Below are 69,223 nucleotides of genomic sequence, written 5' to 3'. Positions count from 1 at the left end.
ACTTCGTGTTAACTTGGCTTAGGCATGGGTGTCGCATGTTAGGCGACTTAACTTTTTTTAATCAAGTTAATCCGAAGTGGATCCGCCACAAGGGGTGGAGATCCCCTCTAGAGCTGCGAAGGGGCAGCGCGGTGCTCATCTCCAAGAAATCCCCGTAACAACAATTGTCTTCAGTTTGCCGAAATATGGTGAGTGCATCTTTCTTGACTCTCCATGTTGTGTCTGATTCTTGTGTTTGGTAAAAGAACGAGTTGATGTGGTGTTGTAATACGCATACAAATTATATGGTCGCTTTCGTCATGTGTTGCATCTTCTGTTCTTGGAGCCAGTAGCACATGTTCCTCCGAGATTTCATCTGAGATTTTTAAAGCACTTGAGATTATCGAATGCTTTGGTGACAGAGCATGTTATGACAGCATTTTGATGCTTCTACTTTGTAGTGCAGCCACAAAGCATTGTAGTGCAGCCACAAAGCGGTTGATTGAGCGTCATCTGTGCCATCCTCGTCCACACCATCATTGCCGACGTGCTCTCTGTTAGGCAATTCCCCAGCAACATTCTCAACAAGGTAACGATACTTTAATCTCGACAATCCTAGACTTGCATTATTTTCTACCACAGTGTGCATTAAAGCCATACTTCATTCTAAGGCTATTGCTCCGGTTCATTGGGTAGTTTGGTTTGTTTCTGACTGTAAGTTTTGGCTCGTCAAATTGTTCAGGTACTATCTGTTGCATTAGAGTAGCCACATCCTATAAGAACCAAGTAGTCTGAACTATGAACTCTGAATATTTGCAGCATATATATATGTGTGTGTAGTATACTAGTGTACCCAAGATGCTAAACTATTGTCTCTTTCATCGTTGCCCAGAGATCCATGGAATCATGAAAGCAGTTCTATTTTTCTTGCCTGCAGGAATACGTGTGTGATTGAGTGGCATGTATGGGATGTTTAGGGCTTGTAGCGATGTACTCCCTCCGTTCCAAATTATAGGTCGTTTTAGCTCTTTTAGATTTATAGATATTATTATGCATCTAGACATACACTATATCTAGATGCATAATAGTATCTATGAATCTAGAAAAGCCAAAACGACCTACAATTTGGAACGGAGGGAGTAGTAAACTAGTGATTCTCTATTCTGGTGATATATTCTCCATGTCGCAATATGCCTAGTAAAAAAGTGATGGCAATCTGAATGTTATGTTCAGTAGTTCTAATTTTTATTATGTAACAATTGTGATTCCTTTTGTTATCTTATATTGAAACTGCATTTGTGTCATCTAGGTGATATGGATCTAGGACAAGAAGTTGTGCTTGAGGTAGACAGCCGTGATAGTTTGGTAACTGACCAGTCAAGTCGATCATCTAGGAAGAGGGCTAAAGTTTGGAAATTTGTTGATACCGAAGTGATTGATGGCAAGGAGAAGGCAATATGCAGATACTGTAAGTTTCATTTATCCTATGAACCTGGAAAAGGTACAACTCACCTCAGCAGGTATATTGCGATTCACTGTCATGCCATTCCGTAAGAGGATAGGGATAGATTCATAGCAACATCGAAGCCAAAGTCTCTAAATGATGAAAAGGGTGTCTTTGATCCAGAAGTATTTCGCATTTTGATTGCCAAATATGAGTGAGGTTCACGACGCGCCCGGACGCGTCGCACCCGACGTGCGGCCAGCTGCAGGGCGCGGCCGCGGCCGTGGCGTTCCACCCCGCGAGCACGGGCGGGTCGCCCCACGCGCGCTTGATCTCGAGCAGCAGCCGCGCCTCGCCCGCCGGCGGGGGCTGCGCAGCCGCGCGGAGCAGCACGAGCACGAGACCGAGGATACGTGGGTACACGGACGCGCGGCGTGGCGTTGGTTGTGCACGCCTGCACAGCACGGCCGCCACGGCGCGAGGTGGACGCAGCAAGAGGAGGACGATCTGCTTCTGCAATCAAATGCGGAGGGAGCGGGAGTCCCCAGTTTTTGTTAGACTGGCACGAGCCCCGTTCGGTTTGCTGCGTGGGTTTTGGACGTTTATTTGGTACTACTGGTCTAAAAGAAGACTTTTATTTGGTGTGCACACTTTGGCAGCAGACCGTGCAGGAGGTGCTTGCTGCGAAGCTCTCGAATTGCCTTTGATTAGTAGTACGTGCCGACCTTGGCTGGTGCTCTGGAAGACTTTGGAGTTTGGATTCAAACTACCAGTGAATAATATGGTTTGTTGGCAGTTAGAGGAATCGATTTTTGCTCTTGACCGCATCGCTAATCAACGGGTTCGGAATCAGTTCGCTAATCTAACGGTCACCAGAAACGGGACAGCCCAGCAGAACTCCCACAGTGCTCCGTCAAACACGGCAATTAGAGTTTTTTTGTGCCCGTGGGCCGGAGCGGTTGAGGCTCAGGTCCGCTATAAAGTAGACCTCACACTTATGGACGCAACGACACTGCACATAAAGTAGGAGACTACCATATTTCAGTGTTATCTTAAAATTGCTAATAGAGTAATAGTTGTTGGCTTAGAACAACTCCATAGGACCAAGTAAAAAAAAAAGCACTCCGGCAAGTTCTCTGCTAGGTTCCCGGAGCCCTCCAAATACCCTTTTCCATTCTCGGGGGTCGCGTCTATATATCACTGAAGGCGACAAAATCACTAATGTCGCCTTCGGTGATGGCGGTCCAGGAGCGCGCGCAACCTATGCTCCCGTGAGCATTTCCTCCTGTAGCTCCGACGGCTCTTGCCACCACTAGTCGCAACCCTCAATCACCATCGCACCCCGTCCTCTACTCGCCCCTGCGCCGCCATCCTCCACCATCTCCGGCAGCTCGTGCCGCCAAATCCGCTGCCACCATCCTTTGCCACCCTAACCTGGACATGCTGAGGAGCTCGAAGTGACTCCCCCACTGCCTCCAGAGGCCACCTGTTGTCTTCCACGGATCGCGGCCGGTGGCGTCCCGCCGTCCCGCACATAACCCGCACACCACCGCCTGCTACCTAGCTGCCAATGACCTCTTCTATATCCTGGTCACACTGGAGACAGCCTGTGGGACCTCTCTTTGGGAGTCCCGCTGATCACATGTATTAGTCCCTGGATTAGTAGGCTAATACCATTATCATCACAACTTAGTATTTAAGAAAGAAAAGGTGTCTAATTTAATAAGAAAAGTTTTTCACCTTAATGTAGCGAAGTGGTGCCTATCCACTAACAAGATGGTTTATAACACCTGGAGATCTGGAGATCTACACCTGCATGATGAAAGTAAGGTTGCGTATACTTATGGTTGGTACTCAGCAAGTCCCAACATTTACCAAGTAATTATATGCAATTTAGGAGGTGGATAAGGAACATGGTTTATAGGTATAATCCTAAGCCTAAAGCATCTCTCATATGCAAGGTGAATTAAAAGGTGAGAATTGAAAATACTCTTCTAAAAGCATGTTATTTTAGAGTGATGGTTATAGAGGGGAAAACTACCTCCCGTACCAATCCCCACGTTTTAGTCCTGGAATCCAGTCATTCGACCTTCATCCAATAATTTTAACACACTAATCCCACCCAAAGAGCTTGAAAGAGTAATCATGGGGGCTTTGACTTAGTAGGCTCGTGACCGTAAGCCTCGGCTATTCGAATAGATTATACTCTGCGCAGAGGTGTACACTTTCCCCATATGTCCGGCTAGCCCATACATAGTACTTACTAGCCTACGAGATCTGTACCTGCCCGTGTCCATCTCTGGACGGCATTCCTTAGGTCCATCCACGGATATACTGGGGTCTAAATAGGGGCCTGCTGATACTATCCCAGGAAAGGCATGCATAAATAAATTATCAGGGCCTCCGGCCCTCTCAACAGTCGACCCGTGCTGACCGGACCTGGGACTATGCGAAGGTCCTGCTCCAGTATACCCGTTGCCCACCTTGACCCCTTGGGATGGTTGACTAGGTTCAGCTAGCGGGGTTTGAACCAAGGCCTCACATAGGTAGGTACTTCCGAAGGTTGTACTTTTTTGGCATGTATGGTTGTACGGTTCACAAGAAAGACTCGCCCAATGAACCAGTCCTTATATGACAAGAGTATGCTTTGGGACGGAGTATCCACCACTGAGGCTGCCCCCTTGCTCTCAAGTCCAAAACATACCCTAGGGCACGGGTGTTCTGGAGGAAGAAGAAAGGAGGGAGGGAGGAAGGAAGGAGCCAGCGTGCGTGTCTAGGTGAGGCGCTGCCCGTGCTAGGCGGGCTGGCGCGGCGAGCGCCCGCCCACGTCAGTGCCCACCTGGTGCGGCAAGTCGCCGCGCCAGCGTGGCAGGGGTCCGCCACACCAATGCATGTGGCACGGCAGAGGCTTCCTGCCGCGCCAGGCGGTCTGGCGCGAGCAAAGGGTCATCTGCCGCAAATAAAGTTCGGCAGAGGTTATTTTTAAAAATAAAAATAAAAAAGGTTAAAAATAAAAAAAAACCGCATGGCGTCAATGAGTTCGAAATATAGCACATTCAGGGGCTGGCTCCCACGTGATAAACTTTAACATCTGTCACCTCGGATGTTTGGATACTGATTAGAAGTATTAAACATAGTCTAATTATAAAACTAATTACACAGATGAAGTCTAATTTGTGAGACGAATCTATTAAACCTAATTAGTCCATGATTTGACAATATGGTGCTACAATAACCATTTACTAATGATGGATTAATTAGCCTTAATAGATTTGTCTCGCGAATTAGCCCAGGGATTCTGCAAGTAGTTTTATAATTAGCTCATGTTTAGTTCTCCTAATTAGCATCCGAACATCCGATGTGACATGTCTAAAGTTTAGGACCTAATATCCAAACACCCCCTCAATGGCTGAGACAAAGTACAAATATAGGGGGCTAGCTTCTTCCTTCCCCATCTCCACCACCTCTTCATCTTTTCTTCTTCTTCTTTTCCCTACCTTCTCCTCCTCCTCCTCCTCCTCTACTAGCTCCAATGGAGTTCTTGGGGCAGTAGCCCTTCCTTCCAGCTTCATTTTCCTTATCACTCCAAGTTTGTATTATGATGCCATATCCCAACCAACCAGTGCTTTTACAATAAACAGGTGGATGAATTCATGCAATCGTACTGATTTTTGAATAGACATGCAGAACTCCATCTTCTGCCTTTGTTTCAAAAGGAAATCATCACATTTGCTGGTTCTTCTGTCTGACTAGTCTAATGTGTTTGTGATTTAATAATACAAGTTTGCAGTGTCAAAACACAGAAACGGTTTGGTTCGCCACAAGCCCTGATCTATAACATGCCTGTACTAACGACCTAGTGCAGGGTCAAGGTCTTGTGACAACTATAGCCCTCGCTGCACTCTGCTAAAATGTGCTAACTGAAGTATCACTACAGCCGTTCTCTGATGCTGTCGAAGGTTGTTTACTGGCCTGTGCAGTGGTCGGTTCCTTTCTTCAGACAATGCGGTCGAAGTCGATCTTCTCTTCAATCTCAATCCCCGAGCCGTTGGAAAGTAGCGGGGCAGCCTCATACTCCGGGCCACGCTCCGTCTTGCCCTTCTGGTGCGTCCGCTCGCTGCACTTGACCAAGATCTGCAGCACGTCGTTCATGGTTGGCCGCGACGATGGCATCTCTGCGGTGCAGAGCACGCCTAGCCTGAAAACAACCTCGATGTCGTCGGAGTACCCTGCGTATCTGATGCTCTTGTCTGTGGCGTCGGGGATGCTCCCTCCTGACTGGTAGTGGTGTCGTGCCCATTCCGCCAGGCTGCCGTGCTCGCCGCCGTAGTTGGCCTCCTTGCCGGTGGTGAGCTCCAGGAGGACGACGCCAAAGCTGTAGACGTCAACCTTCTCGCTCACCTTCTTGGTGTAAGCACACTCTGCAGATAAGCATCAAACGCCAAATCGAAGGTCCGGCAATACGATAACTCGTGACATATGCTACAGCTACAGTAGATGCTCCCTAGTTACTTAATGTCTGAATCTGGAAAAATGGGACAGAAATCTACTGTAAATAGCAAGTTCGGATCCTTACCAGGAGCCATGTAGCCGAACGATCCGGCGACGGCGGACATCGTCTCGGGCGCCCCGGCCTGTAGCAGCATCGTGGCCAGCCCGAAGTCGGCGATCTTGGCCCGGAACTCCGAGTCCAGCAGGATGTTGCTCGCCTTGACGTCGCGGTGAACGATGGGTGGCTCGCATTCGTGGTGCATGTAACACAGCCCCTGCGCGGCGCCGACGGCCACCCCGAGCCTCGCCGGCCAGTCCAGCGGCTCGCGCCGCGCGGACCGCGCCCTCGCCATCGGGCGCCCGCCAGCGACGAGGGCGTCGCCGTGGAGCCACCTGTCCAGGCCGCCGTTGTCCATGTAGTCGTACACGAGGAGCTTGGACTCGGCGTTGGAGAGGCAACACAAGAGCCTGACGATGTTGTTGTGCCGGAGGCTGCCGAGGATGCCAGCCTCCGACGCGAACTCGCGTTCCAGCTTCTGGTCGAGCTTCCCGGCGGTCCGTATTTGTTTCACGGCCACCGCGCCGGCTCTGCCGTTAAGCCGGTTAGTGTAGGCGACGCGGTACACGCGCCCCGATCCCCCGCGCCCGACGAGGTTCTCCTCCGTCAGGCCCCGGAGTATGGGTGCCTCACCGAATCCCAGATCTTTGACGAAAGGTGTGATCTTCCAGTCGTCTTGCTCCGCGACGCGCCGCCGTTTCTTGACGTCGCGGACGACGAAGAAGGCAAACGCCGAGGCGATGAGGAGGAGCGAGGCGCCGGCGACGAGGAGGCCTGTGCGGAGCGCGTGCGAGACGCCTCCGGAGGAACCGCCGTCTTGTGATCCGCCGGCGCAGGAGCGGACGCCAGTGAGGTAGCCGGATCCCGCAGCGGCGGTGCAGAGGCCGGGGTTGTCGAGGAAGCTGGTGTCGTAGACCGCTGTGGCGAACCCGGCCGGGACCTGACCGCTCAGCTGGTTCGAGGACAGGTTCAGGGAGGTGAGTTGTGGCTTCGCAAGCGCCTGCGGTACGTTGCCGGAGAGCTTGTTCGACGACAGGTCAAGGACACTTAACACCGGCATGGCGCCGAGCTCTGCCGGTATGCCGCCGGTGAGCTGATTCCTGCTCAGGTCCATTTGCGTCAGCTGGCTTAGCTTAGCAACGCTTCTCGGGATCCCGCCGGACAGTTGGTTCCCGGACAAGCTGAGTCTTTGCAGCAGCGGCATGCCGTCGCCAAGACTCGCCGGTATCGCACCAGAAAACCGGTTGTTCTCGGCGGTGAACACCTGGAGAGCAGCTACTGCAGCCGGAATGTTGCCACTGAATTGGTTGTTCCCAATGCGTAACGTCGAAATGTTGAGAAGAATCGTCGCAGGAAGACTTCCGGTGAGCTGGTTACCCTGTAGTGTCACGAAGTAAAGCTGCGTTGCCGTCCAGAGAGCCTCTGGCACGTCGCTGGAGAGCTGGTTATTGTCCAGCGACAGGGTTTCCAGAGTGGTGCAGTTGGCAAGGCCTGCCGGGATGGAGCCGTTCAATCGGTTGCTCTTGGCGGTGAGGTACTGTAAGTTGCCTCCGGTGCACAGCCCTTCCGGGATCACGCCGGTGAACTCATTGTAGTCAACCTCAACATAATACAAACCCGGCGACTGCTTTCCGAGCTCCGGTGGGAGCGTGCCGTTGAGCCTGTTGGTGTGGAGTCTCAATATCCTCAGTAACGGCAACTGGCCGATGCTGGCTGGTACCTCGCCGGAGAAGTTGTTCATGAAGAGGTTCAAGAGTGTGAGGTTCTCCAATCCCCCAAACACTTCAGGGATGACTCCACTAATTTTGTTTTCTGAGACGTCGATTTCTGTCAAGCTTCTCGCCGCAAATCCATCAACGACCATGTCGCCGGTGATGTTGTTCGTGTACAGATACAATTGTTGCAGCTTCTTCAGGCTCCAAAGAAAGTTCGGGAAGTCCCCGACGAGATTGCACTGCGACGCCGTGAGGCTGACCAGGTTGGTCAGATTCTTGAACGACGCCGGCAGCTGGCCTGCGTTGAACGGGTTGTTATCCAGATACAGCACCTGCAGGCTCGCGAGCTCGCCGAGCTCCGCTGGGATGATACCGGTGAAGCGGTTGCTGTTCAGCGCGAGATACTCGAGGTTCCGGAGCCGGGAGAGCGACGCCGGGATGGTGCCGTTGAACTCGTTGCCGTCGAGGTCCAGCGTGGTCAAGCTCGCGGCGAGGCCGCTGCCGATTTCTGCCGGGAGCACACCGCCGAATTAGTTCTGGGAGAGGTTGAGGTACTGAAGCGAAGCGCAGCGGTACAGCGCGCTCGGGAACACGGACCTGATGCTGTTGTTGGAGACGTCGAGGTACGTGAGGCCGGAGAGGTTGCCGACGGCGTCAGGGAAGGGCCCCGCGACGTGAGCGTTCGCGAGGGTGAGGTTCACGACGCGCCCGGACGCGTCGCACCCGACGTGCGGCCAGCTGCAGAGCGCGGCCGCGGCCGTGCCGTTCCACCCCGCGAGCACGGTCGGGTCGCCCCACGCGCGCTTGATCTCGAGCAGCAGCCGCGCCTCGCCCGCCGGCGGGGGCTGCGCAGCCGCGCGGAGCAGCACGAGCACGAGACCGAGGATACGCGGGTACACGGACGCGCGGCGTGGTGTGACATATTTCTCGTGCCTCCTAAAGGTATACATGATTCCTTCATCAAGTTAGCAATACTTGTATTATTATGTACCTTACTAACGCAGCAAGAGGAGGACGATCTGCTTCTGCAATCAAATGCGGAGGGAGCGGGAGTTGGTTTTTGTTAGACTGGCACGAGCCCCGTTCGGTTTGCTGCGTGGGTTTTGGACTTTTATTTGGTACTACTGGTCTAGAAGAAGACTTTTATTTGGTTGAGAGATGACATCATTGTATAAACCTTTTGATGGATATTGTTCTATTTATGTGGACCAATCACTTAGATGGATGAAGAACATATAAAATTTATTTTTTTTCCTTTCTAAAATAGTCATTTACATGTGAATTAGTGAACACATTATTTTGTTATGAGCAATTTGCATGTAAACACACCCACAGACCTTTAGGGGCATTACAGGTATTTCTTACACAACCTACAGTTTCGTAGCTGCTCTAACCAAACGGTCTTCAGCTTTTCCCACAGCTGCTTTCTCCCCGCTACTTTTTCACAGCCCACAGCTCACAATAGCTTTTCCAAAAGCCACATCCCAACCAAACACACCTTCAGATCCGCCATAAAGTAGACCTCGCACGTAGTGACGCAATGACACTCATTATACATAAAGTAGGAAACTGTTGTATTTCAGATTAACAGAGTTATCTAAAAGGATGCTAATAGTTGTTGGCTTAGAACAACTCCAATGGCCCAAGTCAAAAAAAATGCATTCTAGCAAGTCCTCTAGATTCCTTATTTTGGAAGACCTCCAAATGCCCATCTCCATTCTCGGGGTCTCTCCAAGGAGTCCTCTATCTAGAGCATGTCTATATCTATATATCACAGAAGGTGACAAAAATCACCAATGTCACCTTCAGTGATGGCAGCCCAGGAGCGCGCACGCCCATGCCCCCGCGCCGCCCTCCTCCTCTAGCTCCGACGACTCTCGCCACTGCATCCGGCGTCGCCGGTCGCAACCCTCGATCACCATCGCACTATCCTCCTTTGCTCGCGCCCGCGCCGCCATCCTCCATCATCTTCGGCGGCTCGCGCTGCCACATCCACCGCCACCATCCTTCGCCGCCCTAACCCAGCCCCGCGCGGGAAGCTCACCAAGATTCCCCCGCTGCCTCTAGAGGCCACCTATTGTCTTCCACAGATCGGAACTGGTGGTGTCCCGCCATCCCGCACACAACCCGCCACCACCGCCTGCTACCTAGCCACCGTCAACCTCCCATATATCCCAGCCACATCGGAGATAGCCGCGCCATCGATGACCCATAACCCGAAACCCCGAACCCTAACCCTCCGACGGCAAAGCATGGTGGCGGCGCAGCAGCGGTCTCGGTCTATGTTTCCCGTTCTTTCTTTCCCACGTGCGGCAACATCCCAGACTTAACAAAAGATAATAGGGAAAAGATTTTTGTAAAACCTTTTTCAGAAGCGAAAGGGACTCTAGTCTAGTGGTTAGAGCACCTGAGTAACATCTTGCAGGTCTATATTCAACTTCTCGTGGGAGCGAATTAAACGGGTCTAAAATAACAAATAAAAAATAGGTAGGTGCTTTCCTTGCTAACTTCGTTAAAAAAACTTTTTCCAGAATAAATAAATAAATTTTCTGTTACCTCAATAAACATTTTTGAAAATTTACCAAATGGCTTATTTAGTTAAGAATACATCTAATTAACTTTTATGAAAAAGGTTATCCAAAAACTCAAGGTGCATTAAAAATATTCATATAAAACACTTCATTGATATTTCTTGATGGGAAGTTAATAATGTACTAATATCAATCGTATCCGGAAATTTCTTCATGATGCATATGGTTGTTGAACAATTATCTTTGTATCACATAGCATCCAATAATCATACAATGCAAAACAACAATAAAAAAATAGCAGGTTTGACTACAAGCAATAAAACACTAGAGATGGGGACAATAATATGCAAATAACTCAAAAAAACCAACATAAAAGGTAACATTCTAGAAAAAGATGATGGGTAATAGTTTCATACTTTTATGATTTAAAATTAATTAGTTATGGATTTTTAGATTAAATCAGATTTTTTTTAAATGTCTAATAAAACAAAAAAAACATCTTTGAAACCAGCTAAAGGATAAAATTTATCTGGTTTCAACCGTTGGATGTATAGATGGCCAAATGGGTAGCCCAACCCGGCCTGGCACGAGCACGATTTGGCCTGGCACGGTTAGGCCCGGCACGGTTAGGCTTGCACGGTAATAGTGCCAGGCCGTGCCGGCCCATGTGCCGAAGGAGCGGTCCAGGCATGACCCGCAGCCTTCTTAGGTGGGCCGTGCCGGCACGCTGGCCTGGCGGGCCATAACGGCCTCAGCGTGCTCGTGCCAGCCTGCGGCACAGAATTCACCCTTCCTCTGCTCATACGCCCGTAGCGCCTATCGTCGTCGAGTCCGATAGCCCCGATGACTTCGACCACCTCGTCGTCAGGGCGCCCATAGACCTTTCCCGGATCTGCCCAGGCGCCCACTCGTGCCGCAACTCCCACCGCCGAGGGACGACAGGACGTTTGCGCGCGCCGCCGTGCAGGCCACCATCTTCCCCAGTTGCGGCAAGGGACCGGCGGGTGTAGGAGGCGGCAGAGGGCCGCGGGGGAGGTGGCAGGGGAGCGAGAGGCCAGCGGGCGCGGGAGGTGGCAGAGGGCACGAGGAAGGCGGTGGGAGGATGCGGCGGAGGGCGTGAGGGAGGCGGCGGGGGGAAGCGGCGGAGGGCGCGAGCGGCCGGCGGGCGCGAGAGGCGGCGAAGGGCGCGGGGGAGGTGACGGCGGCGAAGGGCGCGGGACACGAGGAGGAAGGTAGGATTTGGCCGTTTGGGGGTGGGGGGTTTTATATGCGGTCGAGTGGGCCTTAATAGGATGGGCCGCCCACTTAATCCCGACGGGCCAAATGGGCAGGCCGTGCCGGACCAGTACGTGGGCTGAGGCAACGGCCCAAGCACGGCCCATGGTGTGGGTCGGGCTAGCACGGGCACGACGGCTGCCATGCCTAGACCGGGCCAAATTCCTGTGCCTTTGGGCCGGCCCATGGTCAGTTTAGCTGAAAATTGGATTATCGTGCTAGCTAGAGGGTGCAAATTGGGCCTTTTCTTTTGAAATATAAAAATTCATTTTCTTCCGGATAACAATCAGTGCCTATCCGTGTAATATTCTGTGTTTTAAACTGGAAGGAGACAAAATCATTCAATCGTACTAATTTCTGAATGGATAAGCAGAGCTCCATCTCCTGCCTTTATTTCAGAAATAAATTACTCCCTCCATTCTTAAATATATGACGCTGTTGGCTTTTTACTTCAACTTTGACCATCAATATCTATTGAATGAGTTAGTTAACTAAAGTAAAATGTGTATCATTATGACTATTGTGGAATGTACTTTAAATTTAACTCGTAGGTTTATCTATTTGCAAAAATATTTGTAGAAAAGATGAATAGTCAAACAAATAAAAAAGTCAATAGCGTTATATATTTAAGAACGGAGGGAGTATAATCGTAATGTTTGCTAGTTCTTCTGTCGGAACGTATAATGTGTGTGTGATTTAATACAGATTTGCAGTATCAATACACAGAACGGTTTGGCTAACCACAAGCCCTGCTCTATACTATGCATGTCCCTAGTCCAGCCGTGCAGGGTCAAGGTCTGGTGACGGTTTTTTCTTCGCTTATTTATGCAATCTCTCTATTCTCCTAGGTGAGCTAGAGTGGTTGCTTCCAATGGACTGATTTTTTCTATTTATATTCTCTTTTTAATATAAAGATACTTAGCTCCTCAGAAAAAAAAAGATTAGAGGCATAATTCTCCGCTGTACTCTGCTAAAATGTGAAGTATCACTATAGCAAGCAGTTCACTGACGATGTCACAAGCTGCTTACTGGCATATGCAGTGGTCAGTTCCTTTCTTCAGACAATGCTGTCATCTTCTCTTCGATGTCGATCCCCGAGCCGTTTGAAAGCTGTTTCCGGCGAATGCCGCGTTTGGGTAGAAGAGCCACCTCATACAAGAGGCCACGCTCCGTCTTGCCCTTGTGGTACGTCTGCTCGCTGCACTTGACCAAGATCTGCAGCACGTCGTTCATGTTGGCCGCGACGACGGCATATCGGCGGTGCAGAGCACGCCGAGCCTGAAGACAACCTGGATCTCGTCAGAGTACCCGTCGTATCTGATGCTCTTGTCTGTGGCGTCGGCGATGCTCCCTCCTGATTGGTAGTGGCGCCGTGCCCAGTCCGCCAGGCAGCCGTGCTCGCCGCCGTTGTTGGCCTCCTTTCCGGTGGTGAGCTCCAGGAGAATTACACCGAAGCTGTCTACCTTCTCGTTCACCTTCTTGGTGTAAGCACACTCTGCAGATAAGCATCAAAAGGCCCAATCTAAGGTCCGGCAACACGAGAACACGTGGCATTTGTAGAAATGGGACAGAAATTCACTGAAAGCAGCAAGTTTGAATCCTTACCAGGAGCCATGTAGCCGAACGAGCCAGCGACGGCGGACATCGTTTCCGGCGCCCCGGCCTGCAGCAGCATCCTGTGGCCAGCCCGAAGTCGGCGATCTTGGCCCGGAACTCCGAGTCCAGCAGGATGTTGCTCGTCTTGACGTCGCGGTGGACGATGGGCGGCTCGTACTCGTGGTGCATGTAGCACAGCCCCTGCGCGGCGTCGACGGCCACCCTGAGCCTCGCCGGCCAGTCCAGCGGCTCGCGCCGCGCGGACCGCGCCCTCGCCATGGGGCGCCCGCCGGCGACGAGGGCGTCGCCGTGGAGCCACCTGTCCAGGATGCCGTTGTCCATAGTCGTACACGAGGAGCTTGGACTCGGCGCTGGAGCGGCAACACAAGAGCTTGACGATGTTGTTGTGCCGGAGGTTGCCGATGATGCCAGCCTCTGACGCGAATTCGCGTTCCAGCTTCTGGTCGAGCTTCCCGGCGGTCCGTATTTGCTTTACGGCCACCGCGCCGGCTCGGCCGTTAAGCCGGTTGGTGTAGGCGACGCGGTACACGCGCCCCGATCCCCCGCGCCCGACGAGGTTCTCCTCCGTCAGCCCCCGGAGTATGGGTGCCTCACCGAATCCCAGATCTTTGACGAAAGGCGTGATCTTCCAGTTGTCTTGCTCCGCGACGCGCCGCCGTTTCTTGATGTCGCGGACGACGAAGAAGGCGAACGCCACGGCGAGGTTCCCCTGCGCAGGGCGTGCGACACGCCTCCGGAGGAACCGCCGTCTTGTGATCCACCGGCGCAGGAGCGTACGCCCGTGAGGTAGCCAGGTCCCCAAGCGGCGGTGCAGAGGCCGGGGTTGTTGAGGAAGCTGGTGTCGTAGACCGCGGTGGCGAACCCGGCCGGGACCTGGCCGGTCTGATGGTTCGAGGACAGGTTAGGGCGGTGAGTGTCGGCTTCGCAAGCGCCTGCGGCACGTTGCCGGAGAGCTTGTTCGACGACAGGTTAAGGACACTTAACACCGGCATGGCGCCGAGCTCTACCGGTATGCCTCCGGTGAGCTGATTCCTGCTCAGGTCCATTTCCGTCAGCTGGCTTAGCTTAGCAACGCTTCTGGGGATCCCGTCGGACAGTTGGTTACCGGATAAGTTCAGTCTTTGCAGCAGCGGCATGCCGTCGCCAAGACTCGCCGGTATCGCACCAGAAAACCGGTTGTTCTCGGCGGTGAACACATGGAGCGCAGCTAGTGCAGCCGGAATGTTGCCACCAAATTGGTTGTTCCCTATGAGTATCGTCGAAAGGTTGAGATGCACCGTGGCCGGAAGAGCCTCTGGTAAAGCTTCGTCGCCGTCCACAGAGCCTCTGGTACGTCGCCAGAGAGTTGGTTGTTGTCCAGCGACAGGGTTCCAAGAGTGGCGCAGTTGGCAAGGCCTGCCGGGATGGAGCCGTTCAATTGGTTGCTCTTGGCGGTGAGGTGCTGGAGGTTGTCTCCAGTGCACAGCCCTTCCGGGATCTCGGCGGTGAGCTCATTGTAATCAACCTCAACATAATTCAAGCCCGGCGATTGCTTTCCGAGCTCCGGTGGGAGCGTGCCGTTAAGCATGTTGGTGTGGAGCCTCAACCTCGTCAGTGAGGGCAACCGGCCGATGCTGGCTGGTATCTCGCTGGAGAAGTTGTTCATGAAGAAGTTCAAGTCTCTGAGGTTCTCCAAGCTCCCAAACACTCGGGATAACTCCAGTGATCTTGTTCTCCGAGACGTCGATTACTGTCAAGTTCCTCGCAACAAGGCCATCAACCACCAAGTTGCCGGTGAGGTTGTTCGTGTACAGATTCGATAGTTGCAGCTCCTTCAGGCTCCAAAGAAAGTTCGGGAACTCTCCGACGAGGTTGCACTGCGACGCCCAGAGGCTGACCAGGTTGGTCAGGTTCTTGAACGACGACGGCAGCTGGCCTGCATCGAACTGGTTGTTTGCCAGATACAGCATGTGAAGGCTCGCCAGCTCGCCGAGGTCCGCCGGGATGGTGCCGGTGAAGAGGTTGTCATTCAGGCCGAGAAGCTGGAGGTTCCGGAGTCCAGATAGCAACGCTGGGATGGTGCCGGTGAAGCGGTTGCCGCTCACATCTAGATACTGGAGGCTCCATAGGCCAGTAAGCGACGCCGGGATCGTGCCATTGAACTTACTGCCGTTCATGTCGAGCGTGGTCGTCTCCCCCAGGCCGCCGCGGCCGATGTCCTGCATCCACTAATACACGATTCCTTTTAGGTCGCTGGCTCCCTGCATCCACTAGCACAGACGCACACTACAGCTACAGAACAGCAACACATCCTCCAGGCTGTTGCGGCCATGCCTGAAAGCCAGAGTTTTGAGCAACGGCTAGTTCTTGATGAGACGAACCAGCACGCGGATGCACGCAAAACTAGCAAACGGTTATGCAATCAAGTGTCAACAGAGTAACCTTCAGAACGACTGATATTAAAAACATAGTTGGAACCAACCCAAAATGACGGCATGCAATCAAAATCAACATCGATTTAAAATTCGAAGGACCAAATGCTCTACATAGGCATAGCTAACAGGATTAAAGCCAAGCTAAAGGCAAAGCAAGAAAAAACTCCTTCTGCCGTGGATGTTATGGAAGCACCGGAATGACCCAGTGTTCCAGCGCTGCGCTCCATCTCAACAACGCTTCTGGTCGGCATGCCGAGATGAAGCCCGACTTTGGCGCGAGCGGTTTCGCATAGAGGATCGCGTGATAACCGACTCCTGGTGCACTGTCTTTGCTTCGATGTAAAACAATCACAAAACCAGATGTACACTGCCTCTCTCTATCTCCTTTTGATCTACACAGCGTTTGGCCTGAAACAGACCCTCAATGAAATGAAAATCAGGTGGGGGTGCCCCCCCCCCCCACAACACACACACTCTCTCTCCCGTAGACCGTAAAAAAAAAAGCAACAGAAACAGTTAGTCCTCTCTACCTCTGGGGCTGTGGGCAAAAGAAAAGCATTTAAATGCACTATATAGCTATCGGCAGTAAAACAAGCTAAGGGCAGAATATTGCATGCACAGATGCACTACATGTATGATCCATGGATGATCCTAGATAATAAGGTTCAACGTGTATGATCCTAGATAGCAAAGTTCAACGTGCATGATCGATGATCCTAGATAACAAGGTTCAACGTGCATGATCCTAAAGTTCAACTAATTTGCTACTTGTAACTAATTTGCTACTTACCATATAGTAAAGTATGGTTCGCTCCTCTTTCAACGCTCCTCTTTCAACTAATTTGTTACATCTTCGCTTCTAATAGTAGAATGTGTTTAGTAGAATAATGTGTTCCCATGAGGAGATGGCTTCATCCTTGATGAAGGATCAAATGAATCAAATGATACAACACCCTTAGTTAATCCGCTCTACCGTTAGGCAAAAGAAAGGCTTTCAGAAGGCAGTAGAAACAAGCATTATACCGCAAATACTACCACTTAAACCACAGATACGAACTCTATTTCATCTGTTACATCACAACCGGATAACAAAATACAGTCTTAGCAGCACAATGCCATATGGCCAATGATGTTCAAAAACAGATGCATCTGACAACTAAAGGAAATGAAACATGAAAGTAGTTCCCGTTACAGTAGACGAATTGGCCATGAAACCAGCATGGGTAACAGCAGCACAAACCACCAAAATTTAGAGCTTGTCCTCGAACTCAGAAAGAGGGGTCATCTGCTCCTTGAGACCCTTCCTCTTGCGGATATCCAACACCAGCTGAGCAGCCTGGGAGCCGGCCTCCAGAGGATCAGAGCCCATCATGTCCCAGTGGTCAAACACACACTGAGGGAACGCCTGGCCAGAGGTTGCAGCCCTCAGTTGGCTGGAGAACCCGAAGGACTCGATGACAGGGAGGTAAGCCTTGATGTTGTAGAGCGGGGTACCAGGCCTCTGCATCTCCTCAAACACGTGCCCTCTCTTCTGGTTCAGAACACCATAGATACCACCAAGTGCATTTTCTGGGGCCTGGATCTCCACAAGGTAAACTGGCTCGAGCAGCCTTGGCTTGGCAGTGAGCTGAGAAGCATAAATAACCCTCCTGGCAGTTGGAATGACCTGGCCACCACCCCTGTGAATTGCATCAGCATGAAGAACAACATCACAGACCTCAAAGCAGATGCCACGCATGTTCTCCTCGGCCAGTGCACCCTCCTTTGAGGCCCACTGGAAGCCAGCCACAACAGAATCCTTGATTTCATTGAGGTACTGCACTCCCTTACACATATCAACAACCATGTTCGGGCCAGTGGTCTCAGGTCCAAAGCACCAAATCTTCTTGGCAAGATCCTTGTCCCAACCAAACTCCTCAGAGAGGATCTTGGAGCGTACCTTGGGATCATCACGTGGACCAATGCGGCCCTCATCAATAGCCTCAGGGAGACCCTCTTCCAAGGGACGGGCTTCCATGTAAAGACGGTTGTGCTTGTTGGGGGACTTGCTCATGACTGTTCGGCAGGATTTCTCAAGAACAGTTTCACGGAAAGAGACAACAGGAGGAGAAACAATAATTTCAGCACCACCCATGAAGTCTTCCTGCAGATCCTTCAGGCAAATCTCAAGGTGAAGCTCACCAGCTCCAGCAATAATATGCTCACCAGATTCTTCAATTGTACAGAGGACCATAGGATCAGACTTTGCCAGACGCTTCAAACCTTCAACGAGCTTGGGTAGGTCAGAGGCAACCTTGCACTGAACAGCAACGCGCACAACAGGGGAGACAGAGAACTTCATTGCTCTGATTGGGCATGCATCAACCTCCTTCTCATTGGTGAGTGTAGCATTCTTCGTGATGAACTGATCCAGACCAACCATAGCAACAGTGTTACCACAAGGAACATCCTCAACAGACTCTTGTTTCTTTCCCATCCAGATAACAGTACGCTGGACACTCTTGACGTACAGATCCTTCTTCTGGCCAGGGACATAGTTGGGACCCATGATCCTAACCTTCATACCAGTAGCAACCTTCCCAGAGAAGACACGACCAAAGGCAAAGAACCTGCCCTTGTCAGATGCTGGAATCATCTTAGAAACATACAGCATAAGAGGACCCTCCGGATCACAGTTCCTGATAGCAGTAGCATAGATATCATCAAGGGGTCCCTCGTACAAGTTCTCCACACGATACTTTTGTGCCTTTGATGGGGAAGGAAGGTGGAATATCATCATCTCAAGCAGTGCAGTACTAGCTGGAAGCCAAGTTTGCATAACACGCTTCATCAAAGCCTTGCCAACCAATTCCTTCTCATCAGACTTCATGGTAACATTAAGCTTTTGAAGCATGGGCCACAACTTATCCTTCTGGTCATTCATGCAGGTGTTGATGATTTGCTTGATTGGCTCATAGCAGAACTGAACAAATCCTCTCTTGCAGGTAGCAGAGCCTGTGTTCTTGGTGGTCCACTTCTTTGTCGCTGGGTCAAAGAAGTTCTCACCCCAGAGCCTCTCCATCATCTTAGTTTCATCAACTCCAAACTTCGAAGCATACATCTTGGCAAAGTTGGTGAGGGTAAAGGCCCAGCCGTGCAGACCAGCAGAGAAAGCAACAGTTCCCTTCTCCGGGTAGACTTGGACATCACCAAGGAGCTTATCTTCATATGTTGCCATAATGACATTGGCATTCTCAATGACACGGGAGAAAGTCTGGTAGGCTTCCTCACCCTCAACCTGAAGCTCAAGGAAACACCTGTCCATCTTGTTCACAGTAAGCACTGGCCTAATCCTCTCACCAAGAGCCTGGCGGAGCACAGTTTCAGTTTGCACACAGACACCTTCAATACAGTCAACCACCACTAGAGCACCATCGGTGATACGAAGGGCAGCTGTGACTTCCGAAGAAAAATCAACATGCCCAGGTGAGTCGATAAGGTTGATCAAGTACTGGTTACCATCTCTCTCACCCTTGTAACTCTTCAGTGACTCATCAGTCATCTCATAGTACAGAGAAATACCGGTGGATTTGATTGTAATACCACGCTCTGCTTCATCTGCACGTGTATCAGTCATGCGGACATCACCAGCAACTTCCTGGGCAATAATCCCAGCAGCTGCCACAAGGGAATCTGTAAGGGTAGACTTGCCTGCAAAGAATTAATGAGATGTAAGACTATAGTGTGGAACTTAAAAGTCAGTCCGAAGATGCATCAAGAATAGTACAACATTAGGGATAGACAACCTCTCACAAGTTAACAAAGACAACAATACATCCCAATATAAAACACATAGTAAACAGATACTATACACTGCAATATCTAGAGATAAACCAATACATTAATTACAAAAGAACAATAAGCCTATTTCCAACATGAAATGAATATTTCTACATATGTAAAATAGGTCTGTGATAGCTAACGCAGCATGAATCGCATTCACTGGCAAGAACAATTCAGAGATTTAATACTGAAAAAAAACAATTGCTAAAATTGAAAAGCCTGAAAAATGTCGAGGAACAGGTATGCATAACATTTAATTAAACACTGTTCTTAACATACCGTGGTCCACATGAGCAATAACGGACATATTACGAATGTTGTTCTTTTTGTCCATGATGGCACGGAGCTCTTCCGCTGTGAACTTCACCATCTTGACTTCTTATGAAGATCACACTACAAATATGTATATAATTTCCTGCTGTTTAAAGGTAGAAAATACTAGTAAGAATCCAACCAAAACCATAATTACACAACTACACCAGAAACTTTGATACCACAGAATGACTAAAGAAAGTAACACCCACTGTAATAGTCAGGATCAAAAGAGACAAATTGTTTAAATGCAGGTGTTAAGGATGATATCAACCAAATCCAAAAATTTATTTAAAATGCTTAACTCATCTTTACCAGGCTAAAGCACTCTAATGTTTACACAACCTAATGGGCTAGTAAGCATATAAAAGTTGAGAAAAAAAAAAGTGAATTATCTTAATTGTACAAAGGAGCCACATCCTTCAGGACACTAATCCATGCAATAATCAAATAAGAGGAATTCTTACAAACCTCAGGGTCAACATGATTACACAGCATATTACACAAACAAGAAAGCATCAGCAGTAAGCTATTAGAAGTGAAACTAATCCTTAATACATACAGCAAACAAGGAGATCCAATATTAGACATGAAAAACTGCAGGGTGCACCATGTACATTACCACTTCAAACAAAACACTATAATACAGACATATTAACAGACTGGCATAGGGAAACACCAGAAGATTAATTTAGACAAACACTCTAAAAGAAATGCATAGTTTGTCAAATGAATTCATATTACAAGAGGAATGCATAGTTTGTCCAATGAATTCATATAACAAGATATTCAGAAGCACAGATAGTATTTTAACATACTGAACATCACAAAAATGGACAGAAATAGAACATGAAACTACCAAAACTAGACCATCAACGTAACTACCCTGGAACTGTGAGCTGCCAGCAGATCTGAGTAAACAGATGAGTTTCAGAAAAGGATCCGAGCATATCCACTTCATAGGCTCCTAACGTAAACAAAAATTAAGGGAACAACAGAGGAATCTAGAACCGTTTTGAGTAAACCAGGATTCCACCGCATCTCTACAGATCGGACGGACCTGTCACAGAGAGAACTGCCAAGGACCACTAAAACAACGAATTGACATAAATTGCATCGAGATTAGCCCAACAAACTTGCGATTCGAGCAGCAAACCACTTCGAGTCCTCCGATTCAATCCAATCAACACAAGCACTACTGAATGGAACCAAAACGACTCGAACTCCACTAGTAGAAATACTAATCAGCTAGCAGGACATCGCATGGATGAACTTAGCTATAGCAACCAGAGACGGAGGGTGGGGGAAAGAGGATGAGGTCAGTCACCTGGGTTTCGCCTCCCGATCTGAGAGACGAGATGTGGAGGCGCCGCCGGGAGAGAAGCACTAAAACCCTAGCGGCCGCCCTCTGAGGGTATTTATAGCGGCGGAGTTGACGCACCTGGCGATCCGGTTTAGTCGAGCCGGCTGCGTGGCGGGCGGCTTCTGGGCCGTTCGTCACGGGGGCTCACTTGTGGAAGCTGGATAAGTTTCGTGGCTTTAAAGCCCGTTTAGACGCAAATAGAAGTATTATTTTAGATTCAACAATACCTAAAAGTTAGATCAACATTTAAAATTACTATTTTCAACATTTTTCAAACATAGTTCAACATTTTTCAAACATAGTTTGACATTTTGTTGAGTGATACTACATTCAACATTTTATATACTATATTTCAACATTTGAAAATAATGCATTCAACATTTCTACGTACACGTTACACACATCAATATTTTTGTCTCCCTTCTCCAGAGCATGTAGGCGCGGAGCATCTCTCGACGCGCGGCGGCAACACGTGGGGTGACGGGCGCAGAGGCACAGTTGCGCAAGGCTGCGGACATCGGCGCGGCGAGCGGTGGCAGCACGCGGGGCAACAAGCACGGCAAGCAACGGCACAACAGGGTGCAGTGGCCGCGGATAGCAGCACGACGGCATGGGACGGCTGCGCTTGGGATTGTGTGTGACTGCGTGCGACGACGACACTACAGGGCGCGGTGGTCGTGGAACATCCAGCAGCGGCGCTGCGAGGATAGGAAGCAGCGCCGACAAGGAGGAGCCATAGGTGGCAGTGGAGATTAGGGTAAGGTTGTGGAGGTGCATCCAACGGACCAATTTTACCGTACGAATCTTCAACATCGGAAGCGAACTAAGGGGATGTTTGGATCATTGAGGTAAAGTCCAGTCCATGTTACATCGAATCTTCGAAGGCTAATTAGGAGAACTAAACATGAGTTAATTATAAAACTAATTACACAGATGGTGGCTAATTCGCGAGACGAATTTATTAAGCCTAATTAATTCATGATTATCACATGTTTAATGTAGCATCGCATTGTCAAATCACGAACTAATTAGGCTTAATAGATTCGTCTCGCAAATTAGCTTTCATCTATGCAATTGATTTTGTAATTAATTAGTATCTAAATATTCGATGTGATCGAAACTTTAGTCCGGACTTACTAAGGGACTGTTTGGATAGGAGCCGCTAAATTTTAGCAGGGTCACATCGGATGTTCGGATGCTAATTAGGAGGATTAAATATGAGCTAATTACAAAACTAATTGTATAAACGGAGTCTAATTCGCGAGATGAATCTATTAAGCCTAATTAAATCATCATTAGCAAATGGCTACCGTAGCACCATATTGTCAAATCATGGACTAATTAGACTTAATAGATTCGTCTCGCAAATTAGACTTCATCCATATAATTAGTTTTATAATTATAGTATCAAACATCTTGTGTGACATGTGCTAAATTTTAACCGCTGCATCCAAACAGGACCTATATAAAGAACCAAACACCCAAGCTGCATTGGAATCCCGGTTCGTCACCCGTGAGCTCACTGTCGGCCTCTTGGGCTACCATTCGGCCCAGGAATAGAGCTGCTGTTTGGGTTGAATGGACCTAGCCCATATCCAAGGGTCACCTTACGCTTGGACGCCTTATCGCCTTATCGGCTACTGCAACGCGACACCAGAGGGCATTTGCGACAATTTACCTGCATAGGAACGGGCATATCAGGCAGCTACTCCGCCCCCAAATGCTCGCCGGCATCTCCCGTTCCCTCACTCACCGCCGTCCGCCCTTCCCGCTTGCCGCTACCGCCGCCGCCGCTGCAGCAGCTATGTCGTCGTCAGCCACGGGAGCGAACGTCTCGGATTGTCCGATCTCTCCGGACACCACCCGCGTGGCCTGGGTGGGGACGGGCGTCATGGGCCAGTCCATGGCCGGCCACCTCCTCTCCGCCGGCTACGCGCTCACCGTCTTCAACCGCACGGCCTCCAAGGCTCAGGGCCTCGTCTCCCACGGCGCCAGCCTCGCGGACAGCCCACGCGCGGCCGCCGCGGCTGCCGATGTCATCTTCCTCATGGTTGGCTTCCCCTCCGACGTCCGCTCCACCGCCCTCGATCCGTCCGCGGGCGCCCTCGCCGGCCTCGCCCCGGGCGGTGTCCTCGTCGACATGACCACCTCCGACCCCACCCTCGCCGCCGAGATAGCCGCGGCCGCTGCCGCCGCCGGCTGCTCGGCCGTCGACGCCCCCGTCTCCGGCGGCGACCGCGGGGCCCGCAACGCCACGCTCTCCATCTTCGCGGGCGGGGACGCCGCCGTCGTCGCCCGCCTGGCGCCGCTCTTCAAGCTCATGGGGAACGCGCTGTACATGGGCGGGCCCGGCGCGGGGCAGCGCGCGAAGCTGGGCAACCAGATCGCCATCGCGTCCACCATGGTGGGACTCGTGGAGGGCATGGTGTACGCGCACAAGGCCGGGCTGGACGTGGCCAAGTGGCTGGAGGCCATCTCCACCGGCGCCGCGGGGTCCAAGTCGCTGGAGCTGTACGGGAAGCGGATCCTGGAGCGGGACATGGCGGCTGGCTTCTACGTCCGGCACTTCGTCAAGGACCTCGGCATCTGCCTGTCGGAATGCCAGGCCATGGGGCTGTCGCTGCCGGGGCTCGCGCTCGCGCAACAGCTGTACGTGTCGCTGATGGCGCACGGCGAGGGCGGGCTCGGTACACAGGCGCTGATACTGGCCATCGAGCGGCTGAACAACACCAGCCTCGAGAAGAAGCCTGAGTGAAAAGCTCGCGGCTTCAGCTCTGGTGAACTTGTCGCTCGTGGGAAGCTTTGCTTGATGCAAGTATGCAGCTTGAGGTGGATCTTGGTGGCCTGAGTTTTACATTTTTCACTTGTCACTTGTGTACTTTGCAACTGTGCAAGAACTTGTGCGGCTTGGATGCTTGCTCAGCTTACTTGTTTACAGCGGGTACGAGTTCAAATAAGATTCTGCAAACAATGAGGTGTTGCCTCGCTTAGCTTACTTGTTCAGCTATGGACCTATGGTAATGAAAATACCAGATATATAGTCTACATTCAGCATGGTTGCAGTTTCATGGTACTCACCCTGAGGTTGCTGAATCCTTGCTTTATTATCATATCATGTACCTCGACTGTTTGATGCTGCTGATGAAATGTGCTATTGAAGCACTAATTTGTAAGCCTCCTCTGTCCTTTCCTTAGTCCTCACCGATGCCCTGGTTCTTCTGTTGATGCATCATGTGAGCTAAAGAGCATCTAGCAAAAATCGGTTAAGAGTCCAATTCAGATAAACATCCAGATAATAAAATGCTATCAGCAGACGACAAAGTATGATTTCGTTAATGGACATTTACCGAATCATATTGCTGTTGTAGTCCCGAGGATCTTTATTCTTGAAGGTCGAAAGCTTGCACCGGCGGTTGTGGATCTCATGTAGTTAGTATTACATGATTGATGAGAACCAGAACCAACATCATGCAATGGTAGTCAACTAACACCATGTCACCGTCTGACCTTCTCAAGAAGAGGAGGAGCAGCAGCAGAGGGCACTGTGGACAAAAGCACTGTCGATGCTATAACCTTGTAATGGTTTGTGGATTATTGCTTCACCACAAGTGTTCCATGTAAAGATGTAAACCTATGTAGCATAAACGGAATGGAAAGAACACAGAGACACACAAAAAGGAACATTGGTTGTTGGAGTACTGTGCGAGTACTTGTATTTTGAGTTTGGCAAGGGTGGCGCGTTGTAAGAACTGTGAAACGGCGTTTAACCTTGTGTTGATGCTAATGCAGATGGATAGGGGCTGAGTACCTTTAATTCTAAAAAAACAAAAAGGAACATTGAATAAAAGCAGAATCAATCCAAAGCAGTCAGATAAGAAAAAGTAACTGCAAATGGGAACCAAATACAAGAATCCAGACGATGAGACGATATAGAACTGCATATATAGCAAAAACTGCTATCAAATGTTGTGGGCATCCAGTAAGCATATATAGCATAGCACAGCTCAGGAGAGATTTTCAGTGAGGGGAAGAATTTAACCACCATGTAATAGGTGGCCTGGCAGAACATAGAAAAAACAGCATATTCAAACAAGGATGAACAGAATTATATTAAGCAAAAGAGAATAATTGTCCACAGAAATACCTTCAAAATATCATTATATCATGATAGATACAATATCACCAAGTAGCATATGGTGATATAATAATTTATGTGAAAACCATAAGAAATACAGGCTATAAATACACATGATCAAATATTACATATTCAGAGAGAAGTGTGATCTGTTCCTTCATACCCTTCCTCCTGTAGATGTCCAAGACAAGATTAGTTGTCTGTGTACCAGGTTCCAGAGGATCAGCAGACAGCATTTCCCAGTGGTGAAAGACACTAGGGAATGCCTGGCCAGAGGTTGCAGCCCTTAGGGAGCTTGTGCAACCAAAGGACTCAATAACAGGGAGGTAAGCCTTAATGTTGTACAGTGGAGTCTCAGGCTTCTGAATCTCCTCAATCACATGCCCTCTCCTCTGGGAATTAAATCTCCACCAAGTACACAGGCTCAAGAAGCCTAGGCTTGACAGTGAGCTGAGAAGCATAAATGACCCTCCTGGCTGTCGGAATAATGTGTCCTCCGCCTCTATGAATAGCATCCGAATGGAGAACAACATCAAATACCCCAAAGCAAATGCCGCGCATGTTCTCTTCAACCAGTGCACCTTCTTCATATGCCCACTGGAAACCAGCCACAACAGAATCCTTCCTTGATTTCATTAGAGTAAAATGCATACATGACCATTGTACTTGTCTCTATATTTCACTTTGGCCATTATACTCATAAAAGTGTAAATCGTGGTCACTAAACTCGTTCGACTGTGTCAATACGGCCATGGACCCCATAATTCTACATATTTATATTTGTATGTGTAAATGACAATGGTCAAATCACAATAAACATTTTTCACTTCACTTTCTCTTTTGTATTTACATCCCTCTCTATTGACTCTTCCAACTATAACAATCATCTATAGCCCCTTCTATTTCAGAAGAGAGAGCAATCACTCATCTACGTAAAGAACAAGGAGAGCTAAGGCAATTCACACGATGATAGAATCACCCAAACCTCATCTTCACATGCTAAAAGATGAACAAATAAGACACATCTCACCATTGCTTTTTTACTGAGTGCATTGTTCGTATCACAAAAATAAAGTGACGATTGAACAGAGATGTTGCTTAATTTCCTAACACTCCCAACGCACTATATCCTAATCATAAACTCCAGTTTGTTATGTCACCACGAGCCTGGAGCTCAACCTTGCTTTGTCGGTGAAGCTCACCTACTCGGGGAGTCGGGGGTATGAACCTGACTAAATCCTTATGCGCGAACGAGCCTTGCTTGAGGGTGTTCTCACCTTCGACCATCTTGCCGAACACAAATTCCGTAGTAATCTTGGACTACTGGATGAAGTTGCCAACAATTAATATTAAAGATCCATAAAACATGAGCAATGAAATTAGCTGGCCATCTAGCTTCGAGCGTGTTTACTATCTTCTGCATGTAAGCATTTGTTAATTATACATGGTGAGAAAAAATTGGAAACGCTATGTGCATACTGTAGACTTAATTGTATAGGATACGGACTTAGAGTCCTTCTTGCTGTATCTATCATGTACACGTCTCCTACATGGAGAGCTTCTTGTATCCTATCATGGCTAGGACTTTCCTTGGCCTATATAATGAACAATACCGGCGCCCCTATGGGTAAGCCGTTCCATACAATGCTACATGGTATAAGAGCCACCTCCTCCATCAAGAGTGCATCTAGTTGAGAGTACTCATTTTTTTTTCCGTCGACAACGATCATGTCATCTTCAAGCTCGATGGCGGCTTCAACAATGTTCCACATCCATGTCTCGGAGAAGCTTACCCGTGACAATTTCCTTGTGTGGTGAGCACAAGTTCTACCCGCAATTCGTGGGTCACGCCTCATTGGCTTCCTAGATGGATCCATTGCTCAACCTCTGGCGATACTTCGTGTGGAAAAAACTGGACAAGTCTACCGAAGAAGTTGATAACCCTGCGTATGTCTCTTGGATCTCTAATGATCAGCAACTTCTTGCATATCTCTTGTCCTCAATGACCAAGGAAGTCTTGGTCCAAGTTTCCTCATTGGAACATGCAGCTCAAGTCTGGTCGGCGATTAATCAGGTGTTCTCGTCGCAATCTCGTGCCAAGATTCTGCAGATCCGTTCCAATTAGCTAGGGAGAAGAAAGGTGATTCCTCGGCATCTGCTTATTATATCAAGATGAAGGCCCTTGCTAATGAGATGGCAGCAGCCGGCAAGACCATTGATGATGATAATCTCATCGAATATATCCTCAATGGATTGAACTCAGATTCAATCCCTTTGTTTCCTCAAAGTCTACTAAAGATTCTATCAGCCTTAGTGATCTTTATGCTGACTTATTATCCTTTGAAGCAAGACTGAATCAACAGCGTGCTGATGAGGGCCGGTTCTACTCATCTGCAAATACTATGTTCCGAGGCCGCGGTCGTCCTCCTGCTCGTGGACGAGGCAATGGTCGCACTGGAGGATCTGGTCGTGGGGGTCCTAATCCTTTTCATGGTCGCAATATGGGGCTGTCCAACTCCTCCGACTCTGATGAGGGGCCAATCTGCCGACTTTGTGAAATGTTTGGCCATACCGTTCATGAGTGCTGGTATCATTTCAATAAGCGCTATGTTCCTCCTCGTGATGGGGACCAGAAACCAATGAAGGCAGGAACGCCGAAGTCTGCATCTGCTGCTACTCCATCCTATGGCATTGATGCAAATTGGTACTTTGACTCCGGCTCCACAGATCATATTACCAACTCGCTTGAGCAGCTTATGGCACGGGAGCAGTACAATGGCCAAGAGCAGATCCATGCAGCCAATAGCAAAGGTATGAGCATATCCCATGTTGGTGAAACTATTTTTCATACTCCCAGTTGTGATTTTTCCTTTCACAATGTTCTGCATGTCCCTGCTGCCACGAAAAATCTGATTTACGTCCATCAATTTACTACCGATAATGATGCCTTTCTTGAGTTTGATCCTTCCTTCTTTTGTGTTAAGGATTTGGCCACGAAAGACCATCGATGTTTAGACTCGGCAACCTACCGAGGGGTACCCCAGGTAGTGTTTTATGCGTGGGGCTCGCCGAAGACTAGGAACTCAAAGGTGAACTTGAACACACGATTTAGACAGGTTCGGGCCGCTTATGTCGCGTAATACCCTACATCCTGTGTGTTGGTTGGATTGTATTGATTGAAGATTTTGGTCCTCTGTTGTGGTTCTATGAGGTCTTCGCCTACTGATCTAGGGACCCCTGCCCTTCTTTATATACTCAGGGGGCCGGATTACTAGTCGGTTACAAGATAGGAGTCCTAGTAGGATTACATGGTATGGTCATAGGAGGATCACATAGAAATCCTAGTAGGAGTCCGTCTTCTTCCTTCCTTGCAGGTACGGGGGATCTATCCCTGATAAGCCCCCTGAGCGCTTCATAGTCGAATGCAGCAGCCTTGAGTACTTTTCAGATCCTCACCGAGTAGTTTTGGTGCTCTTCGAGTACTTTGTCTAGCTGAATCTTCAAAGTTCCTCAAAACTGCCATGAGGCTTTGGTGTGCTCAAGCCCTTGTCATCTTGATTTTGTAATCTTCATCTTTAGAATGTGATATGGAGGGCAGCGGAAGTCGCACTCCATGTGGAGTAGCCCCGAGCCTTAGGTTGAATCGAAGAATCAGGTTGAAAGTCAATAAAATCATGAATCTCCTTCTTTCATCTTGAAAAAATCATGTCAAGTAGTTATTGGCACTTAGCCCCCGAGTTTGAGAGCTAGCGGAGCTATCGGTATTCTGAGTAATAATTGGCGCTTAGCCCTGAGCCTGGGAGCTAGCGGAGCCATTATAAGTACGCTGAGCGTCCTGGAGAGTCATCGTTGAAACTTGATCTAAAAAAAGAAATTCATACATTATGTAGCATATTTGTAAAATTTGGAAATACTGAAATTTATTCAGTGATGAATATAGTGTAAATGTTGTGTGTCATGCTCTTGTTTCGGCCATATTTTTCCCGAGTAGTTAGTCTTTTACGTTTAGGCTCTCAGTCCCTGTTTAGCCATTGCCACTGCGTGTGAGATTTTTATCTCGTGTACGCGTACTGACACTACTACTACGAAAAATCTTTGTCTCGCGTCCTAGCATTTAGGCACGACAGAACATCCGAGGCTTTCACGAATTAAGGCATGTTCTGCTTGAGGAGATTAGTGACCGCTAAGAGAAGACATTTAAAATAAGTAGTCGCCATTGCGACAAAAAGACTGCGCGATTGCGTGTAAAGTAGTCGTTAAGACTTTTCTGCCTTTTTGGCGAGCAGAGCGCGTGTTGCCGCGCATAGGATTTGTGCCTCTTTAGAGTGTAGTTGCTGCGAGCTTCCAGCACTCAGTGCACCAAACTCGTAGCCGCAGCCTTCGAAATTCGATGTACCAAGCCTGTTGGCAGAGCCTTCGGAACTCAATCCACAAAACCTGTGGCTGTAGTCTCTGTAATTCGGTGTATCAAGCCCGTGATTGTCGGTTAACGTGCTTCAGGAATAATTGGTAAATTGTAGCTTTGGAGAGTAATTTTTATCGAGAGGCGTACACAAAAAATTACTTGGCGTGTTGCCCAGGAAAACAAGCCGAAAAAATTATATGGAATAATTAAAAAGTGACTTAGCTTAATTCGTAGATGATTGTCGATGAAGCCATGGCAGCTGTCGATGAAGCCGTGACGGTTGTTGAAGAAGTTAGTCAAAGTCGATTCCGACTAGTTGTCGATGGTGTGATGTCCGTCCTCGAATAATTTCTAGTCGAGACGAGTAGTCAAGGTAGCCATCGACGAGTAGATGCAGCTGGTGTTGCCGATTGTTGGCGTTACCGCATGATCGAAGGTCTCCTCTAGTACATCTTTGTGTGTAGGTAGCAATTTCCCCCCAATTTAACTTCCAGGACCCGTTGACCGCGTTGACTGTTTCTTGATTTTAATGCTTAGCTTTGATGCCTTCGGAATCTCTTCACCGCTTCGAACTTGGCAACTGGAGGCAATTAACTGAGATTGCAACGCCAGCTCCTTGCACGTCGTTCAATTCGACTCGGAGATGGCAGCGACGAACGCCGACAGCTGGTATTTATGAGGAATTGCTCCGCACGCGGTACGATTTTTTTCGGACGATGACCACCACGGTGAATTACTGGTGATGGGGTAGTTTTGTCCGCTTCGATCTCCAACTCAGCGACTCCGCTTTGTAACAGAATAGAATCAGGCTTGGAATTGACGCAGGAACTCGTCGAGTTGTTGATTGGTTGAAACAAAACAACCTCGCCGCGCTGAATAGATTGATATTGATGAACAGGTCTTTCAAGCTTGCTTGATGATCTCGACTATCACCCCTACCTGGAGCGCTAGCTGTCGGTGTTTAGACCCAGCAACCTACCGAGAGGGTACCCGAGGTAGTATTTTATGTGTGAGGCTTGCCGAAGATCAGGAACTCGAAGGTGAACTCGAATGCACGATTTAGATAGGTTTGGGCTGCTTATGTCGCGTAATACATTACGTCCTGTGTATTGGTTATATTGTATTGATTGAAGATTTGGTCCTCTGCTGTGGTTCTATGAGGTCTTCGCCTACCGATCTAGGGACCCCTGCCTTCCTTTATATACTCAGGGAGCGGGATTACTAGTCGGTTACAAGGTAGGGATCCTAGTAAGATTACATGGTATGGTCCTAGTAGGATTACAAGGAATCCTAGTAGGAGTCCGTCTTCTTACTTTGTTGCGGGTACTGGGGATCTATCCCCGACAAAGACCCCTCTTCTTCATGATAGATGTCAAGATGGGCTCTACCCTATACCTTGCGCCTCTTAAGTTCAGCATGTTACCACACCATCGTCATCACGGTAGCATCATCGCCTAGGACATCCTTCCACTCACATAGTTAGTCATATTCTTAGAGATCATAATGTGTCATTTAAAAAAGACTCAAGTGAGTTTGTTTGTGATGCTTGTCAACAAGCTAAGAGTCATCAGTTGCTTTACCCTAAGTCAGAAAGTCTTTCTTCTTTTCCACTGCAATTAGTTTTTTCGAATGTATGGGGTCCTGCACCCAAGTCAGTCGGGCAATATCAATACTATGTAAGCTTTATTGATGATTTCATTAAATTTACATGGATTTTTCTTCTTAAAAACCGATCTGATGTGTTTCAAGTGTTCCTCAACTTTCAACAACTAGTTGAACATCAATTTAATAGAAAAAAATAAAACAATGCAAATTGACTGGGATGGTGAATATCAAAAACTTAACTCCTTTCAAAAAATTGGAATTGCTCACCATGTTTTTTGTCCTCATGCCCATCAACAAAATGGTTCCGTTGAGTGCAAACATCATCATATCGCCGAAGTTGGTCTTGCTCTCCTTGCTCATACATCCATGCCTCTCAAATTCTAGGATGAAGCTTTCTTGACTGTGACTTATATCATCAATCGTCTTCCTGGTCGAGTCATTAACTTCTCTATTCCCCTAACATGTCTTTTTGATGAGCAACCAAAATTTTCATCTCTTCGTGTGTTCGGGTGTACGTGTTGGCCAAATATTCGCCCATACAACAAACATAAGCTTGAATTTCATTCAAAACGATGTGCTTTTCTTGGATATAGTCAACTTCACAAGGGCTACAAGTGCCTTGATATCTCATTTGGATGAGTCTATATTTCTCGTGATGTTGTTTTTGATGAAAACATTTTCCCCTTTCTTGAGCTACACCCTAATGCTAGGAAATGTCTTCGTGAAGAGATTCTTCTTTTACCGTATCACTTGACTGGGGATATGCATCGTAGTTTCCCTAACATTGCTAATGCTCTACCCGAGCTAGATGAGTTGTTGCCGGTTTCTGCAGGTTCATCTTCAAATTTGGTACCGTTGGTGGTGCCCCTTCCTTTTTTTGCCCCTCCTGGCGTTTCCTCCTGTCGTTCTAGGCTACCAGACGAGTCTGGCACCTCCATCGAGGTTGATTTGGGCGCTGAATCTGGTGCGGATACGCCTACTGCCCCGCCTGCTCTGACAGCTACACCGGTCGAGGCTGATTCGCCCTCTACCACTCCTACGATGACAACTGTTGCGGCCGAAAATGCTCCTATGGCGTCCGTACCTATGACAACGGCGGTCCTTGGATCTTCTGCACCAATTCCCCCTGGACCGCCTCCTTCCCCTGGATCTGTTGTACCAACTGCTGAATCTTCTGCACTGGATATGTTTGTGCCTTCTTCCAGCTCCAGGCGTCTGCCTTCCTCACCTCTAGGTCTGGTATGACATCTCCATGCACCGATTCGACCCCAGATGTGGCTGCAGAACAACATTCATAAGCCTAAAACACTTACAGATGGTATGGTGCGCTATGGCTTACTTACTGAAGCTTCTGAACCAACTTCTTTGCGTGAGGCTCTTGGTTCCAATGATTGGAAAACAACGAGGGATACTGAATATGATGCTCTTATGTGGAACAATACTTGGCACCTTGTTCCCTCCCATCCTTCTCATAATATTATTGATTGCAAGTGGTTCTACAAGGCCAAAAGAGGTACTGATGGCAGTATTGATCGCTATAAAGCAAGACTTGTTGCGAAAGGCTTCAAACAACGGTATGGCTTGAATTATGAAGACACTTTCAGTCATGTTTTCAAAGCGGCAACTATTCATCTTGTGCTCTCCTTGGTTGTGTCAAATAAGTGGAGCATTCATCAATTAGATGTTCAGAACGCGTTCTTGCAAGGTGTTCTGGAGGAGGACGTTTACATGAAGCAAGCTCCTGGTTATGAAGATACTACTCGAGCAAATTATGTATGCAAACTTGACAAGTCTCTTTATAACCTTAAACAGGCTCCGCGAGCATGGTATTCTCGCTTGAGTAGCAAATTGCAAACACTTGGCTTTTAGGGATCCAAGGCATATACATCTCTGCTCTTTTTCAAGCAAGGTGACGTGACAATCTATTTTCTTGTTTATGTTGACGACATTATTGTGGTCAGTTCTTGGGATTCTACTTTTGACCGCCTCTTACATCATCTTCGTGACGACTTTGCTCTCAAAGATTTTGGTCCTCTTCATTATTTTTTGGGTATTGAAGTATTGTCCTCTGCCGCTGGTGATCTGATATTGACACAAGCCAAATATGCCAAAGAATAGTTACTCAAGGCTGGTTTAAAAGACTGCAAACCTGTGCCTACTCCTCTGTCCATTTTGAAGAAACTCTCTGTTGCGTTTGGCGATCTTCTAGATGCTGCTACTGCTACACGGTATCGCAGTATTGTTGGTGGTCTTCAGTAACTTACTCTTACACAACCCGACATTGCGTTTTCTGTACACAAAGTTTGTTAGTATCTTCATCGTCCTACTTCTATTCATTTTGCTGCTGTTAAGAGGATTCTTTGCTATGCCAGTGGGACACTTCATCTCGGGTTAAAGATCATATGTTCTTCTTCTCAAGCGATCAATGTATTTTCTGATGTGGATTGAGCTGGTTGTTCTGATGATCGGAAGTCCACTGGTGGTTTTTCTATCTTCCTTGGTGCCAATCTCGTTCAAGTATGGAAGCTAAGTATAAAGCACTAGTCAATGCTACTACTGAGGTTATTTGGGTCTAGTCTCTTCTTGATGAGTTGGGTGTCGTTCAGTCTAAGGCTCCTATTTTATGGTGTGATAACATTGGTGCAACTTATCTATCGGCAAATCTGGTGTTTCATGCTTGAACGCTGAGGTGGATTACCAATTTTTTCGTGAACGTGTTGCACAGAAGAAGTTGGGCATCAAGATTATTTCCTCTAATGATCAGGTTGCAGATGGTTTTACCAAAGCTCAACCTGTGTGTGCCGGTTACAAAAGTTTAGATCCAATCTCAATCTTGCAAGTGGCTAGCTGTGTTGCAAGTTGTGATTGCGGGGGTTGTATACGTAATTGTGATACATACTTAGAGTCCTTGGTGTATCTATCATGTACACGTCTCCTACATGAAGAGCTTCTTGTATCCTATCATGGCTATATATAATGAACAATACCAGCGCTCCCATGGGTAAACCGTTCTATAGAATTCTACATATACCACAATTTGACAACATTTGATGACCAGACAGCCAAATTTAATCCCAAATACAATTAAGGATCTAATGACCTTATCAATGTAGTTAAGCAAGTTTAATGGTATGATTTACACTTTTCTAAGTATAATTGTCAAACTGAAACATGAAGACAAGTACAATGGCTATTCATGTATTTTACTCATTTCGTTAACATACTGCACCCCTTTACACATGTCGACAACCAGGTTTGGGCCTGTGGTCTCTGGTCCAAGGATGCCACTAAATGCTTTATCTTGCTATTTAAAATATTGATTTCCCTTGAAAAAAAATCTTTTGTTTCTTATCAGTTTAGTGCCCAGACTAAAGCTGGTTTGCAAAATTATACCTAAGGTTCAGTTGAACTTGAAACGTTAAAGGGTGAGTGGGTTACATTTGAACATTTGAAGCGACTCTTTCCATAAATTTGCATGAGGAAAAGCTAAATTACAATTAGGCGTTTCTTCCTATATCACCACCCAATTTTCCCAATCTCATCCATTTTTATATCCTTCAATTTTGGAGCTCAACTTATGATTGAGATTGTGCTCGTGCCCCCCCCCCTTTGTGTGTGTGGGGGGGGGGGGAGAGGCCCAACGTTGTTGTTTTCCGAAGGAACCCCTAATGTTGTAGCTAGTTTAGTGCTAATCCCATGTTGAATTATTAAGTGTATATGTCTATGCTTGTGTTTTTGGCAAGATTAAAGTTTTAGGGTTTGGATTGTTGTGTATCTGATCCTTAAGCTTTGGAGGGAATGTAAGGAGAAGCGACTTTCGTACCAGTGATGCTTGATGGCAGGGGCAGAGCTAGAGCCTTTTTTCATCGGTCGACGATCTTGGACAAACATCATGGTAACAGTACTGTTTACTAGCTGATGACCCCGTGACCCTCACAAAGGTCTTGCATGCTGACCCCGATGGCTAATTCTTGGCTCCACCCCTACTTGATGGTCGGGGCAAGAAGGTGCGACTTGATAAACAACTTTACTTAAAAATTAGCCAACTTGATGTAAGTGCAGGGGTAACGCGAGGTAGAAGCTTGTTGTGGGAGGAGATAAAACAAGTTGGAAGGAGAAAAAAGATTGGGTGTCTTTTAATATTGGTTGGATACAAGAGAATTTTAAGCTTAGGAAGCTTCACAAATATCAAATTCCTTTAACTACTGGGCATCTAAAGTTGGTGGAAATTTTTGAAGGAGCGAATTTGCCATATTTTTCAATAAAAACTTTTACTAGCTATGTAGGTTGACTTCAGAATAAAAGAAGACGTTACACAAAGAAGGCATGCACTATGTTGTCTTAACCTCCTTTCGGGGTCTTGTATTTTACTTTTGTTGTCGGGGGGTTTTCACAGTCAAAGTCTTTGGCTTATGATATGTATGACTCTAAAACTTTATTTCCTTCCTTAATGAAAGGCAGAGCTACTGTCAATTTGGTTTAAAAAAAATAACAAGTTCCACTTGCAAGTTGCTAGTCGCTCCTCTATCAAATCCTTGAAGGCTCCTTCGAATAAACGGCAAAACCTGAAGGACTTCCACGGAAAACAACTCTTTCTAATCTCATTCTCAGCGGCGTCATCCCCGCCGCGGCATTTCGCCGAACGAGTGGCGCGCACCGCCCACCCAAACCCCCCGCTCCCCGCTCCCCGCTCCCCGCCCCAACCCGTACCCCAAAACCCTTACTCCCCGCCGCGCCGACGCCATGCTACACTCCGGCCTCTCCAAGTCCCACCCCTTCCCGCTCCTCGCGGCGGCGTCCTCGCCTCGCCGCATTCTCCTCGCCGGCCTCCTCCGCGCCGGCTACCTCTCCAAGCATCCGGCCTCATCACCCGTGCCTCGTCCGGCCTCCACCGCCCGTGCGAGCTCCAGGGCCGCAACCTCCCCGGGCGACCCCTCCCGCTTCGGGCTGGGAGGCAGGGTTTCGTTCTCCACCGCCCCAGATGGGTCCGCATCGGCTGGCGGCGGGAGGGCGCTTCCCTGGCTTGCTGCCGAAGCTGGCAACAGCGGCGCCCCCGCTGCGAGGACTAGCGCCGGCCGCTCCTCCTCGTGGGAGAGCTCCGCGGAGAAGTTCTTCTCAAGAGACGACCAATACACGCAAAGAGAAGTGTCGGGCGACAGGAGGTCGAACAAGGTGGCGATTAGGGAGGATGGTGACGAGAATGAGCCAATTGACAATCCCAAATGGGGAAGGATTAAGGACAGGTACCGGCAAGCTGTGGGGAGGGATGGAGGGTCCCGTGGGGAGAGGTTTAGGGGGGAGAGGTTTGACAAGCCACATGTGAGGCAGTGGAACAACCAGGAGAACTGGGGGAGGAAGACGGGGAAGGAGGCAGGGGAATCGACGGTGCCTAAGATGGTGGGGCAAGGGGTTTATGGTGTTGGGCCAGTGCTTGCAGCGCTCATGGCTGGGAGGAGGGAGTTTTATGCATTGTATATGCAGGAAGGTATGGATTTGAGCGGGAGTAACAAGAAGAAGAAGGATAAAAAGGCAGTCGAGAAAGTGCTGCGGATGGCAGAGAAGATTAGTCTGAAGGTCATCGAGACGTCGAAGCATGACCTTAACATGGTGGTGGATAACCGGCCACACCAAGGCCTGGTGCTTGATGCATCACCCCTGGAAATGGTGAATATGAAGGAGTTGGATCCAGTCAGGTTGGAAGGTGGAAAAGCACCTGTCTGGATAGCCTTGGATGAGGTTATGGATCCTCAGAATTTAGGAGCCATAATTAGGTCTGCCTACTACTTTGGTGCTGAGGGGGTCGTGCTGTGTGCTAAGAATTCGGCTCCATTGAGTGGAGTTGTGAGCAAAGCTAGTGCAGGCTCGCTTGAGTTGATCGAGCTGCTTTCCTGCAGAAACATGATGCATTTCTTGTCTTCATCAGCTGAAAATGGGTGGCGAGTTCTTGGTGGTACCATTGCTAACAAAGCTGTACCTCTTTCTGAAGTTCAAACAGGGGTGCCAACTATTCTTGTATTGGGCAGTGAAGGTACTGGTTTGAGACCCCTGGTTGAGCGATCCTGCACACATCTGGTCAGAATTCCTGGAAATGCTGGTGCATTTGTTGAAGGAGCAGATGCAGACACAGATGAAGGGGAAGAAGGTGATAGCTCTTCTAGTAATCAAGATTTGAGATCGTTCCTTGCGGTGGAGAGTCTGAATGTTAGTGTCGCAGCAGGAGTTTTGCTTTATCATCTGGCTGGAAAACATGCCTGCCCCGTAAGTGATACATCTAGCGTTGCTCAAATGTAAGGATACTTTGTGATCCATGCATATCAAAGTTATTACAATTGCCCAATTTAGTGCTTCTGCTAAAGACTATAATTTCTGTTGCATGCTTTAATTCTTCTGTTTCATTATAAAACTTCTTAGATAGTCTTGATAATTTCTCAATTCTTTGAGAAATACATTATCTGTATTCTCATCAGGCTTAGTGCCTTAGGGGGGCTTTGTACTAGCATTCTACACTGGTCAGTAACTCTGTATCTTATGTTGGTAGGAAAAAAGAAATCAACTGAGATGATTTATTGCTAATTTCTCATCACTTCTTTTTCTTAAATCATATTTGTGGCTGTATTCCAACAGCAATAAGGTTCATTTATGTTACTGGATCAGCTCCCTGATCATAGCACAAGGTAAAAGTATTCTGCTCGATCTTTTGAATCTCGCACTGCATTATCATCCTTGCCATTTGGACTTCAAATTACTGATCCTGCCTATTGCTGAAATTTTCAAGTGTGCTGTACTGTAATCTGTAGCTTGAGCCATCAAATCTGTTTTGGGTGTTTACTTTTTTGTTTATAAAACATACTATGTAGGCAGATTTATTTAATCATCCTGCATATTCCCTTGCTTATATTTTACTTTTTTTTATATGACCTGTTCGTGGACAACTGTAGCCACTTTTGGAATGATATAGAAGTGCCTGTCCATTCTTATGACTCGAGGTTTACTGATGCATGCTAGTTACATATTTGCATCTATGAGAAAGAATACAGCTGAACTTTCAATTGTCAAACTTTGAGTGTTCTTATTTATCATTAAGAGATCACTCTTATACTATATTTTAACATATCATGCATGACTATAGAGGGAAGGAAACATGTACAAGATAAGAAATACAAAGCTAATGTTTCACGGGAAACAGGATAGGTCATTTCAGATAAGAAATGAGAATATTCTGCATGCTGGTTTCTTCACATTGATAAAGTGGGAATCTAATTCTGACTTGTTCGAGCAAACACATGTAAGGATTTGAAGAAAAGAGTAAGGATTAAGAAGCCTCCAATTCTTTTCACCCTGCTCTTATTTTATAGGTTATGTGTCGCAGTTGTGTTGGATTGAGTTTGAACGTACAAGAGGTGGTGTCTTTCAAATTTGAATGTATTTTTGAACCGCTAATTTGGCAACTTTTAAGTTTTGCTGGCAGTTTTTTCTTCTTCTGTAATGATGTTACTTTTGTGCTATTATGCTGGTGTGAACTTGTGCTGATGGGTCTACCTAAGACTCACTCCACTTAACTACCTACTTACTTTGTAGCTCCTTTAGTACACATGGTTGATAAATCAAAAAAAAATATAAGATGAGCCAATGAGTCAACCCGAAACTTACTTTCATCTCTAATTGTGCTGTAAGGGAATGTTTCTTCTTTAGTGCAGCGCAAGAAAAATAATCTTTGCACCATTTCCTTTATGTGGTGTTATGCTCATTTACTTGTTTTCTTAATATCCGATGTCTTCAGTTTAAATGAATTCATCCTAGTCATCGAGCCAACACATGTTGCATTTACTGGTGGGACCATTCCCTTACTTTAATATTGTACATATCCTCTTGTGATTGAATTGTGAGTCTTAGTGTCTCTTGATGAACATGTCATGAAGTTAGTGCATGGCTGGATAAATAAACTACCAATCTTCTGTACATGTTCTTTACAGTGTTCTTGCTTAGCAAAATGATAACAATGATCTCGTATATATGGGTGCTAGATTCTTCTCCTATGAAAGAGCATTAGATAATAACACACTGTTAACTGAAATAGGTTGCATATGGACAGGGTTGCAGCTATGTACCGACCATTCTTTTTGGATGGCAAGCCACTGTATTGAAACTATGAGTTGGCAGTTTTTTTAGAAGAGGGATATATAAACTGGAAATGCAGGAAATCAAACTGTTGGAATATATGAATCTGGCTAATTAGAGCCTTGTACAGATCACAATCAGTCAGGCCTTCAGGACAATTTATAGCTTTCAGTACCTAGATTAGCTGTCTCGCAATAGCACTTAAGTATGGTAGCTGTCCCTGTAAATGCCTTCTGCTTCTTAGCCTGGCCGTGTCCTATTTAAGCACATCAAGGCTGCAATGCTAACCATTGTAGAAATTCTCTAAACCTTCCTTCACAGACTAGTCACACAAACTCGCCTTGTGTGCTAAACGTTAATGTCTATGAGATGTTCATATGTGCCAGTGTATCATTGGGATTTATAAATTATAATAAACTTATAGACTTCTCTAATTGCCTATGATGCCAGTTTTTCTCGAACACGCAGGAGAGCTGTGTATCTTTGTATTAAGAGAGAATAGATGGTCCAATTACAAAATTCATCACCACACCTTGGACTAGAGTGAGGGATGAGGGTTTTTTAGACAAGACTCTTGCATAGATGAAACACAGCTAAGACCTGACCAAGATAAATCACTTAACACTACATCACCACCCTTCCTAGGTCCAGGGCAGTAAGCCCCTTGGCCCCAGCTATTTGCCATTGGTGGGACTCATCTTTGAAGGCCTGAAGGGCTCCCTGGAGACTAGGAGCAGCCTATGATGCCAATAATATGCAGAATTTTCCACTTCTCTATCCTATACGATTTCTTGGTTGTCAGGTTACTTTTGTTAGTGTAAATCTATAGCTACTGGTGGAGGTGAACTAAAGATCCACTACAGGAAGGTGCTCTTATGATTTTGACTTTGCAACCTGGGTTGGCTGAGCACCTTTTGTGGATTTCACCGACACAAAAGAACTGGGCTTGCAAAATAACTACAATACGTGGTGGAGATTAAGATATGTTAGGACATTGCGAAAGGCCCTAAGATTCTTTCGTAATCCACCGTGTCTCTTCAACTTTTCCTGCTGTCTGGAATTTAGTGATGGTCCAATGACAAAGACATTTCCTTTGTCCCCAATTCCTAGACTTGTTGGCCTGAAAGCATCGAGGTGAATATTCCTCTCTAGAAGAAGTTTCTCTGGGAGGTTGGGGGGGGGGGGGGGGATCATCACGAATTATATTTTGTCCTTTCACTCAGATGTTAGCTATCTGCAGAAGACAAATGACTTCTTGTTAATGCTTGAGGCTGAAGGTGGTTCAAGCTTATGATTGTTATTTCTGCATTTAATTTTTCGGGTAAGCCTTGTGACCCCATTTTCAATAAGCCTCATAGCAGCTAAAACAGCCTGTTGGATTCTACTCATACGTCTGAGGTACATGCTTTGGTCCTGGCACATAAGTCTTCAACTGTACTGTACATAAATAGTGGAACTTCCTCTGTTGATATTTCAATTTTCAGAAGTCAACAAGATTTATAGGCATAAAACATTGTTTGTAAACAGTGTCATTTGGTGTGTTGTTTCTGTCGATCTAGAAAGTCAGTGCCACCTGCTGTTATATCTTGACTTTTTTGAGAGATCCTGGGGTGTAGTCACCAGGCTACCATGGCAGCTTGGATATAATTTCCAGGTTTGGCAGCTGGTGTCATCGGGTGCGTGTAATTATTAATGGACCTGGATAATGTTATATACTCATGTAGAAGTAACAGTCCCTCACTATTGGCAATTTGGCAACCAACAGGCATGAAGGCACTGGCAAATGCTTTGCTTTCATAGTTCATCGTCACTGGTACCTTGCTCTTCTTTTTTCCATTTTTTGTGTCCTAGTCTCCTAGATTCATAGGCAAATTCCACATGAAATTGCACTCTGTAGATGCCATGTCAACAATGTGGATAGCTGATAGCATGTTGCTGTTCTCTACAGCACATCTAATGATTGTGGTCTGGACATTAGATTTGCTTGTTGGGTTACAGAAGAACTGATTACAAATCTGTCACACAACAAGGAGTTTTACATGGGTAAGCCTTTCATCTGCAAACTGTCTTAAAAGTCCAATGCCAAAACCATGTAGAATTGCATTAGGACATTACCTACAACAATAAATTACGTGGTAGCCTATAATTTACAAAGTAGCTGGCGCCTTTCCATGCATCTGAAATATGCTAGTTCATCTCATTAGGTTAGTCTCTACAAGGAAAAAAAATAGGTGTCATCCCGAAATCGGAATGGGCCGGCTTCAATTTCCTCTAGTTTCAAATGATAGAATTGTCATTGTTGGCTTTCAGCAATTTGGCACTCTTCTAGGAGCCACTCCAATCTGTAAAAAAGAGGAGGCAGTGAAACGAAGGTCATACTTAGTTTGGGGTAATCAAACCTGTAACTGAAATCTGCACACGCCACTTGAGGTGGCCTTGTGCTTACCAAACCATGGGAAAGCTCTGAGCTCCTCAAAACCCTCAGCCTTTTAGCAGTTGAGACAAATACACTGCAAGGATTATATACAGAAGAAAGAGTTTAGATTGTGCAATAAAGTACAAGTTGTATAATTCAATTTCAAAGTAGTGTAAACAGTATGTCATGACACAATTTTAGAGAAGGCACGTGAAGCAAAATGAAGTTTACTGAGTTGGAGGTGTTGATCATATCATGTGTTCTTTTATGTTGCTAGGGTATGGTCGAATTGTGAAAAACAAAGAAAGCTTACTTCCACGGCACGTCTCCCACCAGCATCTTGTCTCCTTCATTGTCTTCATAAACTAGAGTATATTCACCAGATCCGTTCAATAATTGAGAAAATATTTTTTCATCTGCTCCTAGCTGTGCATTCTCAGCACTAGATAGATTCTTTTGAGCTGCAACATAGGTTACTGCAGTGTTAAAGGAAAGAAAAGTAAAACTTGGTGATGTAAAGGTGCACAAATTGACCACTAAAATGACTCAAAGTACTTGTTTCATTTGAATTGATTATTGATTTTGTACCTGCAAGAAAACCTTGGAAAAGCTCTTTGACAGCCAATGATAGCCTCTCGTAGCTGTCATAGGCTGCAAGGTTTACTTTCCTTCCAATGGGGATCCCATCCATGTTGATTTTTACGAGATGATTCTTAATGCAGGTGAGCTTCTCCTCCATGCTAGCTTCACCCTTTTGTGATCCAGTGGATTGTTTGGATGAACTACCATTAGCAAGGTTTTTCCTGAAGGATCCGATTGGAGGCCAACCCACCACCGGAGCTGAAGCACCTCTACATCAGATTAGAGCACGGGTGAGTTTGTCTGTGAACTATTGTAAAATGAATATAGTATCAATATCTATAAAATGTCCTATGGTTGATGCTGTTATTCCCTTCCAACTTATACTGCAATTGTGCTAAGAAGAATGCCAGAACAAAAATGCTCAAGGACTAAATTTCTACCAAAAAGTTCAAGAATCAAAACTGCTAGTCTGGGATACAATAACGACGACCAGAAAAATACTAATTTGAAAAAGGTAATTGTAGATGAGTAAAAGTCGACCACCTTTATACATGATAAATTTGCTCTGATTTGACAAACTGAAGGGAACATCTTTTAGACAGGGAAATAAAATCCTTAAGAAAGCAAAACCACATCTAGGGCTATCATTACCTTCCCTGGGCCTTTGGTCTGTTGCGCACAGATGCTGCGGGAGGGGCATGTGATGGTGGTGGGCAGCATCCTTTTTTTCTCTCACTCACCACTACAATCTTTTGCTCCAGTGCTAGTTCGTTCCCACACCCAGCTCTGGCCTGCTGCTTCTGCTCATCACAACCTTCACACAACAGAATAAAAGATAATTACTACAACCTTTGAACATCAGAACAAAATAAGATTTCTAGTATGGTGGTTATATTGTTTGTTTCTGTGTTTTTCATCTCTAATAAACAAGAGCACAAGACAAGAATACTGCTAAGCTGCTAGTTACCTTCTGTTTTGACCTCAATGGTGTCTAAGAACACCCTCTTTGTCCCAGTTGTAGTAGTGTTTGTTGTCGGCTTTGAGGGTTCATGGAAGCAACAAAGAGAGAGAGCTGGCCTCTCTCGCTGTATCCCTTCATGTCTTGACACAGTTGCTGTCTCTTCTTCTACGAGACCAGGAAGGCTGAGTTTCAGCTCTAGCTTCCTGTCCTCCTCGCTCACAAAGCCTGTGTTTCTTGATCTTCCTTCACCTTGTGCTTCCCTCACCTTCCATTCTTTCCCATCAGGGATAAGATCTAGCAGCCGTGGAAGTGTCTCTCTTCCTTCGGAGTCTCCCATTGGGCTGGTTCTTCGTGAGCTGATTCAGAGGCTCCAAGAGTCGAAACAACAACCCTCCTAAAATTATAGTATTAGGCAATGAGAGGTGTGCGACTCCCTGGAAGTTTAGTTGTACACTCAACTTAGGCCAGAGAAAGCGAGTACGTGACAAAACAGCGAAGCGTGTGGTGAGGTCAAAGCGAACATCCAAAAGACAAAGCACCGGAAAAGGAGGGGGGCTTAACATCAAGATGAGCTCACTCAAGGCAAGGAAAATGGAACATGCAACTTGCTTATTCTAGCAACAAGACAATACTATTAAATCTTTGTTTTCAACAGAAGCGAAACACGAAACGGAACCTACTCCTGGCAATTGGCAAATGCATTAGGAAAAAGAGAAGTGCTGATATGCTGCTTTTCATCCGAGCAAAGCTTGAAAATGGTCAGTCACAGTTGAAACCAAGTCATGCCAAAGCTGTTTCAGGCATGGAAACAACAACCGGCAACTCTTGCAAGTTACACCAGCAAACGGAATGAACAAGAACTCTTCTACTATCATCAGCAGAGAAGTTGCCAGGAGATAAGAAGAGGTGCGACAAACCTTGCAGCCCGAGAGCTCCAGAAGACCGAAACCCAGGTGGGAAATGGCCAAGTGGAAGCGGCCGGCAAGAGCTCGCGAAATGAGCCTTGGCTCTTGTCCTGCTGGGGGCGCCCCGGGCTGGTTGCTCGCTGTTCCTTTCTAGGCCTTCCCCTTTTGTCCCATACAGCTCTCCTTTTTATCCCGCGCTCCTTTCCTTTGCCGCCCGGCCGCTCCGCTGCCCTGGCGAAGCATGCGCTTTGGTGACTAGGCGTGCACCCGTGTTATGCCTGGGAGACTAGGACCAGACCGGCACCGGCCTCATGTGATGTATCGGAGATTATTCCATTTATACAGTGTGCGGATGGGTCACGGGAGCGTGTGCGTGTTTTCCGTGCTCGTGTCGTCTTCTCCCGTGCTGAGCGTGTGGTGTGTCTCGCAGGCAGCTGGTGTTGCGGGTGGCGGGCGGCCAAGGCGTGCGCCGAGGAGGACTGGAGGAGGGAGGGAGGAGCACGCTTATCCGAGCAAGTGGGGGCGAGGTGATGGGTGGTGCCTCGTCCTGCGCCCTTACACACACCTGTGTGGCGTTCCTCGTCGTGGTGGCGTATGGAATGGCTCCACTTCACTCCGGCCTCACGCACGGGACCACCGTGGCGGATGAGACGATGGCCGTCTCCTTTTCAATGCTGGGCTGTTGGCATTCCACTTGGGTCTCCTGTGAAGCACTGAAGCTGTGCTGCCTCCAAATTCTCCCTGTTCATGCTTATCATCAGGAATAATTGATTGAAGCAGCTCAGCGGTCATCTCGGTTGACAAAGCCGTGCTTGTTTGACTCGGGGTCTGTTTAGTTCCCCAAAATTCCAACTTTGGCATTATGAAAAAAAAATTCCCCATCACATCAAACTTGCGGTACATGCATGGAGTATTAAATGTAGATGAAATCAAAAACTAATTGCACAGTTTTGTTGTACTTTGCGAGATGAATCTTTTGACCTAATTAGTCAATGTTTGGACAATAATTCATAAATACAAACGAAATACTACAGTTGCGCATTTATGGCAAAATGCAAACTTTGCCACTCCCAATTTGGGAACAAACCAAGGCCACGGTGGTGGTGTTGCCTCTTTAGGGTCTGTTTGGTTTAAGTTGCTTATGCATAAGCAACTTATTTGCTTATAAAACCAATCACCATTGCTTATTGGGTTGCTTATGGGGCTGCTTATTTTTAGCACATAAGCAACACAAGAGTTGCTTATGGGGACTAAAAGATGCACTTTACACCTCTTGCTCTCATTGAATGCCTGGTTGCTCTCCCTCTCTCTCAATGATTAGGGACAAACATGACAATATCCATCTCATTCAATGCTTATAAGGAAGGGTATCTAAATAGTTGAATTAAAAATAAGCAACTCAATTAAACATGCCCTTGCTGGTCTGTACTGGGGGTACGTGCATGCACTCGTAGGTCGTAGCAGCAGTGCACGAAAAGATAAGAGAAACTAATGCTTACTTGCTGTCCCGAGCCGTTGACGATCGAGTTTTCAACTGCTGGGCGTGCCTCAATCGTGCAAGTTGATTGGAATGCCGTCATCCTGCCCGGCAATCCAGGGAACCGAAACTTTTGCAGCACTCTTGGGTCTATTGAACTTGTTAGGGCCTGTTTGGCAACAACGTGTTAAAGTTTAACACCCGTCACATCGGATATTTAAATGCTAATTAGGAGTATTAAACATAGACTAATTACAAAACTAATTGCACAGATGGAGTGTAATTCGCGAGACGAATCTATTAAGCCTAATTTGTCCATGATTTGACAATATGGTGCTACAGTAACCATTTGCTAATGATGGATTAATTAGGCTTAATAGATTCGTCTCGCGAATTAGCACAGGGTTCTGCAATTAGTTTTATAATTAGCTCATGTTTAGTTCTCCTAATTAGCATCCGAACATCCGATGTGACACTCTTAAAGTTTAACACCTCGTATCCAAACAAATGCAGGTTTTGATGAGGCGTTGCCTGTCCCACCGGTGCACCAATGACGATTTCCTCGGGACCTTCGGACCGCATGTCCTTTGGCATGGCTCTTTCCGCAGGAGAACCCCAAATTTTGCAAGCTTTTGCAATTGATGGGGCTCCCTCCCGTCCTTGTCTGCTTGCCTACACATGCGTGCAGTGTCTGCAGGCCACGTACTTTTCTTGCCCATCATCAACTTGGCATGCCTGTCTTCATTCCCAAATAATGTCTGAGGGCTACAAAGATCAGCATGCTTTTCTCAGCTCTCAGGGGGACCAATGCGCATTAATGTTGTCATAAATCATTAACCCCCGTTAACCAAGTCTTTAAAATGAGTAAAAAAATATCAATCTCAGCTCTTAGCAAAAGAATGCACTTTTGGATTTTTCAAATTGTCAAAACATAGCTTTGTGAACTTACAAAGTACAAACCTAGTAAAATCCTGGTATTGGCTACGAAAAGTACTTCCCCAAGACAATCTCGTGTTGCTTGCATAGTCCAGACTTCAGATTAGATACCCGTAGAAATGACCAAACTTTTAAAGTTCATCAGCCGCGCGCACATAATCATGAAACACTTTGATTGAAGCAGGCTGCCTCCCATGGCCCTATATATCCATGTATCGCTAATTAATCCAACCGTGCTGTTTGTGATCTAAGCATGTTAGCCCGGTCACTTTCCAACTCTTCTCAGGTTTAAAATCTGCTACCCAGCACTGAAAGGTACAGCAACACGCCACGTGAGTGCCGAGTCATTCGGACAAGAGTGGTTACCGACTCCCTGATAACGATCCCCCTCTGATTACTCAAAAGCTTACAGCTTACTGCATATATATGACATAAAATCTTCACCTTACCTGCTTCCTACACGACAACAAGTGTACTGTTTGCAGTGTGGTACTACTACCTAAGATTGTACTATATGCTTAGTAATTCTGTAACACGAAACGAGTGTCCAATTTGATGAGTAGCAAATAAAAAGTATATCCAGGACGTCGTCTTCGCGTGAACACCTAATAAGAAGCCTGTGATAGTCAAAACCAGCGTCGACAAATGATTATATTGTCACAATGTCACTCTCCATTGATAAAAGAGACACACGAGCGGGAGCTGGAGTTTGGAACCTTTCAACAGGAATGGACGAATGGTGCGTGTGCTGTGTCGCTTCCCGGATGCCGTGAACAAAGCTGGTCAAAATCTGAATAAAACCTTTTCAAAAAAAAAACTGAATAAGAGCATGTTTGGATCGGCGTCCTAAACTTTAGTACACATCACATCAGATGTTTAGATACTAATTAGAAGATTAAATATTAATCTAATTACAAAACTAATTGTACAGATGGAGTCTAATTCGCGAGACGAATCTATTAAGCTTAATTAGTCCATGATTTGACAATGTGGTGCTACAGTAACTATTTGTTAATGATGGATTAATTAGACTTAATAGATTCGTCTCGCAAATTAGTATAGGGGTTCTGCAGTTAGTTTTATAATTAGCTCATGTTTAGTCTTCCTAATTAATATCCGAACATCCGATATGACCCTCCTGAAATTTAGTACCTTGTATCCAAGCACCCCCTAAAGCATTAGATCAGCCTGCATCATGTAGTACGGCACATTAAACGACCCTAAGGAAACAGGAAGGCATCAGCCATCAAATCGAAAAGTGCCCGCGCGCGTTGGCAACTAGGGGGTGTCGTTCCTTAAGCTAAATGTCCGTATCACATCAAATCTTCGAAGCTAATAAGAAGGACTAAATATGAGTTAATTATAAAACTAATTATACAGATGGAGGCTAATTCACCAGACGAATCTATTAAACTTATTTAATTCATCATTAGCAAATGGTTACTGTAGCAGCATATTGTCAAATCATGAATTAATTAGGTTTAATAGATTCGTCTCGCGAATTAGCCTCCATCTGTGCAATGGGTTTTGTAAACAGTTTATGTTTAATAATTTTAATTAGTGTCTAAACATTTGATGTGATAGGAAACTTTAGGGATGGGAACCAGGACCTTAGCACGGACTAATTCTAATTGCTGTCAGACAGAAGCTTCGACTACTCAATTCGGATCAGAGGGACGCTACGCGAGCCGTCAGCTGTGTTTAATCTCTACGGAGTATTTCCATTTTGCTATTCGAGCGAGCCATACATCTGGTCGGAGATTCCAACGATTCGGAGGGCAAGTCCCTGTGGTAAATGGTATGCGGCACGAGGGACCGGGCGTACGGTATGAACGTGCCGCCGCTTTCAGGCCGGAAGGACGAGACGGTGGACGCCGGCCGGTCAAATCCAAAAAGGGCACGCGCATCGGCATATGCCTGGCGCGGCCCCGTACTCCCACAGGCCGCCGCTGGCCGCAGCAGCGTGGTGGTCCGGCCGCTGCACCGGCCGTTGTCGTTTGCATCATCATTAGAGCACAGCACACACAACGCACTCACCAGTCACCAGCCATCGCCAGCCACCCTGTCGCTGCGTAACTGCGTTCATCCTGTCATCCACGCGATCGCGGCCGAGGGAGGAGAAAGATTCGCGCGATCCAATCGGGTATTACCGAAACGCACCTACGCGTCGCGCGTCACAGGCTCACAGCGGCAGTTGCGCGAAATGATGATGAGCGCAGGGCAGGCGGCTCAGGGCGGCAGGCGGCCGGACACGGCCGGCCAGCCAGCCAGCTAGACAGACAGAGCCAGGGGCCGGATTGATGGGCACGGGACAAGCCGGAGGAGCCCTGGGAGGTGAAGGCCCCCTCGCATCGAAATTCGCCAATTCCTATCTGCCTCCGGCCCTCCGCACGGTCAGGGTCTCATCACTCATCAGAGGGTCCGGTCCGTCTGAGGCTCTAGCACGCTGCACTGGCCTGCCGGTCAGGAGCGCATGCACGCTGGCATGCAGTCGTGCCGTGCTGCCCGTGCATGCACGCCGCGCCGTGCATGCACGCTCCCTGATGCCGCCGGCGAGGCCCTGCCGCGAGCCCTTGACCGCACGGCGCCCTGCAACCTGCCGCCCCCTGGCCCTGGCCGCCGCTGCTGGCTCGGCAGTCGGCAGCAAGGCATGCATGCAGCTTTTCCGCTAGGCCTCTGGGGCAACGCGCACGTTTGCGCCACCGTTTTCGTCGTGGTCCGTGCGGGGTTTTGGCGCTTTCTGCGGTGGAGTCCGCCTGCCTGAGCCTGACCGTGGCATGACTGCCGCTGTGCAGGGAGCAGCGTTGACGGCGGCAAGTTTACAGTTTAATACATTGCTGAAAAATTGAATGTGCTAGTAGGAGACGACCTGCTGTGTCTTTCTCCTTCCTAATATGTTCTCCTTAAACCTTTTGAATTGTGGTAAGCCTCAATGGTTTCTTTTTAGTTTTTTTTATAGAGTGGTTTCTTTTTAGTTGTAAAACCTCAAAGGTTCAAAGCAGCAGAAGTTACAGGTGCATAACAGAACTATATCATCAACTGACGAACAAACTACAAACCGAAATTGACACACGCAAACAATACCTGTTATAGGACATCGAAACGAATGTGCAAGCACCAAGCAGTTTAATAGACCAATATCTGATGACAATACGCTTAATTTCTGCATCAAGTTTTTTTTTTCTTTGGCGATTGGGTTCAAATACTCTGTAAAATTAACTAGGACATGAGGCAACCATACCCGTTTTTTCAATCGTCGTCGCGTTTGCGTTTCGTTTCGCTCGTCCGCAATGTCAAGAGCCCAACTGCAGCCATCTGCAGGAACCTGCTCGCGTAGCTCTCCGCGGGCGCCACCTCCTCGTCCACGGCTTCTTCCTGCTCGCCACCGTCTTCACGAAGCAGCATGACCAGCCCGAGCACGCCATCCGGGTAGGGATGGCCGCAATCCTCCTCGGCGGGCGGCGGCGGCAGCGCGCGCGAGCGAAACGCCCACAGCTCAACCGTGACGCGCCGCGTCAAGCGGGCTTCGTTGGCTATCGTCAGATGGTGAGCCTCCCGGAAACGCTTCCACCCCTCCCTCATGAACCTGTAGTGCTTGTCGTTCTTCCATAACTTGCACGTCATCTTGTACTCGCAGCCACGGTGGTCGAATGCCGTCACCGACATCCCAGTGGAGGTCCTGAGGAGGGCCCTCTCAGCGTCCGTGAAGGCCCGGGAGAGCGGGCTCCGGCCGGAGAGCTGCAACCGGTTCTGGTTGGCTCTGGCGTCGGTGGATTGCAGCCGCTTCGTGGCGACGAGGCGCGGGGCCGACGCGCCGAGCTCGGACAGGCGGGCTAGAAGCGCGTCGCTGACTTGGTTGTCCCCGAACTTGAAGTCATGGCGTGCCGCCGCCACCGTCGCCTTCTTTCCGTCGGCCGTCGTCACCATCAGGGAACACGTGTCGCCCATACCCTCATTGTCCTTGGCGTGACCGCTTCCCCATGCTTCGTCGTGACCAGACCATCGCCGCCCCTCGTTCTCCCTCCCTCTAATCGCATCATGCATGAGCTTTTTCGCCGGCGGCAGGCGCGATCCTCCATCCCTGCGCCTAGCAGGGCTCCGCTCTTTCGGTTCTCCATTCCCTTTCGACGAGATTCCGTCTTCTTCCATTCGGTCCGGGCTGCCCCTGTTGCCGCTGCGATCAACACCATCATAAGGCGACGCCGCCGCCGCATTGCACAGGGCATCGGTGCCGAGGGACGCGTCATCGTTCTTCCTGGACCCGAGGTTTTCCGCGCGCCACCCCTGGACCGCGGTGACCTCCGCGTCGTGCGGCCCATCGGCCGCGCAGCCAAAGCGACGTTCATGATCAGCATCTCGCGAACTGGCCGTCTTCGTTGTTGTAGATGCAACCTCCATTTGGATTGCCTTTGACGACGGCAGAATCGCTGCGGCACGACGACGAAGCTTTTCTGAGGAGATTTGGTTTAGGAAAATCTGCTCCAGGTACGACATATACCACGTACGCCCGCGTGTATCTAGAGAGTTTGATTCTGAAGTGGGCACTTCAAATCGCCATATCTCTTATCTGTATCTGTAACATCGAGGCAGTTTAAATGGGTATCCTTGTTCCCTACGTACGGAAAGGAGGGGATGGTTACGCTCACGCACGGGTTTGTCCTCCAAGAAAAGAGTGCCACGGTTAAAAGGGGAAGGAAACACACGGGGTATTGGGCTTCCGTTCACCCCCATGGAAACAGTAACAGCCTCAAATCCTTGGTCGATACGAAATCAGGATTTGAGTGGCAGAACGGTTAAAAAACAGTAAATCCCGTGTCCCGTGATACACAGCACTTGCGAGGCCATGAGCCCATGAGTACTGGTTGGGCTGGGGGGTACTGTCTCTCTGGGCCGTAGCGGACCACAGCAACAGTTCTTCACTTCTTTGTCGCAATGGATTCGTGATGCGACATTATGACATAATAATGTGATTATTCCTTGTCTTTCAAGGCAAAGGATATCGAAGCCTAACCTGGTGTCAGTTGCTGAAGAATAATCCTGATATTTTCATCGCTTTTCTGCTATGAAAACTTTCTAAACTGTTACCGGCTAGTAACGTATGCTGTTGTTAGTAATTTCTTTTCGAGGTTGGATATCCTTCTTATTACTGTCCTGGTAGTTACTTTTCCGCGAAAAGAAGTAACAGACGCTTAACAAACGGAAGACGAGACAAAAGAGGGGTGAAAAGGGGTCCGTTTTGGTGACCTAACACATGAGCAGGGCCCCTTAACCAAGCTGGACACGATGGACAGCGGCAGGCAGCACTACCTGGCTGTACCCCCCCACCACGAATCAATGCCCCCTTCTTTAGGTGGTGTGTACCGGCTGGAGACGCGCACTGTCCGTTCCAAAGAAACAGGCAAAAACAATACTCCCATATCTCATGCCACCGATTTTTAATGAACTGTATAGAAAGCATGAAAAGCTCAGCCAGTCAAAGTGGTTTAAGTTACAGCCCTATATTCAGGTTGCACTTTTGCCCAGTGCTGTGATCGAGCAAAGAGTTCAGGGTCTGCACAAACCAAAACGAAAAAAAAACTACACGAGATCGTATATCATGAACTAATTTGGCTGTAGCCCTCTTTGCTGCCTAAAATTCTTTTGTTCCGACGAAGCCATGGATGCGAGCCCAAAGATGGAGCCCCCATACGTTTCAAAAAAAAAAAAGATGGAGCCCCCATACGTTTCAAAAAAAAAAAAAGATGGAGCCCCTGACGCAGGCTGGACCACGACAAGGTCGTCCAATCCGGATATAATACACGCGTGAGTGCGGTCCGCACAACTCCGACGGTCCCCGTCCCAGAACGCCCCCACCCAGCGACGGGTTCGGTCGATTGGGCTCCCTCCCCTCCTCCTCTTGAAGCGGCGGCGGCGGCGGCGGCGGTGCCCGACTGCCCGTCTTGCCGCCGATCGGTGATCGAGCCGTGCCGGGTTGACGCGCGGGCGCGCCGTAGCATCTCGCTCGGTTCACACAGGCACAGTGCCGGTCTTGGTTGTGTCTTGTATTGTATCCCACGCCACTTATACTTGTTGGGGTCAGGAAGGACTCGGGTAAGTGGTGGGTCTCCTGACCCGTACGTGCCTGGCCCATCCGCATTATTGCACGACACATCGCACTCGCACGTACACAGTGTGAAGCATGCCATGTTCGCCAAATATGGTTACATGTGCGCGGTGGGTTAGTAGAATGGGAGATGAAATCGATCCATTGGCCCGTGGTAAGTCGCCATCTTCTTCGTCGCCGCTTGCCGGTCGGGACGCGTACACGTACGTGCACAGTCGGGTGTGGAATTAACGGCGACTCTATCCGGCCGTGCCCTTGGATCGCGTAACGTGAACGGCGAGGCGAGCGGTACGCTGTACAGACGCGCGTCGTCGCCCATTCAATCACGCGCTGCACCTGTCCTCTCGTGCGAGCCTCGCTGTCTCCGTCCTCCACGGCGGAGAGAGGCTGATCCTCTACGCTGGTAGAAACGAGTGCGCGGGCACAGCGGCTGGTCGAGCGGCGGGCAACCCGCCCGCGAAAGCGTAGCGCACTGGCGCGCGGCGTACGGGGAGCACAGTTGGCTGTCGGCGTGGTCCGCGCCGGGGAAGCGGGGGGCGTGCGCGCGCGGCGCGTCACCCACGCCACCCGGACACCCGGTGATCCAGGAAGCCGGCAGCTAGCTAGTCCGGGCCTCGTAGGCTCGTAGTAATTTGAGCCAGAGCAGAAGGCACGCACGACCATAGGTCCATAGCGGACATGCGGACACAGGGTGTACCTCAGTACTCAGTAGCCCCGGGGACGACGTGCGGGCGCCGGAAAAGAAGGCGGCGACGACCAGGACCAAAGAGCACGCGAGGAGGATTGGAGGAATGCAGCCGCCCCGGCCCAGGGGTCCATGACACTGTACACAGCGTAGAAAGGAACTACTCGTCCTTGTTCGCTAGCGTCTTACCGACCGATATGCTGCTGCCCAATCGTTGACGCCGCCGGGCCGGGCCGCAGCCTGAGCCTGTAGCTCATCAATCAGCGGAGTGCGCCACAGGTTGTAATCATGCTCGTACCCATTAAGCTACTGAGCTTTTACGGCGCCCACACACACATGCTCCGGCGGCGTGCGTACCTCTCACTCGGATACGTTGTTATCCACCGAAATCCCCCCGCCCCACGTGCCACATGATCCACATCCGCAGCCAGTGCCCGGCTAGGCACACCTACTGGTATAGTGGTAGTATAATCCCAATCCACCTGATCCGTGGTTCGGACAGCAAGTACACGCTAGCTAGCAGCCCGACCCGCCGTATAAAACCACCAGCCAAAGGCCCAAAGCCAGCAGCGCACGCACGCGAGCTGCTGCCGCTTTACCTGCTCGGCAGCAGGGAGACGTTAACAAAGCGACTAGAGTAGCAGCAAGCAGATCTCATCTGATCGACCGTACGGATCGCACAGGAAACTCTGAAAAATATCGAGCTTTTTGGTGGGCCCCGGCCTGCAGCGGGCCGATTCGTCCGGCGGGAGTGGGCGTGGCAACGCCGCGGCTCCACCTCGCCGCTGCCGTGGAGTGAAACCGGCCGCCGTGTCGGCCACCCCACGTGCGGGGGCGGGGCCTTTTGGTTTGGCCGCACCCCGGCCCGGCCGTAACGGCGACGCCAGCTACCTCCTGGCTCCCGCCGTGCTCGCGTAGTTAATGCTGCTGGAACCGTGAAAATGATCTTCCGGAGTAGTGATAAGATCAAGTGCCCGAATCGCCATAAATTTCAGCGTTGTTCTTACGCAGTCACGCCCCTGCCCCGTTCCACACACACGACACATACACAGAGACTGAGCAGAGGAACAGTCGGAGTGGGGAGCAGGTGAAGGTAACCCTTGTTTACTTCCCAATTTGGGAGTGGCCAAATTGGTATTTTGCCATAAATGCGCCACTGTAGCATTTCGTTTCTATTTATAAATTATTATCCAAATATTGACTAATTAGGCTCAAAAGATTCGTCTCGCAAAGTACAACAAAACTGTGCAATTAGTTTTTAATTTCGTCTACATTTAGTACTCCATGCATGTACCGCAAGTTTGATGTGATGGGGAATCTTCTTTTTGCATAGTGCCAAAGTTGGGAGTTGGGGGTGAAGTAAACAAGGGGTAACTGCGGTGGGAAAAACCGATTCTCACGGCCCCTTGGGTAGAGCTCGAAAACGGCTCATGAAGCTATTTTTTTTGAGCCGAGCTAAAGGGACAAATTTGAAATGGCTCTAGGGGGGAAGCTTACCGGAGCCGGAGACGTTTTTACACGTGAGGGGTGGAGCTGGTCTTTTTTTTTTCTCCGGCGGCTTCCTCCCGCACGCCCAGTCCAGCAGTTAGGAAAGTGGCCCTCGAGTTGACCAATATTACGCCCAAATTGCCACCGGAACCATCATAAACACGTCACCTCGCCTCGCCTCGCGCAGGAACACCGCTCGCCATGAACCAGCTCTGGCGGCCCACGGTGGTGCGCAGGGAAGGCGCTCTGGGTGGGGAAACGAGCGGATCGACCATGGCTAACCTCGATCCGAGGGTTGGGGGCGGCAGAAGCGCCGCATCTAGGCTGGATGCGACCCTTCCCAGACGGCGGCGGCCGGCCAATGGCGAGTGCAGCAGGCGGCTGGAGTGGCATGGGCGATGGCGGCAGAGCGGGAAGGAGAGGAGGAACGAGCGGGGAGGTGGAGGGAGGTGACGGCCTAGCTACGATGGAATGGGAGGCCGGCGGTTGGAGGAGGATAACGAAGGAAGAGAAAAGAAAGAAGAAGGAAGAGAAAAGTGTCATTGTCAAGATTTGCGCATCGAGACTTTAGACTAGTAAATTTCTTTTATGCGCGTAAGGCTTCGGATGGTGGCGTGGGAGACACGGGGTTAGACTGGTTCGGGCAATGGAAGGCCCTACGTCCAGTATCGAGAGCAGCTCGTGTTACCCATGCGGGGTTCTGTAGTAGGGGTTACAGTAGTACGAGAGAGGGAACCGATCCCAGGTCTCTTGAGTGCGCTCGTGCTCTAAGTGAGTGTGGGAGTGTTCTATTTTCTTCGGAGCCTCCCCTGTCTCAGGACCCCGGTCCTCCTTTTATAGCGCGAAGGGAGAGCTCGGGGTTACGGATGAGCCAGGCGCGAGGAGAAGTAAAAAGGGATAAGCCAAGTAAAAAATATAACATAAGGAGAGGGTCCCAGGGCTACCGCTCTCGCTCCGGCCTCCGATCCCTGTCAGCGCGTCCGTCGAGGGAGGGCGATTTCTTCCAGATCTTGTCGATGATCTCCCTGGTCGCCGTTGCTACCGAGCACGATGATGATCCTCAGCCTTAGCATCTGTGCCCGCCGGGGAGGAGGGCCGATTCTGTTACTCTGCTGATTACCGTAAGACTTGGACGTCGCATCCCTGTCATCGGGAGTGCGGGGCGCGAGAGCAAGCGGAGCGCCCTCCTGTGCCGTTCGACGCGGGTCATGAGTACCCTGTGGCAAATCAGAGGGAGCCGCGGCCGCTGCAGCTCGCGCTGCACGGCCGCGCATGGGCATTCGTGACCGGTTACGTTGGGGACGCCGCTCCTTTTCTGCTTGACAGGGCCGCGATGCATTTATGGCGAGGTTGATAGGGGGACCCACGAGATCGGCACCCTGATCCTCGAGTCTGCGCCCGAGGCGGATATTTGTCTTGTGGACCCGAGCGAGTCCGACCCCCGCGCCCAGGGTCGGACGAGGCGGAGCTTTTGCGGCGGGGGTCTGGCGCTCCCGACCCCGGCCCTCTGGGTCGGGCGAGGCGGAGTTTAGTCTTCAAGGGGTCGGGAATGTCCGACCCCGAGACTCCGGGTCGGGCGAGGCGGAACATGGCCTCTCCCTCCCATATTGGGCTGACGGCAATTTTGCCACCTTAGATGGGCCTGGGCCTTTATGCTTTGTTGATTTCATGGGCTAGGGGAGATCGTTGATATTTCCCCCGAAAGAAAGAAAATAAATAAATAAATGGAAGAAAAGAAAAAAAAGAAAAGAAAAGGAAAAAGAAAAAGAAAAAGAAAAAGAAAAGGGTATTATGGGTATTTCATCTTATCTAACCATTTTAAACTACACGGAAGAGCTGTTTTGCCAAACGGTTTCCAAAAGGAGGAGCCAGAGCCAGAGAAGCCATTCCACCAGAGGAGCCAGAGCCGGAGCCGTTTTAAGAGGAACCGGAACCCTGCCAAACTGGCTCTCGGATAAGTTGCACTAATATGGTAAAAACGCTTCTCTGAGAAGCGGGTTCAGTCCATTTTCTGCGTTTTAGTACAAATGGGAGCTACGGGAAGAAGCGCGATAAGGAGAAGCGGAAAAAAAACGTGATGTTTGGCTACTAGTTGCAGCTTATGTTGGTCATAGATGTTCCAAACAGTTCCGATGGTTGATGGGATGATGGCAGATTAAACGTTGCCGAGCAAAGAAACGGCGATGCGAGAAGGAAAAAAAAAACATAGGAGAAGTAGCAGTACGAGACGAGCCTTTGCATCCTGCCATAAAAATGGACCCGGGCGTTGTTTGCCGACGTGGTGGGCCGTGGTGAAAACTGCCAGCGAGCAGGAGGCAACAGCGCGGAGCCATGGTCTTTTCCTGTAGTTCCATCGATAACACAGCCACAGTATCGTGAGGGGCTTAGCATCATCGGGTGCTTTTGGATTGCTAAACCTTATAAATACTGTGCAGGAAAGGAGGCAGAGGCTCGTCAATTGTGCGGTACCCGACTGGGCACTTATTATAGCAAAGCTCTTCACTGTTTTTGGACCATAGTACATACCTAGATGCGCATGATTTCTTGTCCCCGTACTGCCCCCGGAGACAGAGAGAGAGAGAGAGAGTTTGTGTGTGTGCGTGCGTGATGGGGCTTCTTTTCCGTATTAACCCTCTGCCCCCTTCAACCACATGGAGTCAAACACTATAGAGGTTTAAGTATTGGTGTGTGGTGAGCCTGAGCCATCGAGTTTTTGTGTTTCATGCTGCCGTACCATTTTGCTTATTTCGCAAACCTTTAATATAGAAATTAAGTTCCCATGCTTCTCAAAACATTCAGAGTGGACTTTATCCTTTTCGTTTAATACATTGCATTATTAAAGAGAACTAGAGTCAACCGTTAATCCACAGAACATAGTAAACGATAAGGAAAAGACAGGCAGGGGCATTATGGGCAAACCTAACCGCGCCACCCGCCCCACTTCTCCCCCGTGGCCGTGCGCGCTAAATAACAGCGTTCTGTTACTAAAAGCGGCGTCCCGTTCCCCCAGCGTGCGTTTTGGTGCTCCGACCACGCGAAGCATCCAGCCTTGCTCCAACTCTGCTCGGCACTGCCACCCTCCATGCCCCACCACCACCTCGCCGCCTCGAGGCCAGAACCCTAGCAGAGTAGCAGGCCAGCCCCCAATGCCGCCCCACCGCCTCCTCCCGCTCCTCCTCCTCGTCCTGCCCCTCGCCGCCGTCTCCGGCGCCGCCGCAGCCGGGGCGAACGCCACGTCGTCGGCGCCGCTCGGCTGCTCTGAGCTCTCGCGCGTCTGCACGGCCTTCCTCGCCTTCCCGGCCGCCGGTGCGGGCGCCGCCAATGCCACCCTGCTCGAGTCCATGTTCGACGCCGCGCCGGGGGACCTCACCGCAGACGCCGCGGCCAGCCCGGGGTACGCCTTCGTGCGCAAGAACTGCTCCTGCCTCCCGTCACGCACCTACCTCGCCAACACCACCTACACCATCCCCTCCTCCGCGGCGGCCTCGGGGGCCCCCAACGCCACCGCGGCCGACGTCGCCGCCGCGGCGTACGCGGGCCTCGCCGTGCCGCCTCCAGGCGGGGCGGCGCAGCGGCCGCCGCGCCCCGGTGCCGTGGTGGCGCTCCACCTGCTCTGCGGCTGCTCGTCCGGCACCTGGAACTACCTCCTCAGCTACGTCGGCGTCGAGGGGGACACGGTGGAGTCGCTGTCGAGCAGGTTCGGGGCGAGCATGGATGCCATCGAGGCTGCCAATGCCATGGCCGGCCCCGACCCCATCACCGCCGGGAAGGTGTACTACATCCCACTCAACTCAGGTGAGCGATCCCAATGTCAGCGATCATTTCCGACGAATCGATCAAACATTTCTCTCTTTGTAGAATTCGCTGTGAAAAGTTTGATACTCGGTTTGTTCCTTTCGCCTCAGTTTGCTGGGTTGTTGCAACTTTGCAAGCACGGATCTCTAAATAATTACCACACGTTATGAAGTACGGGTTCTCTGAATTTATTGGTCTGGGCTTGCGAGGCGTACCACGGAATTCACGTTTTACTTCTTGTGGCTGCCCTGGAAATTACCAATTGTCCCAGGACCATGCTGTGGGCACGGTGAATGATTGTGTCAAAATTGTACAGATAGATGTGTTCATTAGTGAGGTGGCAGGTACTCCTTGCCCAATAATCAGCTGCAACTGGGCTTGTGAAACATCAGTGTGTCTAAACAAGTTCCTGAACCATTGACTAGTATATAATTGACTTGATTGCTTTGTGGTTACTTACAAAATGGAGTAAACTAGTCTTACTGGTCTGGTAGCAGCATCTCTTAGTGTGCTGCTATGTAGTTCTAGGTTGGCACAAGGAGGTACATGTGACATCGACTGATTGCACTTAACACATACCCTGCATCTAATCTCCATTAAGAACTGAACCCAAATACTGTCAAAAGTATTATTAGTATCAGTAAGTTGAGCTATGTAATATCAGTGATACGTTAAGTTTCTCACCCTGGACTGTTGTGTCCTCAGTTCTGCATTTGAATGCTGAGCTTCCCAATATTATCCAATGTCTTTCATAAAAAAATATATTATCAAATGTCAGGCTTCTTGGTCAGCTATGGTCTTCGATATATTTTTCCTACTTTAGGGTGCTAACTTTTCTTTTCTACCGTTGCTATTTTCATCTATGCAATATTTTTCTTCTTGCGGTGTTTAAAATTAACCTTACTTTCTGCCATCCTTTTCTGCATAACATCTTGTAATTTTCCTCTAAAGTCTGTAATTGCCTTAGTTTGTAAGATATCCTCATTGACTATTCCAACCTCGTTCACCCATACCAATTTGCAGTTCCTGGACAGGCGTATGTTGCACTACCCCCTCCTCCTGCTCCTGCCCCAGCACCAACAGATAACACATTGCCAGGTTGCTATTATGATCTGCAACTCATTTCATACTGTTTTGAGTGGGTATTCATTGTTGAGTGATGATTTTAATACTGTCTGGCAACACATTGTCAGGTAGTCATTACAATTTATAAGTATTCATTGTTGAGTATTTTAATACTGACTGGCAACACATTGTCAGGTAGTCATTACAATTTATAACTGATTGGTTAATGTTTTGAGCTACATAGATGAATTTTGTGAACAATCGGTGCAGAGTTGTTTATAATATTACAATATGCATATTCCACTTTTTTTTGTTTATTTTTAATATTTTCTTTCTGTTAGTCACTTATTTCATGGTCCTGATCCTGTATTTCTGCTCCAAGTATCAGTGTTGAAAAATGTCAGTTTTGGTATCAAGGACTAACTGCAATCAACAATATTTCTGTTATGATAATCTAACAAAGTATCCTCTGGCATACAACTGCAGAGACACCGGATCACCATTCAACCAAATTTCCTTTTGGATGGGTTATTGGCAGCATGGGAGTTGCACTTGCTTTAATCGCTGTTGCTCTCCTTGCACTTGTCCTATGGAAATCCTTCAGGCACAATCTCCAAGATCCTAGTAACCAGGGAAAGAGCCCAGACCAACATAAGTTTCAGCTCCTTAAGAGTGGTAGTTTCTGTTATGGTTCTGGAAGATACTTGTGTTGCCAATTTGGAAATACAAAACCAACAAGAGCGGATGGTGGTGATCATAACACCAGTGTCCCCAAAGGTCAGTGCACCAATTGTTAACCATTCCTATAAACAGGAGCACAAGTAGCTGCTCCCAAACCCTACGTTTTTTTTTGTTCTGGAGATGGATCAAGTAGTTTTCTTGAAATGGGATCCAATGAAAACTTCAATTAAGATACATAGTAACAAACTCACTATTAGTACTAAATTATTACCTGCACAAATTAACTACTGTTATTTCTCTTTTTCTCATTTCATTTAGTAACTGATCGAACCCTCCAAAACAGGTGTGGCAGCAGACGTATTTGATAGGGAGAAGCCTGTTGTGTTTACATATGAAGAAATACTGACATCAACTGACTCATTTGCTGATGCAAATCTTCTTGGTCATGGTACATATGGATCTGTCTATTATGGTGTTCTCCGAGATCAGGTCCGACATCGAAGTTGCCCATTTCTATGCATAATATTCCTTGTTATTGCCTTCTCACTGTAAAAATGTTGTCCACAGGAGGTTGCAATAAAGAGAATGATGGCCACTAAAACTAAAGAATTTTTAGTGGAGATGAAAGTTCTTTGTAAGGTTCATCATGCTAGTCTGGTACGGTATTTTATTGCTATCAGCTTATCACAAAATCCTAATCTAAATTCATTCTCTTCTGTTCCAAGTTTACTGAACTTTCATTTGTGTGACATGTTTTGTCAAAGGTAGAGTTGATCGGCTATGCAGCAAGTAAGGATGAGCTTTTCCTGGTTTATGAGTATTCTCAAAATGGTTCACTCAAAAATCATCTGCACGATCCTGAAAGCAAGGGTATACCCTCATCTGGCACTTGATTTCTGAAAGATTCTCTTGTTCTTAGATATGACTTTCAGCTTTATAAAGTATTAACATTTTCATAAGTAGTTCATTTATTGGACTATGGAACCCCCAGTGTCATATAATGTCTGATAACTTTCTCATGTACTGGCTCCAGAACATTATGCTATCAGTGTTTCAAAATCACCAGGTGCTAGGCTAGCATTAGGCTTCTGCCTAACGTTGAAACTTGTTGAAAACAATTCTTATGGAGGTGGCCACATTTTTGCTAGCACCCGTATTCAAGTCTTGGTGGGTGACCTCCTAGATGTTAGACTCTTATCAAATGAGCTATCACTCAGTTCTCATAATGGCATGTTAAAACTAGTAGCACCACCTTGCCTAGGCGCCACCTAAGTCCATCTAAGCACTCTGATATCTGGACACACCGATTACCCGTAGCAGGGGCATCAAGGCACTGCCTAGCACTAGGCAGTGGCCTAGGTTGGCTTTTAAATACTGGTATTTATAATAAAGTAAAAAAAATCTTTAGTGGACAAATTAGTTTATCGACTGGTTCTTGAAGTTTACTGCTTGGATCCATTTTTCCTCAGTAGTTATGGAATCATATTTTTTGCCTGACCTGGTACTATGTTACCATCTGTTTGAACGCCTCATTATGCTCTCTCCACTGGATTCATCATTGCTGGTTGATTTATTCTTATTTATTATTTCTTTCAGGGTATTCATCACTTTCATGGATCTTTAGGGTCCAAATTGCACTTGATGCTGCCAGAGGACTCGAATACATTCATGAGCACACAAAAGATCATTATGTTCATAGAGACATTAAATCAAGTAATATCTTGCTTGATGGTTCCTTCAGAGCGAAGGTGAGGTGATTTGAATTATTTGGTTCCCTTTTTCTTGCATCAACTCATACCTTGTGTATCGCATCTTTTGCCTTTACAGATTTCAGATTTTGGCCTTGCAAAACTAGTAGTGAAATCCAGTGATGCAGAGGCTTCTGTCACTAAGGTTGTTGGTACTTTTGGTTATCTGGCCCCTGAGTAAGTGCATTTTTATGTCATACTTTTAATTGAAAGCAAGCTTTGGCTCTACCAATGGTATTGTAACAATCTTTCTTTGATCTTTTAGATACCTGCGAGATGGCCTGGCAACTACGAAGAGTGATGTCTATGCTTTTGGCGTAGTACTTTTTGAGCTAATATCTGGAAAGGAGGCTATTACAAGAGCTGAAGGAATGGGTGCAAGCTCAAACTCTGAAAGGCGCTCACTGGCATCAGTTGTAAGTTTTTCATTATCAGTTGACTTTCTAATATTGTAGCTTATGTCTTTACAGTTATCTTACCATTCAAGTAGCATAGATTTTCCATTTAATTTTGTTCAATGTTTCTAATTTACTTGTTTTTACTCCAAAGGCTTAAGCAACTTTTGTTTTGCACTCCACAGATGTTGAATGCTCTAAGGAAATGTCCTAGCTCAATGTATATGGGGAACCTGAAAGACTGCATTGACCGTAATCTAAGGGACCTTTATCCTCATGACTGTGTGTTCAAGGTATGAATTTTAAACTCATGAACTTCTTGCAATTAGATCTAGTCTTTTCCTAGTTAACTTGAGCTCATCTTGTGGCACCTTTATTCATCGTTCTGAATGTTCTGAAATGCAAATGCTTCTCCAAAGATGGCCATGCTAGCGAAACAGTGTGTGGACGAAGACCCTGTTCTACGGCCGGACATGAAGCAGGTGGTGATCACGCTCTCTCAAATACTGCTGTCGTCCATCGAGTGGGAGTCAACGCAGGCTGGGAACAGCCAGGTGTTCAGTGGTCTCGTGGCGGGGAGGTGATCCGGCCGGACACACTGGCCTGTGATGCTGCTCTACGTGCTCTTCGATCGGTGATCCACTCACCTGGCTCACTGGGGGCGTATTCGCATATAGCCCTACCCTATATATCCTACTGGTCCATTGTCCAGTTGATCAGTTTTTAGGTTTCTTTTGAGAGAATATCTACCATAGTGAAATATATTTCTTGGTGGGTGGTACAGTATGTAGCTACGTATGTATACAAAAATCTACCTTGCAATGCAATGTCACCATGTGTCATTTCGTTTGTTCAATTCTGCTGTGCAGTGGCGTGTGTTTCTCGGCCTGAATAGAAGAGCCAAGTTTAGCAGCAACAGCTGCAACGCACTTGTGAATTGTGCGCTCTTGGCCCTCTTAACTGTTATCATGTTTGTAACTGCGTTAAGGTGGTGATCGACAAGATCCTTCGGTAGTATAGATGCTGGCTGTGTATGTTCAGAGCTTCAGAAAACTCAACACGCCGTTTGCTTTGTTCTGTGTCTGCAGTTGCAAGCTCCTGAACCCCAACAAGTACGTGAGGTCCATGCCGCTCGTGCACGGCAAAGCTTTTCTGCGGCTGCAACGACAGCAGTATTCTTGTATTTGCTGTTCAAATGCTCAGAAGCACTGCGTCAATTTCAAGAAAAATCTACTAGCATGGATGAACCGAACGAAAGAGCACTCACTGTTGTCGGTGACAGGAAATCGATCTGGCAAGTGGGCAGTGGCAACAAGAGGATCCTAGGGAAGGAATCCGATTTCCTCCCTGCAAGTTCATGACCGGCTGCTCAGCCTGCTCTACACTCCTATGGACGATGCGCCAATCAAGGTAGAACAACTGGACGAACTGAACAACTGCACGAACTCAGTCTTCAGGTGGCTGATGGTTGTTTTCTGCAGGTTCTTGGATGCAGAGCCATAGAACTGATCATAGGATGGAGAATACGATCGGCACTTTCTTTTTCCTGGCACGATCCGCAGCGTGTAAATATTGACTGAGTTCATAGTACTGACCTACTGATTGCTTCATTCATCACGGTCCTACTGTGCAATGCATGCCGTTGCCGGAGCCTGTAAAGAGGAAGAACGGAGATCTGCGTGTGATTGTTTGATTGGTCACAAGTCATGTACATCTGCCTTACTTGATCAGGGGGCCGGACAGCGAAAAGGACACAACTCGTGGGGAAAGCTCTGCTTCACCTCTCATGGCGGCAGCAGCCGTGGCGGAGCTAGCAGCCACCGTTGCATCGCATCACCGGACACGCGCGCGATTGCGATACAGACTCCGATAAATGAAGACGACGGCCGCGTATCCTGCTGCCATGCCCTGTTTCGGGAGGAGAAGACGCCGCCGCGCTCACCTGCTTGTGAGCGCGCAGCTTCTGACTCGGCTCTGATGCCAGCGGCATATCGCGCGTGTTGCCGCTGGAGCAGAGCAGAGCAGAGGAATGGAAGGCCTCAGGTGGGGATGCCGGCGGCAGGAACTGAACCTGGGGTGGGGATGCCGCCGGCGGCGGCGGCGGCCATCGGTACTGGTGAGAGGCCGGAGTCGTCCGAACCTGAGGGTCGTTTTGCATAATTCTGGTCGCGATCCAATTTAGGGGCTATCTAACATTTACAGTATGACTCGCGATTAATAGTTCGCGATCCAATTTAGGAGGTCTTTTATAAAAATTCTATTTGGAATTTTACATTAGAGCCTCTGATTTGGATTGCGGTTAATAATCGCGATCTAAACCGGGGGTGTTTTGCAAACAACTCGGGGGCGGAGCCGGAGCAGTCGTCGTGCTTGCGTTGCCGCCGGTGACTTCTTCTGACCCCATCTCCATGCATCCCGGCGATCCAGATTCGAGATTCACCGCCTAGCCGGAGTCGCGGATCCCTGCGCGCGCCGCCCTCGGTCCCAGCTCCTCCACGGATGCTGCCGCGGCAGCGCGACGGAATTGCGGTGAGGGGCATACGGCGAGGCGAAGCGGGCGCCCGCACGCGGACGTCTGTCTCCTGCCGTCGTTTTCTCTTGCTTTGCGGAGCGGACTGAGGAAATCTGACGGCATGATTCAGGTCAAGGTCTGGCTGCCATGCCAAGCAAGCAGCAGCTTCTTCGATCGAAAACGCGTTGAAAGCAAATGGCTACCAAGTTTCTTACGATTTTTTTTTTGAAACGAGAATGGCTACCAAGTTTCGAAAGATCGAATCACCAAGATAAGGATTGCTGCTTGTGAATTGCATACCCTAAGTCCCTACTAGTTGTAAAAAGATGCTCACATTTGTTCAGACTTCAGAGCTTGCTGCTTTTGTTGCTCTTGGTTGGCCAGGCAGGTGTCATCCACTGCCTCCCGATTGCTACCAGCTCGCCGGACTCTTTCTTGCGCACCTCCACCGCCGCGGCCGTCAGCTTCCCCTTCCGGCTCACCACTCGCCCCTCCATCTCGACCTCCTCCTGCGATCGAGGCCGGAGCAGCGATGCCGAATCAGTGGATCGGATAGAAAATGGAAGTTCTGATGTGGCGTGAGTGTCGATTACGCAGCGCGTACGTTGGGATGGGCGGGCGAGAAGTAGGACAGGCTGTAGTGGACGGTGGCCGTGGGCGCGCCCTCCACCGTGAACACCGCCGCCGAGCACACGTTGTCCACCGCCGCCGCGATCGCCCCGGCGTGCCACCTCCCCTCCGCGTCCTGCGCGCGCACAGGAAGCAGCACAAATCAGACCAGACCAAAGGCTCAAATGCTCGGCGCGGGCGTGCAAGACTTTGGGCAGGTGGACACACGTACGGTGAGCGGGGCGCGCACGCGGAGCGAGCAGACCACGCGGCCGGGCTCGGCGAGGGAGACGCGCGCGCCGGTCATCGCCATGGAGCTGAGCGCTTGCCGCTCGCTGTCGCTGGCGGCGGGGTTGAGATCGCCGGAGTATCCGACGCGGGGGTCCTCCAGCCACTTCCTCGCGATGGCGGCCAGCCGCAGCGCCCTCGCATCGTCGCCCATGTCCCCGTACGATGCCTGATTCCTTGCTCGCACCCTCTATGAGAGTATGAGACAATTGCCTGCTTCCTTCCATCTGTTCATATATTCTAATGGCGACCAATGCGAGGTGGCCAAGACTTTGCAGTAGCTAGCGTTTTATTAAAATTCGTGATCGACGGGTTGTAAAGAAAACCTAGATTAAGTTCACGTCGTTTCCAGATATTTGGGTGCGTTTGGTTACCTTTGCTTATTTTTAGCACGTGTCACATCAAATATTTAGATACTAATTAGAAGTATTAAACGTATACTACAAAACCCATTACATAAGTAGATGTTAAACGGCGAGACGAATCTATTAAACCTAATTAATCCATCATTACCAAATATTTACTGTAGCAACACATTGTCAAATCATGGACTAATTAGACTTAATAGATTCGTCTCGCCGTTTAGACTCCACTTATGTATTGTGTTTTATAAATAGTCTACGTTTAATACTTCTAATTAGTATCTAAACATTCGATGTAACGGGTGCTAAAAATAAGCCTCCGGAACCAAACCAGACCATACGACGACTCAGCGAGACCCATTCTCGAATCACGCAGGCATCTCAAACAACGAAACGCTCATCAGTGTTTTGATGGAGCATGCCGGGTTCGTTTTTTCGCAGCTAGCAATGCAACAGAATCACATGAAGCAAAGCAAAACAGAGTTCAGATTAAGGCAGGACAGAGTTGAGGTCTTCCATTTTTTTTACCATACTGAACTGGACTGCCAGACAAATCATCATAAGTCACGAAATCCAGTTCCTGTTAAAGAAATCTAACTGCAACCACCGCCATTAGTTCACACAGCCTCAGGGCAATCGGATGCAAAGATATATCATCAGATCTTGCTTTTGGGATTCTTTGGGCCTGAAGGTCGTCATCCGTCCATCATTATTTGCCGTTAGGCTCAGCTGTGCACCGTAGGCCCACAGGGCCACAGGTGGTTGTGGGTAGAATTTTGGAAGGGCATTTGTGTTATGTAAGTGTGATTATGCTCTTCTTTTCTCAACTTTGTTATTTTGTTCTTAACTATTCATAAGTTAATGTGATTTTGCCCTAGTCAACGATAAAAATAGGGGTAAATACGTAAAGATCAAGGGTAAAAATGCATTGACTTGTGAATAGTTGAGGGCAAAATCACAAAGTTAAAAAAACAAGGGTAAAAATACAATTGCACTTCAAAAATAGAGGCAAGATCACAAAAAGCTATTTTGGAATTGCATTCTGAAATTGAAATCCAAATCTCTCTCAAACCCTTGGCTATTTTACAATATTGTTCAAACCAATGTGTTCCTCACAATTAAGTCTACAATATAAGATCCGTGTTACTATTTTCCTATCAATTCAAAATACATATTGTTTTCGTTTAAAAAAATACATATTGTTTAGGATATTGAAAATTAGATGCTTTTATCAATAAATTATGAAAATATGACATTTTAAAGAGGTGCCGTGCGGCGACCTGATTCCTGCGACATAGGTCCCGAATCCTGGCGCTTGCGATCACGAATTTTCTACTCCCGGTATCTCGGTTCGTCTACTTGCACGACAGCAGCGAGCTCGGATGGCGAAGCCTCTTGTTGTTCTCCCGATATTTTTCTTACGTCTGAGGATTGTTCGTCAATTATCGTCATCCTGAATTCGGGCCCCAAACGTCGATTACAATATGCATGGGGCCCGGATCACCGGACTCACGCAGCTGCCTCATCGGGACCCCGCATCCGACCCGATCAGATCGGCGGCGGACCGATGACGGTGACGTGTTGCTCGCCGCTTTGGTGAACGGAGGAACAAGGCCGGAACCTGGGTCAGCCTCGATGATGCGTCCTGCACCAAATTGAAAGTCGAAGCAGGTACCGGGGCCGGCTCGGCAAGGTGGAGAAATTGATGGAGATAGAACGGCGTGTACGAGTCGATATTTATGGCAAAACGAAGAAAAACGAGCAGTGGTGCTGCCTCGTCAGCATCAAGGAAAAAAAACGTACTGCTGTCTGCTGTCAACCGTCAAAGGTCGCTCTCGTTGATTCTACTCCGGCGTTCAATTATTAGTGCAGGGAGCACGTTTTAACTTTTAAGCTTGTTTCTTGATATTGTTTGGTTAATCCTCTTCCCAAAGGATTGAAGCCTTCAAACCAAACAAGGACTAAATGGGTTTCTAAATGTGTCACGTCGTCCAAATGAATCTGGTTTCTAAAAGTGAGCAGCTTTATTCTCGATTTCTTATGGCATTTGTAATCATCTGTCCTCTTTAATCTTGCTAGTGTGATCATCCGCGTCGATGCTTTCCTTGCTGCTCTTTATCCTTCCAAATTCAATCCACCCCTCTTTTATCCATCCAAATTCCTCCATCCTACCCCAAATCCTCACCATTTGCACAACTTCGTTGATTTATTTCTTTTGCCTTTTGCTCCCGTTTGCACCAGAGTTGGCTCCAATAGCCACCACTACAACTAACACCTTGTCACAATCCCAACCGTCTTATGTTGCCGGCAGTATCTTCATGGTCTTATCACCATGTCCCCGTGTCCACCTTCAAAATTGGATTAATTGTTTTCCTCAAGAACTAGGAGCTCCCACCCAAATCCTAACCTCATTTTTTTGAAGGAAAAAAAAATCCTAACCTCATTGGAGAAAAGGGAGCACAAAAAGAATCGACCTTCGAGTGAATCCAACTGTACGAAGTTGAAATAATTTCTGCTTATAAACAAATACGCCCTTCATCCCAAATAATAAGTCATTTCAAGAATCTTGGAGAGTCAAAGCATCTCAAGTTTGACTAAAATTATAAAGAAAATTATAAAAATTTGTGACATCAAATAGGTATACTATGAAAATATAATTGATGAAGAATCTAATGATACTCCCTTCCCCATCCTGTCTCCTCCCACTCCCGCACACGCGCCGCCACTCCCTTCCCTCCCGTCTGGATCTCGCCCCCTCCTCCGCTCCCTCCGCCGTGCCCGATCCGCCGCTCCCTCCGGCGACGCGCCTCCGCCGCCCCTCTGCCGCTGCGCCTCCGCCGCCCCTCCGCCGCGCCCTCCGCCTCACTCACTCCTCCGCGCCCCTCCGCCGCGCCTCCTCCTCCGCATCCATCCGCAGCGCCCCCCCCTCGC

General features: G+C 48.2%; 6 protein-coding genes, 1 long non-coding RNA gene and 2 pseudogenes across 12 annotated transcripts; 4 read left to right on the top strand and 5 right to left on the bottom strand.

The window, feature by feature from the left end:
• Window positions 1-5,355: 5,355 nt before the first annotated feature.
• Window positions 5,356-8,637, bottom strand: LOC101766134 (annotated as a pseudogene).
• Window positions 8,638-12,135: 3,498 nt separating this feature from the next.
• On the bottom strand, window positions 12,136-15,650 carry LOC101765714 (annotated as a pseudogene).
• An 894-nt stretch (window positions 15,651-16,544) lies between these two features.
• On the bottom strand, window positions 16,545-21,103 carry LOC101754618 (elongation factor 2). Of its 2 annotated transcripts, none has more exons than XM_004969851.4 (3): window positions 20,986-21,103; window positions 19,626-19,764; window positions 16,545-19,214 (listed from the first exon to the last, which is right to left on the bottom strand). In XM_004969851.4, the coding sequence occupies exons 2-3, from the start codon at window positions 19,714-19,716 to the stop codon at window positions 16,774-16,776; spliced, it is 2,532 nt and encodes an 843-aa protein (XP_004969908.1). In that variant the 5' UTR covers window positions 19,717-19,764; window positions 20,986-21,103; the 3' UTR covers window positions 16,545-16,773. The 2 variants fall into 2 exon arrangements, with proteins under 2 accessions (XP_004969908.1, XP_004969909.1); XM_004969852.4 differs by having other exon boundaries at window positions 19,626-19,761; window positions 20,986-21,072.
• Window positions 21,104-22,674: 1,571 nt separating this feature from the next.
• Window positions 22,675-24,194, top strand: LOC101754224 (probable 3-hydroxyisobutyrate dehydrogenase-like 1, mitochondrial). Its single transcript, XM_004969850.3, has one exon. It carries the CDS (start codon window positions 22,742-22,744, stop codon window positions 23,774-23,776), a length of 1,035 nt encoding a protein of 344 aa, XP_004969907.1. The 5' UTR covers window positions 22,675-22,741; the 3' UTR covers window positions 23,777-24,194.
• Window positions 24,195-35,820: 11,626 nt separating this feature from the next.
• Window positions 35,821-37,739, top strand: LOC101753827 (rRNA methyltransferase 1, mitochondrial). The gene has a single exon (XM_004969849.4). The coding sequence runs from the start codon at window positions 35,910-35,912 to the stop codon at window positions 37,455-37,457; it is 1,548 nt and encodes a 515-aa protein (XP_004969906.1). The 5' UTR covers window positions 35,821-35,909; the 3' UTR covers window positions 37,458-37,739.
• Window positions 37,740-41,189: 3,450 nt separating this feature from the next.
• On the bottom strand, window positions 41,190-44,468 carry LOC101753133 (auxin-responsive protein IAA6). Its single transcript, XM_004969848.3, has 7 exons — window positions 44,161-44,468; window positions 43,250-43,637; window positions 42,934-43,096; window positions 42,289-42,551; window positions 42,014-42,161; window positions 41,731-41,794; window positions 41,190-41,626 (listed from the first exon to the last, which is right to left on the bottom strand). The coding sequence occupies exons 2-7, from the start codon at window positions 43,578-43,580 to the stop codon at window positions 41,591-41,593; spliced, it is 1,005 nt and encodes a 334-aa protein (XP_004969905.1). The 5' UTR covers window positions 43,581-43,637; window positions 44,161-44,468; the 3' UTR covers window positions 41,190-41,590.
• On the top strand, window positions 42,435-45,106 carry LOC105914511. The gene is made up of 2 exons (XR_001164205.2): window positions 42,435-42,572; window positions 44,579-45,106. It is a non-coding gene; the product is annotated as an uncharacterized LOC105914511 (long non-coding RNA).
• Window positions 45,107-57,829: 12,723 nt separating this feature from the next.
• Window positions 57,830-63,377, top strand: LOC101786869 (lysM domain receptor-like kinase 3). Its single transcript, XM_004969846.2, has 11 exons — window positions 57,830-58,632; window positions 59,656-59,730; window positions 60,184-60,474; window positions 60,722-60,867; window positions 60,946-61,035; window positions 61,143-61,248; window positions 61,975-62,126; window positions 62,206-62,303; window positions 62,392-62,542; window positions 62,707-62,814; window positions 62,941-63,377. The coding sequence occupies exons 1-11, from the start codon at window positions 57,984-57,986 to the stop codon at window positions 63,103-63,105; spliced, it is 2,031 nt and encodes a 676-aa protein (XP_004969903.1). The 5' UTR covers window positions 57,830-57,983; the 3' UTR covers window positions 63,106-63,377.
• A 137-nt stretch (window positions 63,378-63,514) lies between these two features.
• LOC101786478 (acyl-coenzyme A thioesterase 13) lies at window positions 63,515-66,197 on the bottom strand. Of its 5 annotated transcripts, XR_002677842.1 has the most exons (5): window positions 65,875-66,197; window positions 65,638-65,778; window positions 65,368-65,542; window positions 64,117-64,173; window positions 63,515-64,026 (listed from the first exon to the last, which is right to left on the bottom strand). XR_002677842.1 is itself a non-coding variant. In XM_022826990.1 (4 exons), the coding sequence occupies exons 1-3, from the start codon at window positions 66,082-66,084 to the stop codon at window positions 65,381-65,383; spliced, it is 513 nt and encodes a 170-aa protein (XP_022682725.1). In that variant the 5' UTR covers window positions 66,085-66,197; the 3' UTR covers window positions 63,515-64,173; window positions 65,368-65,380. The 5 variants fall into 5 exon arrangements, 4 of the variants coding, with proteins under 4 accessions (XP_022682725.1, XP_022682723.1, XP_022682724.1 ...); XM_022826990.1 differs by having other exon boundaries at window positions 63,515-64,173; XM_022826988.1 differs by lacking the exons at window positions 63,515-64,026; window positions 64,117-64,173 and adding an exon at window positions 64,728-65,146.
• Between the last annotated feature and the right edge of the window lie 3,026 nt (window positions 66,198-69,223).

Source organism: Setaria italica, chromosome V (genome assembly GCF_000263155.2).
Source record: "Setaria italica strain Yugu1 chromosome V, Setaria_italica_v2.0, whole genome shotgun sequence".
Taxonomy (NCBI): domain Eukaryota; kingdom Viridiplantae; phylum Streptophyta; class Magnoliopsida; order Poales; family Poaceae; genus Setaria; species Setaria italica.
This window is presented reverse-complemented; position numbering and strand designations above follow the sequence as displayed.

Coding starts and splice junctions, on each gene's coding strand:
- LOC101754224 (XM_004969850.3), top strand. CDS start 22,742: ATGCTCGCCGGCATCTCCCGTTCCCTCACTCACCGCCGTCCGCCCTTC.
- LOC101754618 (XM_004969851.4), bottom strand. CDS start 19,716: ATGGTGAAGTTCACAGCGGAAGAGCTCCGTGCCATCATGGACAAAAAG. Junction 19,215..19,625: donor TATTGCTCATGTGGACCACG/GTATGTTAAGAA, acceptor AATTCTTTGCAG/GCAAGTCTACCCTTACAGAT.
- LOC101753827 (XM_004969849.4), top strand. CDS start 35,910: ATGCTACACTCCGGCCTCTCCAAGTCCCACCCCTTCCCGCTCCTCGCG.
- LOC101753133 (XM_004969848.3), bottom strand. CDS start 43,580: ATGGGAGACTCCGAAGGAAGAGAGACACTTCCACGGCTGCTAGATCTT. Junction 43,097..43,249: donor CATTGAGGTCAAAACAGAAG/GTAACTAGCAGC, acceptor TGTTGTGTGAAG/GTTGTGATGAGCAGAAGCAG. Junction 42,162..42,288: donor TTTCCAAGGTTTTCTTGCAG/GTACAAAATCAA, acceptor CCTATGTTGCAG/CTCAAAAGAATCTATCTAGT.
- LOC101786869 (XM_004969846.2), top strand. CDS start 57,984: ATGCCGCCCCACCGCCTCCTCCCGCTCCTCCTCCTCGTCCTGCCCCTC. Junction 60,475..60,721: donor TAACACCAGTGTCCCCAAAG/GTCAGTGCACCA, acceptor CCTCCAAAACAG/GTGTGGCAGCAGACGTATTT. Junction 62,304..62,391: donor TTTGGTTATCTGGCCCCTGA/GTAAGTGCATTT, acceptor TTGATCTTTTAG/ATACCTGCGAGATGGCCTGG.
- LOC101786478 (XM_022826990.1), bottom strand. CDS start 66,084: ATGGGCGACGATGCGAGGGCGCTGCGGCTGGCCGCCATCGCGAGGAAG. Junction 65,779..65,874: donor GCGTGCGCGCCCCGCTCACC/GTACGTGTGTCC, acceptor GTGCGCGCGCAG/GACGCGGAGGGGAGGTGGCA. Junction 65,543..65,637: donor TCTCGCCCGCCCATCCCAAC/GTACGCGCTGCG, acceptor CCTCGATCGCAG/GAGGAGGTCGAGATGGAGGG.